Source organism: Gossypium hirsutum, chromosome D03 (genome assembly GCF_007990345.1).
Source record: "Gossypium hirsutum isolate 1008001.06 chromosome D03, Gossypium_hirsutum_v2.1, whole genome shotgun sequence".
NCBI classification, from domain to species: Eukaryota; Viridiplantae; Streptophyta; class Magnoliopsida; order Malvales; family Malvaceae; genus Gossypium; species Gossypium hirsutum.
In genome coordinates this window covers 45,155,410-45,227,498 of record NC_053439.1, presented here as the reverse complement: position 1 = coordinate 45,227,498, position 72,089 = coordinate 45,155,410, and the positions used below count along the sequence as shown (strand labels likewise).

At 34.0% G+C, this 72,089-nt stretch overlaps 2 protein-coding genes and 1 long non-coding RNA gene across 4 annotated transcripts in view; 1 reads left to right on the top strand and 2 right to left on the bottom strand.

Annotated features, from left to right (window-relative positions):
• Positions 1 to 134, bottom strand: part of LOC107928746 (uncharacterized) — a 2,359-nt gene extending 2,225 nt beyond the window's left edge. The window contains exon 1 of the long non-coding RNA XR_001692704.2: positions 1 to 134. This exon is cut by the window's left edge and continues 110 nt beyond it. This is a non-coding gene — a long non-coding RNA (uncharacterized lncRNA).
• A 43,781-nt stretch (positions 135 to 43,915) lies between these two features.
• On the top strand, positions 43,916 to 49,374 carry LOC107928739 (GDP-mannose transporter GONST2). The gene is made up of 10 exons (XM_016859995.2): positions 43,916 to 45,283; positions 45,717 to 45,919; positions 46,418 to 46,628; positions 46,874 to 47,013; positions 47,118 to 47,247; positions 47,620 to 47,718; positions 47,866 to 48,020; positions 48,122 to 48,238; positions 48,671 to 48,768; positions 48,861 to 49,374. Exons 2-10 carry the CDS (start codon positions 45,726 to 45,728, stop codon positions 48,902 to 48,904), a joined length of 1,188 nt encoding a protein of 395 aa, XP_016715484.1. The 5' UTR covers positions 43,916 to 45,283; positions 45,717 to 45,725; the 3' UTR covers positions 48,905 to 49,374.
• A 17,023-nt stretch (positions 49,375 to 66,397) lies between these two features.
• Positions 66,398 to 69,447, bottom strand: LOC107928747 (uncharacterized). 2 transcript variants are annotated; one of them, XM_016860002.2, is made up of 3 exons: positions 69,253 to 69,447; positions 67,483 to 68,998; positions 66,398 to 66,924 (listed from the first exon to the last, which is right to left on the bottom strand). In XM_016860002.2, the coding sequence occupies exons 2-3, from the start codon at positions 68,880 to 68,882 to the stop codon at positions 66,843 to 66,845; spliced, it is 1,482 nt and encodes a 493-aa protein (XP_016715491.1). In that variant the 5' UTR covers positions 68,883 to 68,998; positions 69,253 to 69,447; the 3' UTR covers positions 66,398 to 66,842. The 2 variants fall into 2 exon arrangements, with proteins under 2 accessions (XP_016715491.1, XP_016715490.1); XM_016860001.2 differs by having other exon boundaries at positions 66,398 to 66,905; positions 69,253 to 69,446.
• Between the last annotated feature and the right edge of the window lie 2,642 nt (positions 69,448 to 72,089).

Here is a 72,089-nt window from a genome sequence, read left to right as displayed (position 1 = left end):
GCTATTCAATGGTGAGGGAAGGGAAAAGATATTCAGCCTTTTCTTGTAATATACCCTGAATAGATTCAGGATATAATAGCATTACAGCCAACAAAACTAATGTTTGGTGGTGGTCTCGTCGAATTGGGCTGGAATCTATTCATAAGCCCCCCAACCAAACATGTTCTTAGTTTTTGCACCAATTTTGGTTTGCTATTTAAACTTCAAAATATTTTAATTAAATTCTCTACATATTAATATTGTATCAATTAGGTCATTCTATTAATTTAACTGCCGAGTTAAGTGTCCATTTAAATTTGACATGGATTATACTTTGTCATTCAGTAATAGTTACTGACCCAAGACCCAGATATGCGTCGAGTCGCCAACCTGCGACCCGAGCAAAACCTATCATATAGATGCATATGAGACATACAGCAAGAGGACAGCTAGGGGAGCTCGCGATATTAGCTCACGAGAGTTATAGGGAGCTCGAGGCATCGACTCAATTGAGTTAAAGGGAGCTCGCAGGAGTCAAAAAGAGTTCACGATCCCAACTCTCATACACTCAAGGAGTTTGCATGGAAAGGACCATGAACTCTAGCATACAACTTGAAATGATACACATGTCCAACATGCTCAAAGCTTACTCAGAGTGTTAGTCTTATGAATAGTGGGGTTAAGTCATGAATAGTGGAGTCAAATCATGAACAGTGATAATATGTATAAATACACAAATGTTTCTTTTAATGAGACACATAGAAAATTACTCAACAATTGGTGCGATAAGCGTGGATGAACTTCTAATCATCAGATTTTTCAGTTTTCCAATTTTCTATAATTTCAAAGTAGAAAACGGCTCACCCAAACAAGAACTTTCCCCTCCATCTCTCTTCTGAACAACCTGGAGTATCAGGTTTAGGCAGTCAACCTAACAAGGCAGACTTTTTCGCCGGATGGTTTGCCAATAGACCGAAAAACTTTACAATGTGCTCATCAAGGAGTTTCCGGTCCTTTAAACCTGAATGATGAGTATGAGGTCAAGGATTCAGGATTGAAGAAATACCACTCAATTGCAACCCAGTTGCTAACAGGGTTTAATAAGATACAAGTAAAACAAGTCCCAAGGAGCAATAACACACGAGTAGATGTTTTATCCAAGCTAGCATTTTCCATTATCATCGAGTAAAGGGGAAAGATTTTGTTGGAGCACAAGAAAGCCCCAAGTTGCGATACACTCCAAGTATTTGTTGTAGATCAAGAAGACATATGGAAAACTCCTATAGTTCGCGTGCTATAGGGGATAAATGACTACTCAGATAAAAAAAGCTTGCAAAATTACAACGCAAAGCCGCGAGGTATGTATATCCATGTTATGTGTTACACATATCATAATAATTTAAGTCCACGAACTAGATAGCTGGATAATGAATGATTAGCCATTAAACTATTTGATTGTATAGCAACTTAAAGCGATTTATTTTGTTCTACAATTGCTAGGCATACCTTTTTAGAGGGTGTACTGTATAAAAAAAGATTCTCACAGCCACTGCTGCAATGTCTAACACCGTCGGAAGTTGAGTATATGATGCAAAAGATTCACAAAGGCATTTGTGGCTAACACTTGGGTGGAAGATTGCTCACCCAGAAATTCTTTAGGTAGGGATATTACTGGCCTATAGTTCAAAAAAATGCACATGAGTTAATTCACACATGCGATTCTTGCCAAAAGTACGCCTAGGTACAGCGACAGCTAGCAGAACCTCTTCAAATCATGTCAAGCCTTGGCAGTTTGCAACTTGGGGAGTCGACATCCTCAGCCCATTCCCCGTAGCCACAGCATAGAAGAAATTCATAGTGGTCGCGGTGGACCACTTCACCAAATGGATTAAAGCTAAGGCTCAACCTCAATCTCATTGATGAGGTTAGAGAAACAACAAAAATTAGGAACGCGGTACGTGCTCAGCAAGTAGCTCGCTATTACAATTCTAAGGTAAAAAAATAAACAATTTCAAGTTGATGACCTTATGCTCATAAACACTGAAGCCAGCCTCCCAGCTTCGTAACAATGAAAGATGGCTTCAAGATGGAAGGGACCATACAAAGTTATGGAAAAAAATAGGCTATGAAGCGTACAAATTGGTGAGATTGAAGGGTGCAACTCTACTACGCACATGAAATGCGCGTCATCTTAAAAAGTATTATGTGTAAATTCTGATACTTTAATGAAAATATGTTCTTTTAATAGTATATTTACTTTATATAATCCTCTAAAAGAAAATAGTTAGCGAAAGCTAAAGCTCCAAGTTGTAATCTTAGGGCTCACATGTTCAATACTACAGCTCTCAAAAATATTTAGCAAAAGCTAATGCTCTCATTTGTGATCTTATGGCTCGCAGGTTTAATACCATAGCATCTAAAATAGATAGGGAGAACTAAGGCTCCCAGCTATGATCTTAAGGCTCACAGGTTGAATACCACAACCTCTAAATAGTTAGTAAGAGCTCAAGCTCTAAGGTATGATCTTAGGGCTTGCAGTTTCAATACCGTAGCCCGAAAAATAGTTAACGAAAGCTAAAGCTCCCATCTATGATATTAATGTTTGTAAGTTCAATACCACAACCTTTAAAATAGTTAGCGAGAGCTAAGCTCCCAACTATAATCTTAGGGCTCGCAGATTCAATATCGCAACCCCCAAAAATAGTTGCGAGGGCTAAAGCTCTCAACTGCGATCTTAATGCTAGCAGGTTCAATACCGCAGTCCCCAAAAATAGTTAGCGAGAGCTAAGGCTCCTAGTTTTGATCTTAAGGCTCACAGGTTCAATACTGTATCCTCTAAAATATTTAGCGAGAGTTAAGGCTCCCAGCTCTGATCTTAAGGCTCGCAGGTTCAATATCGCTGCCTCTAAAATAGTTAGCGAAAGCTCAAGCTCCAAGTTGTGATCTTAAGGCTCACAAGATCGATGTCACAGCCTCTAAAACTGTTAGTGAGAGCTCAAGCTCTTAGTTGTGATCTTAAGGCTCATAGGTTCAACACCGCAGCCTCCAAAACAGTTAGTACGAGCTAAAGCTCCCAATTGTAGCTTTGAGGCTTGTAGATTCAACATCGTAGCCTCCAAAACAGTTGAAGCTCATAGTTTAAGTTTGTTTAAGTTAAAATTTTACTCAAGTTCGTGGAAAGGTAAAACATTATGACATTAACAAATAAACTCAAAAATTTCAATCTTTTCATTTATGAAGAAGAGAAATACAAATTTATAAAATTGAAGATAATTAAACTTCAGTTACTCTATAAAGATCACTACGAACTTCATTCTCCCTCAACAACTCCAGTATTATCGATAATAGAGCTAGCAACGATGTCATCACCAGCAAGCACAATAGTTGGTTCAGAAGGACTCTCTTCGAGGTAAAAATCCTCTAAATTTTTCCACTTGGATGCAAACTCATCCCAAGTGGCTCCTAAAGGACAGCAAACATTAAAGTCAAGCTGGTTCATCTCTACCTCAGCGAGAGCATCGAAATCTACCTTGCGAACAATAAAAAACCCAATAGCAACTTGAGCATGCAAAAGAATATTGAATTTGAGCTCTGTGGTGACATCATTAAACATCCTCAAAGTGTTCTTCTTAAACACCTTAAAAGCCTATTCTTGTTTTCATTTTAACTCCACTGTTGCAACCTCATACTTTGCAATGATTCAGCTCACAACTGCTTTATGCTCTGCTACAACCCTTCTCAGCTTAGCACCCAATGCTAGGACCTCGCTAGATAGTGTATCATTTTTCACTTGTTCAACTACTAACTTCCCAACGAGCTCCTCATTTTGTTTGTAGAGCACTTCATTCTTAGTCATCATCTTTGACCATCGCTCTTGAGTGCTCCTAAGATTTCTTTCAAGCTCCTTTTGAGTAGCCTCTGTCTTAATATTTTTCTCTTCAACGCCTAGTCTGATCACGGATGCCTCAGTGAGGAAGCCTTAGAGAGAGGAGCTGAATGTTAACAACGTAAATTTCTACGAACTTTCAGATAAGTCATAAGTGCATATATTCCTCTTTGTAGCCTCTGGCACTGAAGTTCTTCACTTCTCTACTATACGTTACAGCTCATTACTATTTAAGTTTCGGTGACACAGAGCTAGCTTACCACTATTTTCAGCAACTAGCTCACACTATTTTCAGTAGCTAGTTCCCTAACGAGAGGTACAGCAGGGGGAGAGATATAGGGAGAAGGCGAGTTACTGCGAGCAATAACAGGAGAACTCTCACGAACTACAGTTTATGAGCTCATTGAGGGGGAAAAAGGGGTGGTGGCCATCATAGTAGAAGTCTCAGTGCTATCTGCCCTCCTTTTGAGGCGAGACTCTATCTTACCACTATCTGTCTCTTCGTTATTAACCACTATGGTAAGAGTTCTTGTATCAACTCTACGCCCCTTGCGCTGAGCTCTCAAAGTAGCTTACAGGTCCATGGCCCCGGTAATTTCCATGGCTTTGTTAAATTGCCACGAAGTGTTGGTAGTTTCCTCAGTATCACTTTTTAAACTACAAGTTGTGCCTACATCACCAACAATCCTAGCATTAGCAGTAGCAGTTATCAAATTAACGTAGGGACCACTTTCTCCCCGTGGTGAGCCCAACACCACCTAAGGATGTAATAGAAATTTAGCGATTCTTCTTTCAATCCCATTAAAATTTGGCCCAAATGGTCGTCGTCACCATAGAGCATATATAGCCATGATCGCCCCTCAGAGACCGCACCTAACACCTCAGCAACTTCTCTACTATCACCCTGCTTATATCCATTAGGGCTATGACCCTCCAAATAGTATAACAAAATGTTTCCCACGGTTATGACATCTTCAATAACTAGGGAATTTCCAACGCGAAGCCTTCTCAACTGGGCCTCACCTCTATCTATCCTAATAGTTTGCTGGAATGAGCACACATGCCTACTCAACGTGGACCATTCTGTAGGAAAGCCAAACCCATCTGTGAACTTTCATTTCACCCTAATATACTTCCTCTAGTTCAACCGAAGGTTGGGACATCAGTTTACAATTATGGTTGGACCTTTTTCGCGAGGAGAGAAGTAATGAAAACCCACTAAATTCGTTCAGTTTTAGACCTTTAATAGATACAAACTCTGGAAAACTACAAGCTGTGGTACTTCATTGATACGGTAACAGTCAATAAAGTAGGCTTCTGTGATCCACCACAAAAATTCACAGAGTTGACCAACGGCAATCTGGTAATCATCAAGGAGATGGTAGAAGAACGAGTTCAAAGGTAGGTGAAACCCAACTTTCAAGGCGTGGAGGGGGAGCAAAAAATTACCATCGTTGGTGTCACTGAACTTGTGCGAACCCTTAAGAATAGAGAATTCGTAAGCGAAATCAGGAATCTCAATTCCTTACGCATGTAAGGCCTGATGCATCTCTTCGTATTTTGTAGTGTAAGGGAAAAATTTGGCTTCGATAAGGGTTTTGGAAGCAGGCAATCGTAGTGGGCAATGTAGAACTAATTAACCATAAACTCCTTTCATTTTCGACATGTTTTTGTCACAAAAAGAAGAAGAAAAGAATATAGGAAATTTAGAACCTAAAACAAGAAGTTACTGATATTTACCTTGAAGGAAAGCTTCGTCTGATTCAAGTTATAAAAAAATTGAAAGCGTGAGTTTTAGGGTTTTAAAAAACCCCATTTTAAGGAAATCTCTTCCCTATATGTTCTAACGGTTCAAATAAATGAGGGTCACCAATAGTTAGATACATATGGGCACGATTCGTCTCTACATACGGCGAAGCTAACATAAGGTCATAATAGACGCTGCGTATTCTATAGGCTGTAATAAACGTGAAGTGATGGCTCTAATAAGCGCCACTTTAGAACCCTCCTTAGGCCCACTAGGGGGACTAGATTGCCATACAGTAATAGTCACGACTCGATACCCAAATAAGCTTCAGATCACCGACTCACGACCCGGTTAGACCCTACCAGATGGATGCACATGAAACGAACAGCGAGAGGACAGTTAGGGGAGCTTGGGATATCGACTCATGGAAGTTGAAGGGAGCTTCCGGTGTCGGTTTGCAGGAGTTGAAGGGAGCTCATAGGATCATCTTGCAGGAGCTAAAAGGAGTTCGCGGTCCTAGCTCGCATGCACCCAAGGAGTTCGCATGGAGGGGACCGCAAACTCCAACATGTGAATTAAAATGATACACATATCTAACATGCCCGAGCCCAGGTCAGAGTTTTAGTCTTATAAATAGTGGAGTTAAGTTATGAACAATAGAGTCAAATCATGAACAATGATAATATGTATAAATACTCGAATGTTTCTTTTAATGAGACACACAAAAAATTACTCAACATACTTAAAACAAGTGGACCAAATTACAAGCACTATATACCCACAGTTACAATGTGCCAAATGAAATTTGACAAGTTATACATGAAAGTACCTAATTAGGAGACGTTACTGATCAATTTCGACTAGGTGTGATATGTCACCTATTAAATCTATTCAAATTATGATCAGCCTATTTATAAACTAGAAAAAAGTGAACAAGCTCAATCTTCTACTAGATTTGAGTTTGGGAGAATAGTTACATAATGGGAAGGATTACCACCCTGAAAATGTCTACATAAGGACAATACCTTTTTTGTTAAAACATGTTGTTAGTCATTATATTTTGAAATTTTTGAAATTTAGCTCATGTACTTAAAATGTTAAAATTTAAGTCTTCCTACTTTTTTATTTAAAAATACTAGTTCAATTATTAAAATATTAAGTATTTTCTGTGAACATTTGTCAACTTGAAATTTTGATTAGACTATCCTCTATGACGTGAGATATAGTTGACAAAAAATTAAAAATCCTAAATTGGCAAATTTTGATTGAAACTACTAATGATAATGATTGGATTACAATTTTTAAATTGAAAAAGTAAGAAGATTGAATTTTTAACTTTTAAAGTACATAGATCATATCTCAAATTCTATACAAATACATATTTTATCCTACCATTTTAGTTCTATAGCACTTTCTTAAAGTTCATCATTTACTAACCTATAATTCCATTTTTATAAAGGCGGAGTTAAGGCTAAAAGTTTACATCACATTATTTAATACAACATTAATTAAAATTAATCCAAATTTACAATATTTATAAATTTGTAATCAAAATTTACAAGTAAATTGACAAAAATTACAAGTAAATCCAATTAATCCGAAAACAATTGTGTTTGACAAAAAAATCTCATTATTTTTTGTTTAAGGTTACTTTTTTATTGGTTAAAATTTTCTATTAGACAATATACTTTACGTAAGTCGTGGATTTAATCTTTGTATTTAAATATGGTCAATTTTAGTCCATTAGTCTTTGTATTTAATCTTTGCAAGGAAATAAGGGAAGGAAAGAAGAAATGACACAACCAATCTTTATTTACATAGTTCAGACTCAACGATCTTACGTCTGTGAAGCCTCGCTTAAGATATACTCTTATTCAACCAATCAAATCAATCATCCGTAACAGTCTATCTCTAATTGCTAAAGCCCATAACCCATTACAAGCTAAGTTCATGCAACCCTAATAGAAAACAATACCACAATCAACATACACCAAAGATAACTCTCAACTTCACTCAAAAGGGTTCATTAACAAACAAACAAGAGTATGAAATGTTCATCACAAGAAAAACAAACAGAGTTTGGTTACAAAGATATTTAAAAGTATTGTTGGTTTCCAGCTCTTAAGTTGTGTAGTACCCTATTTGTAGTGTCAAATAATAGCTTGAGATTAAAAGATAATCTCCTTTAAAACTACAGATAATTCACTTGGAAAATCCCTTGGGAAAATCTGATAAAAATCCCTTAATTCGCTCTTCATTCAACCAAAGTGATAAGGATAAGAACTCAATAAGTATCCATTAGACTCATGGCCCTTATCAATAGTATTAGTTGAAGCATTTAAGAGTCCTAACGAAACACCAATTGTTGTTTTATCAAACATGTCACAAATTTTTAGGCCATAAACATCAAACATCAAAGAGGTCGAAAACCTTCCCATGGCCCAAGCAGAAATATGTTCTCATTATAGCAGAATATGGAACGAGCAGTATGGAAAACTCCAACAGTTAGATACTTCTATTAGCCTTGTATTATGCATAAAATTGTAGATTTAGTCCATGTTCTTCAACTAAATCATTTTTATCTTTATGTTTTTCGAATTTTGAAATTTTAGTCCAAATGTAAATTACATTTGTCAAATCTATCAACTTTTTTTATGAGTAATATGTGGAAAATAGCAAATTGGCATGGCATTACACATGCGATAATATATTTTTCGTATCAAATTTTAAAAATAACAAAACTTAACTTAATGAATTTAATAGCTCCCATTTAATCATGACTAAAATTTGAAATTCTAAAAGTACAGGAATTGAAAATGATTAAATTAAAATAGGACTAAATCTACAACTTTCACATAATACAAGGACTAATAGTAAAATTTAACCTTTTTGTTTTGTTTTTTAAGTTTATGTAATTTAATTTACTTTATATGTATATATTATATAAAACATTAAAATTACAACAATTTAAAAAGCTTTTAAAAATTTTAATAATTAGAAGGACAACAATAATTGCAATAAGAATAATGAATAACATATTACAAATTATATGAATCCCAAAATCTAAGATAAGCACACAAGAATTAAAAAAAAGTTGAATATCTAAACAAGGAAAGAAAATAAAAGGAAATAAGCTTATGGATGTAGTAATTGACGAAGGAACGGAAAAGCTGCGTCAAATTGAATGCGAGTCGAAATCAAATGATTCAAATATGGAAAAAATAGGGTAAATTAATAGCAAACTCATATTTCAATATAGAAAATAAAAAAAATTAAATTACATTAAAAGGAACTAAATAGAAATTTAAAGGATAGAATTTCCCTGTGGAATCCTTAGAAGATTTGCTCCTCAAAATCAATGATCGAATGAATTATTCCTTACAAAACATCTAAGAGGACCTTAAAAATATAGATAATCGAGATTTAAGTGTTGAAAATTTTACAACTATGGTATGCTTGGAAGGTAATAAACATCAGTAATCAGGATTTGACAATTGTAACCACCCAATTTTCACCCGTGTTTGAAAATCGGTTCAAGGTTGAATTCTTTAGATCAAATTGTTTAAAATTTTCAAACCGAGAAATTAGTAAGTCAAATAGATTAGTAAATAGAACTGAATGGTAATTAAATAGCTCAAATTGTTTATAAACAATACATGGACCAAGTTTTGAAACAATTAGAAAGGAAGATTGTAATTAGTAATAACTCTATGTCCTTATTAAGCTATTAAGCCAAGGAAGAAAGAGTTAACAAACCATTGGTAAAATGAGCTTAGTGCTCATGAATGATCATAACCATTAAATGTCATTAACCATTATCATATTAGATAATAACCCTTGATTTAGTTTAATGAATAAAATTAATAGTATATATACATGAATTAGTGGAAAGAGAAAACTTATTATCTTTTTCCCCCGTGTTCGTCTTTACCAAAGAAAAGGAAATTGTTTTGGTCCTTCTTCCATTGCCGTAAGTTTCCAAGCCATCTTAAGTAAGTTGACAGCTACGTATATGTATATATTGGCTTATAGATATACGGGTATGTATATTTTCATAATATGCTAGTGATACAAAATTACAAATTGTGTTTGAATATATCGGATTATATGTTGGCTTAAAGGTAAGTTGACAGGTACGTATATGTATATGAAAATATTCCTTACGGTGCTAAAATGATTAACTACTTTGTTGTCATAATGAGAAATATGTGATAATGCATGAGTTGATATTCCAAAAGTATGAGATTGTCTCATTAAACAATGCTAGACATAGTTAGGATATAGTTGTTATGCCATAGGATTTGTATATATTATTGGTGGGAGCATTTTGGTACTACAGTGAAATTCATTTTGGCACTATAGTACAAGTTATTCCGTCACTTTGATGCGTTACATTCTGTAGAGTGTTCAAGGGATCAATGCCTTAATGCTTTATCAACATTTTGGTGCTTATTGTGGAATGTTATGGGTTAAATCTGCGTACTCATACTAGTGTTTGCATCTAGTTAATAAAGGCTAAAGGAAAATGTTCAATATGTCATTCTAATTCTTGAAATGATGTTATATCCTGATTCGTTGATAAAAATATCATTTTGAACTTGATAGTCAAATACTATGTTGATTTTGTTTACGAAAGGTCATTCTAAGATAATATTTTATGATGATCCTATTGAGATGATGTTTTGAGATTCTTAACATTAGATGTAACGTATTTATTGTGTGTTACCGACGTAATATTTTTATATTTGAATTCAATTTAGTTAGTACTATTGGATCTGGTGCCCTAAGTGTAGTATATTCGTTTGTAGGCTTGTATTTTTTTGAACAAATTGGTTTAATAAAATTTTTTATGAATTAAATTAATACCCTTTGTACATTGTCCTCAATAGTTTTTGCACGCAAAGTAGAATGAAAGCAAATATTAGCTCACTAGTTATCTAACGTTTAACTAATACTAAGTAGTATTACATGGTCGGATCAAAATACAGAAAGACAACTTGTATTAGTAGATGAACCTAAACATATCCTTAGTCTAATCGGAAATAAGCAAATCGATTGAAAGACTAATATGTCATCTATAAAATCCAATTGGAGAGATGCTTTGTCTTGAGCACCGGAGCAGATGACTCCCAAAAGATAAAGACATGGATGTGACTGATAGGACTGACATTACATCTGGCAAGACCCAAGTAGAATAGATCCTGAATTAGTTTATAAATTTATTCACTTGTGATGTTCTAAGTGTTGCATACCTTAATCCTGAGTGGATGGTAGACTATATATCCGCGACTCGTACTTTGATGTAAGTAAAAGCTTGGTTCAAATAGATAAAAAAAAAACTAAAAGTTGGTGTGTTGGATATACGGCTTCTACAGTATGTAGCATTATTCACAATAGTAGAATTCATAGCCCAAGAAATGGGTAAATGATAATTATATACACTTATTGGCCTTACATGATAGATGGAAAGTAAATGTGGCCACTAGTCGTTTGTTTGTGATAAATGACTTAATTACTATTTTATAGTAATTGACTTTTCATTCATGAAGAAATGTGTAATGGTTAGCATGAGATCAAACTATATCATATTGGGAGAACATATTTATCTCAAAGAGATTAATGATGTCCTATGAGAGTAACACACTTATGACAATGTCATTGGACGAACATTGATTTAGTAGCTTTCGTAATGGTATGTATTTAGGGAGAGCTCAGTCACGATACTATAGTGGAATGACTTCGTGATTAAATGAGTTTATAATTAATAGACAAAAAGATTAAACTTAATTATAAATCATTTGAGCCCTAATTACATATGTTCAATAGGTCCCTCCGCTAGCTCATTGAAACAAAAAAAAAAAGAATTGCATTTAGAACCAAATGAACAGAAATGGATAAAATTGATAGAGTTAGAGAAACGGGTTACATTCGGGAATGAATGTGGTTCCTCACTAAGTATGAAAATGACCTGAGAATTAATTTAAGTTTTTCAAATTATTATTTAATTAAACAATTGAAGTTTAAAAATAGAATTAAATTAATTGGTCATTGTGAATCCGTTGAATATGGAAATTAATTATATTTTCTCATTGAATCTTTTATGGTAAAGTTGTTACGACTTTAACAGAACTAGAATTGGGTTGAGAAAATTATTTAATTGAAAACTTAATTTATTTAAATTAATTTAATAAATAATATGTATTTTGATAAATAGAAAAAAATGTATTAGGTTGGAATAAATTATAAAGTGTTAGGTTAAAAGTTTAGGGTTAAAAGTTCAAGAAGCACATACAATTGGACCCGATATAAAAGAGGCTCAAAACCCCTCATAATATGCTTGAAGGGTGACAACCCTAGTATAATTAACTAGGGTTACCCGTCCTTCTCCCCTAGTAAAACTAGGAGACTTGTTTTTCTATCAAATGAGTATTATTTGTATTCTACCAGTTCAATTAGGATTCTTTTATCTATTCCTATAAATAGATGACATTGATAAAGATATCTACACATAAGTTTTCAATATTATTATTCTTCCTGAAAATATTCATAATTTATTTTCTAAGTAGAAGTTCAATTTTCTGGGAATAACAATTATATCGGTTTCTATAGAGAGGGATTTACTTTCCTACTTGAAAAAGAAATTTATATTTAGTTTTGTGTTTGATTCATGATAGTTTGAGCCTACGCTTGAAACTATTCATGGTACAAGAATAGAAAAGAAGGTTGTTCCATTGAAAGCTAGAAGCGATTAAGATCCGTCTTACGTAAAGCACAGGTACTTTTCGGAAAAATTTTATTTCTATAAATATCACAAACCATTTTGGTGTTCAAATTTTTAATTTTCTTCCGTGACAAAAAACTGTTTTTAAATCGAACTTTTTCCAACAAGTACCACCAAATATTCAATACTTAGTGTACAGTTTTATTTGTTTCAGTGCGCAAACCTATCTTGTGTTTGTGATCTTGTTAGCATCCAAGCCATCAATACTCAGCTCAACCATCAGTTGTAATGTTTTCCTATGTTTAATTATAAGTGGCATGTACCTAAGTCGTAATATCCTCAAAACCCCCTTGGCTAAAAATAATATGAGATAGATACTTAGTGAAATAATATATAAAGAAAGTAAAGGATAATGGATGTTAGAGAAAAATGAAATAATAAGTATGTTGTGAAATATTAATTTGAGAAGGAATAAATTGTAAAGGATATGAAAAGTTTTGTGGTCCAAGTGTAAATATTTAAAATGTGAGCTGTTAAAGTATAAATACAAAAAAATTGAAGGGCCAATAATGAAAATATATTAAGGGTGGAAGAGTCTTAAAAATAAGGAAAATGGATGAATAAGGACTAAATTGAATAAATGGAGAATTATGAGAGATTAAATCGAAATTTTACCAAATTAAATGATGATTCAGTAATGGAATTTTTAAGGATTATAAAGAGAAAAGATAAATTAAATTTCTAGAAAATATGTTCATCAATTTAGAAGCAAGAAAATAGTAGATGAAAGTGAAGAAATGAGAAAAAAAAAGGGGGAAGGAACGTGGTGAAGATGAGAAAGGAATGGAAATGAAGAAGAAAAGAAAGGAATTCTTGACAAATGAGGTAAGGTTCATACTAACCCTACTTGTATTTCAATAGGTTGAGTTAAATATGTTTGGAATTAGATTTATGAAACATGTCTTTTAATCTAAATACTAGAAATAGAAAGTATTTGACAAAGTATAGAGACTTAAAACACAAAATTGATAAGTAGGAGAGAATGTGATTTGTATTATGAAAAGTACTAAGATTAAGAAATGAATATGTAATTTACGTATAAACATAAGTCATTAGATTGAATAGTAGTCAAAAGTATGGTGATTATGTATGATTGAATGAATGATAGTTCAACGAACCATGGAAAGAAAATATTTTCATTTAAAAAGTTTGGATAGTAGCAGTAGTTTAACTTTGAAAATTCACCTAAAATCATATAAATTTATTTAGAGGTTGAATTAAATATGAAATTAAATCCCATTGAATCTAGTTTCGTATTGAATAAACGGTGTAAGCAACGAAATTGTAGATTTTCAGATATATTAGTTTTTGTACAACAAAGTCAAAATGGATTTGGGTTCCCTTGTTCTAAATTTGAAAAATCATAAAAAAAATTGTACAAAAATTTTTAGGGTATAAAATTTATATTCCAAAAATCTTAATGAGTCTATTTTCAATTGAAACAAACTTTAATACGATATGAATCCTGAACTAAAAGATAATAAATTTTTAGTGATTGTTAAGCAATAGAATAGGGAGAAATTTTGAAAAATAAACTGTATTAATTAGCTTATGTGGAAATTCCGAAATTTTTATGGTAAAAATTTAATTGGTTTTAATTTCAAATACAACAAGCGGATCCTACTTTCGAATTCTTTAGCTTAAGTTATAAATAATTTAATGAATATTACACAAGTGAATAGCTTTGATATGAACACATAAGTAAATAATGGAATTATAGTTAATGTTACATATAAGCATGCCATACTAAAAGCTAAATATTGTAATATATATACATAAAGGATGTGAAATGGAGAGGATAAGGAGGAGGAAAAAATAGTAGATGAATTTGAAATGTTACAAAATTATTATAAATGATGGAATGATTAATACATGTGAGAATGTTTAAACGAATTGATAAAATAATAAGTGAATACTTGTTAGTTTATGTGATTTTGGAATCTTGGCTAAAAGTTGATGAATAATTAAATTAACTAGCACAATTTAGAAATAAATATGAAATGTACTTTAGAAAGTGCAAGTCCTCCAATGGACTTATTTGTAAAACTTTAATAATTGTATTAATTTTATAAACTTTTTTTATCTTTGATTGAATATCATGTTTTAATGAGCTCCTTTAACTCATCAAATAATATGATAAATCGATCTGAAATTTCTGTAGTTGCTTCAACAACGAATATGACCTCCTGGTACCTTGACTCAACAAACGGGTTGGGTATAGGGGTGTTACATAAGTCATTAGGAAGTCTTTTGATTTCATTGTCATTTTGGTCTGTAAATATGTTAATGAAGCATGCTTTGTTGATTGGTTGAGTGGTTTTGGATTTTACATATCTTTTGGTGTATATATATTTGATGGAGTAATTTTGGTTGAATGGCTAATTGTGAATAAGTTAGTAGTTAGTTTAATTAGGCTAGCTATGTTGGAACAAATGTTATGATCTTTAGGTGTTGAATACAATTATCAAGTTAATACGTGTGCACAAGATTGATATAGGCTGATATGGTTGTTGTGTTGATAGCTGTTGGAATTCTACTTGGTTAAAATAGTTAAAGTATGTATTGAGTTAGTTTCAACTATCCTTTTACCAATATTGAAATAAGGTATATGAAATGCCATAACTTTAAGATATTGATTATGTTCTTATATGTCAATTGAATATGTTTTAGTTTGGTACAACTTTGGTATGACTTAAGAAGTGTTTTGACATCAATTACTAGTTGGAAAGTTTGCATTTTTGACATTTTGACAAGATGGTCTCGAGACACATTTGTTATATCTCGAGACAATATGAATAAAACGACAAAATGGTACATTTTTGGGTGATTGTCTCTGGACATGTTGATCAGGCATCAAGACAACAAATTGTAGACCTTGAGACATTTACTCTATGATCCTGAGATGAGTAAACATCAAACCTAAATAATATTTGCTCTGTTTTAGGTCTAGAGACAAGAACTCCTTATCTCGAGACATCTAAACATCAAAACTAAAATAGTGAAATAGGGGAGGCCTATCTCAAGACTCGGTCTCGAGACTTGAAAAGTTATGCCTTCAGACATGTATTTCAATGTCTCGAGACGTGTTAACATTGAAGCAAAATTTTTTAAAATAATTTTTAGTCTGTCTCGAGACATGGGGAACCCTGTCTTGAGACTTAATGCTGAAATTTTATGAATAGAGTTTTTATTCGAATATTAACCCTATTTTTGATCAAATGTAAACTTGTAACCTTATTTATAGGATTTAAGTAGTTGTAATGATTAGGTTATGTTAAGTGGTTAATTATATTGAAATTTAAAGTGTTAATGGTAAAAATATCTCTATTAAAAGATATTGGATAGTTCTTGAGTATACTTGGCATGCCATAGTATAAGTAGAGCTCATTAGAGATATTGTGTATACGAGTTTTCCTAGTGCATCCAGGAGATTAATTTTGTAATTTTTTGTGCATTCTCATTAAAGATAGTTCTTACTTTACATGTACTAGAGATTTGTTATTGTGTATTGTATGCTTTAGGTATTATACTCCGGGAATTGGTTGAATATACGCATGTCTTTTTATGACTCCATGTTTGGTTAATTGGGGTAAATGCCTTGATACAAAATGTGATAATTCCATGTTGCTCTAATACAGATGTTATTATAGTACTACTCTAATTTGTTTCCTCAAGTGCGTTATTTTGTTGTTGTAATGAAGCATGTTATGAAGAGTTAGTATGCTTTTAATTGTGCATTTGTATATAGTATCATTGGAATTTGTATGAGTACCATTGAGCTTTGAGGAAAGTTGAGCCTACGGATTTTTGTTCGATGCACAAGTTCAATTGTTTTGGGAGTGAGTTTTGTGGTTGAGCAGCATCTATCTCCAAATTCTTGGTGGATCAAATACTTGTTGTAATAACACTTTTGCTTTCTAATGAATCTTGGCATGTACCTAGGTCTTGGTGCGTCTATTATAGGATAATTTCTTAAGGTTTATATTGTTTGGATACTTGACATATTGGTATATATTTTAGTAATATTGAATTATACTTTACAAGGTTTCCAAAATTGGATCAGTGGTCAAACCGGTCAGACTACTAGTTCTTGATCCTATCAATTTGACTAATTTGTCTAGTTCAATTGAAAATAGTAAAAGTAGTAAAACTGATTCAGCCAATTCGATCGCTAGTTCAACCAATCCAACCGGTTCATAGGTTAATTGGTTCAACCTCTTATTCGAGACTAACATCTCAACCCAGTCAGTCTAACCAACTAGTCTAGTCTAGTTTTAAAATCAGTGATATTGTATGCTCTTATTTCATGTTTGAAATAATGATTTTATTAAATGCATTATTGCTTAAGATGTTTTACTATTACCTATCTAATCAAATTTTGATGTGCAATACTTATGTTCATGAAATTATATGTCTTGAACTTGTTTATTATTATTTTTGTTTAAATGAAAATATTCATTAAAAAGAACCAAAGATAAATAAGGGGCCCTAAACCCAAAGAACACAATAGCTAAACTCATAGTTAAGCCTAAACCAACCCTAAAGGAACCTTAGGATTGTTCACAGCCACCACCCAAGCATAGAGGAGGGAAAAGCATCAAGCTCTGGTGAAGGCACTGCACTTGGCAAACGACATCCACGGCACCCAAAGAAGGTCATACCATTGTGAAAACCCTGAAAAAAACCCAAGGTCATCGCTAACTCTACCATGTACTCCAGACGAGGAGGAGCCAAAGTCGAACAAAAAAGGAAACACAATAGCCAACCACCAAATATTAGATCTAGTGTGATGACACCAAACGCCATCAAAAAAAATCCAACAAAAACTTGGATGGGTGTTGATGAAGAAAGCATAGAAAACAAGGGGTTTCATTAGAACGAAAGAGAGGAAATTGTCGTCCTTCACCAAAAGGAAACTGCGAACAAGAGAAAGAAAGGTCTAGAATGGTAGAGGGGAGGACCTCCTATGATAGAACCCACTACTCTTTTGCTGACAACCTAAAACGATGAACAAAGAGAGTAAAGCTTGGATTATCATGCCAAAAAGAAAATAAATGAAAGAACACCTAAGATCTATGGTGGAAGGGTGAGCAACATCGACCCAGAGGCTCGTCAACGCCTCACAAAGAGACCAAAGCTAAAGCTTGGAGAAGTGAGAGAACTTTTTCTAGATATTTCTAGAAAGAAGGAAGATGATTTCACTTAGAAAGAGAAAATGATATAGTTTATAATTATTTTTAGTTGAGTTTAAACTTGTTTTATTATGTATAACTTGTTTAAAAATTTTTGAAGTATCTTTGATTTAGTATCTAACATGTTAAGAAGCATTTCCGAGCATGATTGCATAACTTGAGTTGTCTTTTTTTTTTTTGCATTTCTAGGCTTTTGTCTGGAGATAGAACAAACTTGTCTCGAGATAGATAAAGCATTTTTGCTTGAACATGAATTTTCTAGGTCCATGCCTCGAGACATGAAGGGGCAAGTCTCGAGGCAGTGCAAGTTAGTATCTAAAACTTGGTTTCAAGTAAGCTTTTCAAAATTAGACTAATGGTCGAATGGATCAGGCCATCGGTTCACCAGTCCAATCGATTTGATTAGTTTCATTGATCTAAATTATTTGATTAAGTAAATCATTAAAAGTATTAACAAATAAAATAATATTACAAATTGGTTCAATTTCTTCAACTTCCTGTTTAATTTATTTTTGGCCTAGTTGAACCAATCCATATCGATTTTTAACTCAATTGGTCCAAAACCTTTCTCTAGATCGATTGCCCAACCAATTCTCAATCCAATCGGTTTGATTGGTTAGTCTGGTTCAGATAACATTGGTTCCAAGGATCACAAATCTTGAGACATGGACCCTATGCCTTGAGACATCATGCCCTTCTTCGATACTTTGGCCCAATGATTGAGATTGGCTCATTGCTTGACCAAATTTAACCCCATAACATTGTATGATGGCCCATTTAAGCTCATATATTGTTTGTAATGATCATTGATGCATGAATACGATATTTGTATACTTTATAACTCATTTTTAAAATATATTTTTTTTGTATGATGGATCAACTAGGTTGCATTAGCAATGAATGTGATATTCTTTAGCTGACCAGGCTTCTAGACCAAGTAAGTAATGTTATATAATATATATTAAAATTTGATAGTAATTAGAATATAAAATATCACACAATTAATAGAAACTCAATAAAAATAATTGATTATTAAAACTAAAAACATGTTCATCATCGATACTCAAGAACATAGATTATAGTTGATATGTGTTAATGGTTATAGAGACAAATTTCTATTTATTGATAACTATGTGTAGGTGTCACAGGGCTAGGACTTTAATCTCGCAATCTATAAATGAAAAAATATATAGGATTTTTCCTACGTAATTTATCACATTTTTAATTAAATCTGTTGTTAAAACTAAGTAATTGTTTAATAAATTAATGAAATATGTGAAAATATGAAATTAGGACATAAAAATTACTAAAATGTGATTTTATGCTTTATTATATAGTAAATTATTAAAATGTTATTTTATACTTTATTATATAGTTTTCATGCAATAAATGACTTATTTTATATTAATTTGAATATATTATATTTTTTAAGACATAAAGTGGACCATGCATGATTAAATTAAATAATAAAATATAAAATTATATTTAATAATTCATTTTAAAATATTTCATTAATAATTTAGGTTTTCATTAATTAATTAAATTAGATAAATTTAATTCTTTGGTCATCTAACTTGTTGATTTATTTTGGACAGGTTTGATAGCTTTGCTGGATTACAAAACCATCTAAATTGGAGACCAAGTCAACCTAAAATTCAACTACACATGGCTATCCATAAACCACTTTTTGGTTTAATTGCACAAGGTCCTTGAAGAGTTGAAGAAATTAGAGATTTACCTGAAGCTTTGCAGTTGACCGAGTCTCAGTCCTGAGTTATTGTGGCACTCAAATTGATCACAAATCAAGGAAACATCAGCTCAACTTACTAAAATTATGGCCGACCACCCATGGAAGATGCTTCAAAAGATGGAAACTCCTATTTTTAGCAAACTATCTCTTTCTCCTCACCTATAAATAAGACACTCTCATTCCTTCATTCATCATCCCTCAAGCATCCCTCAAGCATCCATCAAGCATCATTCTCTCTTTTTCTCTTATTCTTTTCCATTCCCACACCTAGCATCATCTCTTCATAGAGATTTTAGCAATTAAGCCTCTTAAAGAACCCTTGGTCGGCCACCTTGGAGAACCATCAGCAAAGGAGCAAAGCAAAGGAACGAAAGAGTCTCTTCAGTCAGAGTCTTGGGTGATAGCCACTCTGAATTGGGTTTAATCTTTCTTTTCTTTAACTTAATACAAAGATGTTTGCTATGTGTTATTTGTTCATGTTTACAACAATGTTAGCTTAATTTTATTTAAGCTAGGATGATTGCTTTGATTAAATAATATTTATTTGATTCATCCTTATAATGTTTGTGCCTCAATTGATCATGTTTTCAATTAAAATCAAGTCTGTATTTCATTCATACGTGATTGAAATGCACCTGAATTAGTTGAGCGATCCTAACCAGATGACGGCTAATAGACGCATAATTGAAATGTGCATGCTCAATTTAGATCCTAATACGATTAAATTGTAGGTTGCATAACAACTCTAACCAAGCTCTGTTATCTGCATAGTTTTTAGATTTGTGTGATTAAATTATTTCAAACTTAACACGTCCCTATTACCTCACACGAATGCTAAGAAACCCTTAATAAATAAGGATCAATAAAATGCTTATTTACTAAGTAAAGGATTCCGAAAGGAACTAATGTAGTTTCCAAACTCATGAAAGATCGAGTTGTCATAGAATATTTTTTCGAATGTTATTAAGCATGTTGATAATAAATTGAGTTTAATTAAAGTAATTGTCCTATTTTATTTATGTTATAATTGTTACAAATTGTGTTTAATTTTACTAAAATCTATTTCAACGTATAGTTAGCATACTTAGGATAGTTGGCATTAGGGATCATTGCATTTAGTTTAATATATTTTAATCACCACTTCTCCACTATATTGTGTTTTTATTTACCAAATTATTAATATAATTTTACAAATTAAGTGACTTAGCACAAATACAATCCTTGTGGAGACGATAACTCGATACTTACTTATTACTTGATAACGACTGTGTACACTTGCACAAACCTAAGCGTTACACAATCCGTGCAACCTTAGGTGGTTCCATCGTTTCAAAAATGCCTAAGTCATCCTAACCACCAACAATTGGAGATTCACACAGAATTCCTCTAAGGCACCAATTTGTATAGCAGAAGCAACACAAAGCCAAAAGAGTGCTCAATGAATAAAATAGCCATAGAAAAACTATGCATGAGAGGTGTTTGAGTAGATGCTCTCAATTGTATTCACTCTCAAAGAATACAGAAACAATGGATCAATAGATGATTTACAACTGAGGAGAGGCTCTCTATTTATAATTAAGCTCCCCCATAACTGATGATATAGATCGAATTACATCAACGAACAAGATGAAATCTATCCCTACAATCAAGGGATTTACAAGACTATATAATCAAATCTAATCTAATCTTACAAGATGTTATTCTATTCAATCTTCTATGATCAGTTTCCCTATTTACCAAGGTAGCCTAACTTTCCATATCCGCATCATTGGGCCACCCAGGCTTTAAATGGATAGGCTTCTTCAACAGTTCTTTGAATCGGATTAGTTCTCGTGGGTTAAATGATCCCCATCTAAACGATAAACCTTCATGGGATTCATTTTCTACGATGGTCACGAGCTTTGAATTGCAACCGGTAACATAGGTTCAAACCTTATTATTTTATCATTTCGACAGCATGTTATAGAATAATCAAAATAAATAAAATACTAACAAGTAAAAACTAAACAGCAAGCAAAAGACACTAAAGAACTTGCTCGTATATTTCTTTTCACTTACAAGAGGCTCATTTTTAAGCCTTCTAACATTTAGTTAAGTACATATAAATGAAGGCTTAATTTCTTCATTGAAACATCCACTTTACTCTTGCATTTTCCAATCTCGTGAATGAAAGGGAAGAGTTTTCTCTCATAATTTAATGAAGGGTTTTAAGAGGTTATGGACATCAAATTTTAATATATTTATAACAAAAAATTTTATTTAAACTTCATAAAATTAAAAATATATATAAACTCTAGAAATCTTGCAATAATTTAAAAAATATTTTTTCAATAAACTCAAAAATATACTCAAAAATTATAAAAATTCAAAAAAATAGTTAAGTATTTGAAAATTACTAATTACGAAAGCTTAAAATTCATATATATTATATTAGAGAAATTTTAATAACTTTTAAAAAAAATTTCAAAAACTTAAAAGTAAAATATATAATTTCTAAAAAAAATCTATTTTTTTTAAATTCAGCCAATACCAATCAACAACCTGTCAAGTTCAATCAAGAATTAGTCATCCTCGATCAATAACCAATCAACTAGAGTTACTTAAAGTCAATTGGGTCAAAATCAACAAAGTTTTCTAAAATATTTAATTATTTAAATATTTTATTTCTTTCAATTTATATATATTAGAATTATTCAGAAATTATATATATTTAATTTCAATATACATGGGTGCCACATGTCGTGTTTTAATTGACCTTAGGTATCACATAACACATTCTAATAGGAGCCACATGCCAACAAATTGGGTAATAAAATATAACTTTAGTTATCAACCCAAACTAAAAAATTTTTAGCTAGCAAAGTGATAAAATGGTATAATTTTATAGTCAAATCATGCATTAAGCCTTATAATAATATTGAGTTGATCGACGTTATTAATTCGAGTCAAACTTATGAATTGGAAACAAAAATATATTAAGACTATATATGAACTTTGGTTCAATGTGTAATTTGATACAAAAACTTTGATTTGGTGCAATTATACACAATAAACTTTGAATGTGGTTCAAATTAATAAATGAAATTTTGATTTTGATACAATTGTACTTTTTTTAAAAAAAATACACCAATTTATTTTTATATTAGATAAGTATAATTATTTGTGTGTGCAATATATAAATAAAAGTGATGTTATATAGAGAATGATGTTAGTAGTTTCTAAAAACTGAATCAAATCCTAGAAGGAGAAAACAATACATAAAAATAATGTTTATCTAATTAGGTGTTGGTTCTTATCTGCCGTTTGGAGCGTTTTTTCAACTGCTGATTGGCACGTTTTTAGTCTTCCTCAATAAGAGAATAATGGAGGAAGAGTTGGCTAATCTGTACATAATTGATGGTGAGGAGGAACCTTTCCAGATCCAGGATAAACTATGTTTGGTGGTAAGCTATTTGACAGTAAGCATAGTGCATTTTCCTTCAATGAGGAACAAAATGGCTAATTTATGGCACCCTTTAAGGGGCTTCTCCATTACAGATATTGGTGACAAGCGATGTCTGTTTCGATTTTTCTATGAGGTGGATATGAATCAGCTGCTGAAAGGGACACCATGGTTTTTTGATAACCCTTTGCTTATTCTACACAAGTTTCAACTAGGGGAGGACTCGTTTATGGCCCCGTTGATTTATGCGAAGTTTTGCGTTTAGGTACATGACTTGCCTCTAGGACTTATGTTGGAGTCAATGGCGCAGAAGTTTGGGATATTCTTAGAGACATTTCTTGACTATGATGCGAAAATGGTGGTGTCAGAAATGAAAAGGTTTATGAGGATTAAATCCAGACTGGATGTTCGGGCACAATCGGGCACAATGAAAACCTTAAACTGGAATGTTCGTGGTCTAAAGAAATCACGGGCTATGAATCGTCTCAAGAATAAACTGAGAGATATTCGTTCCCAAATTTTGTTTCTTATGGAAACAAAAATCAGCGCGATAAAGATGGAAAGAGTTTAACGCAAATGTCATTTTGTTAATGGAATTGACGTTGATGCTATTGGTTCTAGAGGTGGACTGTCTCTAGGATGGACCCAAGATTGTGTGGTGAGCTTAAAAAGTTATTCAAAATACCACATTGATGCGGTAATTCATAAGGATGATGGTGAGTTAATGTGACAATTCATTGGATTCTACGGACTTCTTAAGGATCAGTTGCGTAGTGATTCTTGGAATTTACTTAGACATTTGGGTCAAGATCATTCATTACCATGGTTGGTAACAGGCGACTTCAATGAGATAACGTATTCTTTTCAAAACAGAGGTGATCATCTTCGATCGAAACGAAATATAAAGGCTTTTAGATCAACATTATAGAATTTTGGTCTGAGTGACTTGCGGTTCTCGGGTTGTTGGTTCACTTGGAAAAGAGGTCGGTTGTTAGAAAACAACATTCAAGAAAGACTAGATAGAGGACTGGCTAATACGGCTTGGTGGAATACCTTTCCTGATTATTGAGTTCTGCATTGGACTCACTCTTTTTCTGATCATTGCCTGATGTTAATGGACAGGTTAGGTCAAAAGTGTAACATGAATAAGATGGGTCAGATTCAATTTAGATTCGATGCCAATTGGTGTTTGGAAGGGTCTTGTGAAGAGGTAATTAGACAATTTTGGTTGTAATCTTCGGAAGCATTACCATTAAAATTAGACGAGCTAGGTGAAAATCTGCGAAAATTGTGCAAGACAATTAAAAGAGACTGGGATGTTCGAAAGGATAAATTGCACGCTCAAATAAAGGAACTATATAAGTGTGAACCTGATAAAGACATTCTTGTTGAACTATTAGAAGTCCAAATTGGCTTAAATTTAAAAGCTAATAAGGAGGAATTATTTTGTGAGCAGAGGATGCAAATCAACTGGCTTACAAAAGGAGATAAAAACACTATTTTCTTTCAATTTTGCATCAACTCAAAAAAGGAAAAATAAAATTTTGGGTATTGAGAATGAACATGGTCATTGGGTGTCGAATGAAGAAGAACTTATGAAGGTTGCCTCGAGTTATTTTACAAGTTTGTTTACAGCTTCAACTTTGGAGGATGTATCGTGTATTTATGCTAATATCCAACGGTGTGTTCCCCTGAAAATGAATAAGGATTTGTTGACACCTTTTCAAACGAAGGAAGTATGGGCTACTATCAAAATTATGGCACCTCTCAAGGCTTCAGGTATTGATGGTTTTCCTGCTATATTTTATAAAAAAAAATTGGCATATTTTAAGGAATAAAATTACTACCTATTTCTTGGTTATGTTAAATGGTAAGATCGATTTAAAAGATATTAATAAGACTCATATTGTTTGAATTCTGAAAGTCAGTAAACTGAAAAACATGACTTAATTTCGACCAATCAATTTGTGTAATGTGTTGTACAAAATCATTGCTAAAATTCTTGTTTACAAAATGTGGGGTGCTTTGGAGAGTTACATTGATGAAGCCTAAGGGGCTTTCATCATTGGTAGGTAGAAATCTGATAATATACTTTGGAACAATGGCAAGATATGCTCATGTTTGAGTTTCTCAAAAACACACGTGTCCAATGGATCGTAATCATTTTTTACAAACCTCAATACTTCATGCAACATGGACTAGCTACACGGCTTGCTGCCTTATCTAGCACATGGATCTATAAAACATATTTTGATGAGGTGTATGAAAATCATTTTGATCTTAAGAATTTACAAAAATATTTATGTCAAATTAATAGGATTATCCCTTCAGAAATATGGCCTTCAAAAAATTCACAAGCACCACGGGATGTTCAAAGAAATCCACCAACACCATACCAAAACCAGTTGAGACAAGCCCTTCAAGAATATTGGACAAATATACCAAATCCTAAAGATTGGTCCCAAGATTATCCTATGCATTGCAGCCAAGTTATTCAAGATTTCCAAGATCTTCAAGAAATAGCTGCCTGGAAAGATATTCATGAAAAAAAATAATCAAGCCAAAATTCAAAAGCAAAAACCCCTTTTACTGACAATGATGTGATACCAAAGATGATCTCGAAACACGAATTGAACAACTAGAGCTCAAATGTTATGAAGCACGTGAAGAAAAGAAAAGGAAAATAATAGAGCTCAACATCACATCTGACATTGACACAGATTATGGCACTACTGGGTCAGAATCCGAGACATCAGGATAAGATTCCTATCTATCTGCTGAGTCATGTCCTTTACTTTCCTTTAAGTCCTGTCTGTAATTAGTATGTTTGTAAAGCAGATTCCTATCTATCTGCTGAGTCATGTCCTTTACTTTCCTTTAAGTCCTGTCTGTAATTAGTATATTTGTAAAGCAGATTCCTATCTATCTGCTCGTATAACTTTTCATACCTATATAAGGATGAAAGAACCCCAGTTGTAAAAAAGGAGAACTACTACGACCAGAAATAAAATATTAGTGTGCTTATTAAAATATGTCTTTCTAAACCTCTCTGATCTTTTCCTGCCTGGATATGGAATATTTTTGAAAGAAAATCTCTCATGAGTTTAAGAGTATGCTCTGTGCTTGTCATACTATGGATCCTGCACATTAGAAATTAAACTTAAGATAAAAGATATCATTAAGTCCAGTTGAGTTTGAAAAAGTAGTCTGAATTAATGGTGATTAATAGCTAAAAGGCAGAGCCTTGTTGATGGCCGTAAAAGAGGAAAAGGCATGTGTTTTGGCTTAGCATACCTGCTGTTATGAACTATTAATCTCAGATATCTCGACTTCTTACTCACCTGCCCGTAATGGTATCAGAGCCAGTAACTCTTAGATTTTCTTTCATTAAGAATCCAGATTCAGAAAGGAAAAGAAAAATTCTCATATATGGAAACCTCTTCTCAATTGTCTACTAGCAAAGCACCTCTCTCTCTCCCAAAATCACCTTTTAAATTCTATTCTGCAAAAAAGATTTCTTTTTTGTATGAAGTTGATTACTTCACAGAAGAAAAAGTTCAAGCTACCAATCTTCCTCTTATAAATCCATACTCTACCTATCAAAAGCCTTCCTTTTCACCTATAAAAAGTATCAAGTCTCTTATTACCACTAGAAGAAAAGCTGTTAAAGAATATGTCCAGTCCTCTAAATTTGATAAACATCTTATTTATGGAGGACAAGAAGAACAGTTTGTCGCATTGGAAATCCCATCTCATTTCCCTTAGGAATGGTGCCAACATGGTTACTCACATATTCATTTTGGAGCAGTACGACTGGCGCTTAATTATCATGGAACTTCAGGGAAACCTGTTGTATCCAGAATAACCCTCTTTGATTCAAGGTATAAGCGTTACCAAGATGCTTGTATTGGAACTGTTGAAGCAACGTTGAGTTCAGGAATGGCTATGGTAACACTTTTCCCCAACTGTACCATGTCACTACAAGATCCTAATCTGCTAGATACACTGAAAGTACAAATCCAGATAGTTGGTGCAGAGATGGTTGAATCAGCAGTCTCAGCAACCCTACATTATCAGATAGTGTATAGGGTTCAAGATCATGCATTTAAGTTGACCAATCAAGGATCTGATAATTCTCTTCTCATTTCTGTCAATACAAGAGAAGAGCCTCATTGTATTTATGTACCTAAGCAGATACCCAAGCAAGAGCTTTTAAAACTTCTTCCAGAAAAATGGGTAACCAATTACAAGCAGATCCATCAACACAATCAGCCGATTAGATCTACCAAAAGCCAGATTATCACAAAAGCTGATGGAACCAGTAAAATCAGATTTGACCACAGTCATTTAAAGTAACTCTCGACTCCACTTGTTTTTACCACACAAATGATGTTACAACCAGTAACACCGGAAGAAACAATACCAGGACCAGAAGCAGCACTTATTCAAAGCTTTTAGTCTGATGGGAAACCTTTATATTGCTTTAAAGATCCCTCAGGACATTGTCCTTGGGATATCAACTGTTCCTGTGAAGGATGCAAAAATGATGTCTTTGAGGAACTTGATGAAGACATTAAACGCACCCGACGAAAAAGAAATGGCAAAAAACCAACGCAGTCAAATTTCTATAAAAGATGGATGAATGGAGACCCAGACATTGGCCCTTTAGGAGAAGATAATGGAAAATTTGTCTATCTTGTAGATTATTCTGCAAAAAGGCCACAGCCTCCTAAAGTCCAACATCAACCACGAATGCCTCCACCATCTCCTCCAAAAGCAGATCCAGACAAAAAATGGTTAGCTAAACCCTGAAGCAACCATGCTACAAAAGAATCAATAAATGGATCCAGAAAAATGATCAATTCATGACAAGCAATCAAGAAGAACAAAAAATTGCAGCAACTCCAGCAACAATACCTGTTCAGACAATCCCAGAAGTTCGGATGTACACAAGAACTTCTTCTTATGATCAAGAATTTCCACCACTTGAAGAGTTCACAAAAAATAAATATCTTCATGTTCCAAAAATTTCTTCAAAACTCCAAACAGATGCAGAAGGAAAACAAGTCAAGATAGCAGCAGCAGAAGCCACTTTGAATTGGCAGACAGAAAATGCCTTATCCCAGAACGCTGCAATCAAGAAGATTGATCATAAGGTTATGCAGATTGACAACAAAGTTTCAAAGATTGAAAGAACAACTAATGAAAATGCTGAGATGATCAAAAATCTCATAAAGCTGTTTCAAAAAGGCTTAAAGAAGTCGTTCATGAACCAGCTACCCCAGGACAGGATTTATTCTCTCATCTTGTACAGAGAAAAAAGAAATTCAGAATCTTAAAGAACAGATCAAGTATCTGAAAGAAAATAGAAAGCTGCCACCACCACAACCATCAAGAAATGAAATTGAACTTTTTCCATCCATAAGACAGTTTGACAGACCTTGACCGACTGGACACAACCGCTTATTTTTCCTCCACCTGAGCCAAAAAAGAAGGCCTCAATCAATGATTTGTATCAACAGATCAAGGCACAAAAGGAAGAATAAAAAAGAAAGGCTACAGAAGAAAAAAGAAAAAAGGAAAAGGCGAGAGGAAAAAGACCAGTGGAGAAACAATATGAAGAAAGTCAATTCTCTTCACCACCAACATTTCCACCACCAAAACAGATATCTAAGTCATTAATGATGCAAAATGACAAAAAATACTCTAATCCTTTAACTAGGTTTTTGAGGGATTATAGTCATAATATCTTGCCAAAGATATCTGTTCTCCACCAACAATCAGAAAAAACTCCAGTACTAGATTTTCCAGAAGAATCAGTATTCTCCTCAGAAGAATCAGAAAGTCTTGATAATTCAGAATCACCTGATGGTGAATCCAACGATCTCTCAGAAGAAAGAACCACTGAAAACAGAGAAGAGTTACCAGATGTAATGGCCACCCCTGGTGTAAAAGTTGAAGAAGTATCTGAATAAGAGCTAATGACAGAAGCAGGAGAACCATCAAATGCGAGATTAGCACCACATGTTTCTACAACAAAGATGGTTTTCACTTTGGACGATATTCCAATCAATAGATGGCCAGAAAGATTACAAGAATTCCACTCAATGCTTTACACCAGAAAGCTGACAAAAGAAAGCTATTATAACATCCTGACTGAATTTGTATCAAGATTCACAGGAATGTTAAAGGATTGGTGGAATTCAGTAGCTCAACCAGATCAACTACAATTCTTAGTATTAACAGATTTTTCTCAAGCTATAAGGATTATCCATAGTTATTTTATTGGTAATCCTGATGATCTGCTGACACTCAAGAGACGAGAATTCTTCAAACGGAAATGTTGCTCTTACCAGAAAAAAGACTTATCTAAGCATTTTTATGCTATGATGAAGCTCTTTTATGCCCTTGGATCAGAACCAAGTCTGAAACAAGCCGTTGTTGTATCCCTTCCAGACCCTATCCAAGCTGCGATCAATCAAAATCTTTACAGGCAAAACAAAAACATCCTCAATTTGACCATGGGTGAAATCCAGCAAGAAACATTTATTGCCCTTGAAGACATTTGCAATAGAAGAAAAGTTTTCAAGGATTATCTTCATGGTGACAAAAGGATAGACAAAGCCTGTACTGACTCACACCTCAAAATTAAATGTGGCAAGGAAGACAAATCATGTTATTGTCCCACAAAGAAGAAGAAGCATTTCTGAAAGGAAAGAAAGTTTTCAAGATCAATTCCCAAAAGAAAATACCGATGGAGATACCTCAAAAAGAAGAAATTTTCCAAAAAAGAAAAATCCACGAGGTGTTACATCTACAACAAAAAAGGTCACTTGGCAAAAGATTGTCCAAAGAACAAAAAAGGAGCAAAGGTGATCAGACAAATCCAGCAGAAGTCGAGAATTAAAATAACTGAAGGAGATGATATTGAGTCATTGTTCTCCATTGATGATGAACCAAACAATCAGTCAATATGTGCAATTCAAAGTTTCGCAGATAGTGACTACCAGAAGACTCAGAATCCTCTTCATCTGAATCATTGATGATCCAACCACCAATGGACTGTCATTTTCTCTCAGGGACCCCTCAAATTGCTACCACGGCCACTGAGATTTTGGCTCCTCATATTCCAGTTTCTATCTACTTGGGTAAATACGGTAGACCTATTATTGTAATTGCCTTCATAGACACTGGAGCCGCAGAATCTATCATGAACCCAGAAATCCTCCCAGATGAGTATTGGGAACCCCATATTAGGTATTTCAATTCAGCATCAGGAAAGGTCTTTACGACAAATCTAAAAAGCAAACCCATCAAGATCCAGTTCTTTCCCAATTGCTCCATCACTACAGCAATATTGGGATCAAAGCTTCCTGGAAAAGATCTTATTGTTGGTTTTGATTTATATCTTAAAGCCAAAAAATTAAGAATTTTACCAGAAGGATTGAGGTACAAACAGATGTTCAAACCCTTAATACCAATCCCCAGACTGTTCACTATAGATGCTAACAAAATACAACAAGTTGTTGAAGAACTGAAACAAAAGGTATGTGCAGAATCTCACTCAGATTTTCTGAAAAAATGCGATCATCCTTTATGAAAAAATTTAGAGTTCTTCATCAAATTACCTTTCAAGAAGAACGAAGATATCAATCCCACCAAGGCTAGTCATGTTGGAATGAATCCAGATCATCTCAAGCTAGCTGAAAAAGAATGTCAACAATTACAACTAGAATGATTGATAGAAGCCTCAGATTCACAATGGGCATGTGAAGCATTCTATGTCAACAAAAGATCTGAGCAAGCCCGTGGAAAGTTGAGACTAGTAATAAACTATCAGCCTCTCAATTATTTTCTTCAAGATGACAAATTCTCTTTGCCCAATAGAAATTGCCTATTCTCAAGTCTTGCGAAAGCCCAGATCTTTTCAAAATTTGACTTGAAAGCACGATTTTGGCAATTGGGTATAGATCCTGAAGACAGGCCCAAAACAGGTTTCTGTATCCCAAATAAACATTATCAATGGACCGTGATGCCCTTTGGACTCAAGACAGCTCCCTCGAAATTCCAAAAGACAATGATCAAAATTTTTCAGCCCATTATGGATCAAGCATTGATCTATATTGATGACATCCAACTCTACAGCCCAGATGAAAAAGATCATGCAATTCTCCTCAACCAATTCAAACAAATTATTCTTGATCAAGGAATAATGCTTTCTGAAAGGAAAATGCAGATCAACAAAGAAGAAATTGAGTTTTTGGGAATGATCATCAAAAATAGGAAATATCAACCGAGTCCAAACATTGCCGAAGAACTGAAAAAATTTCCAGATAGCAATCTTTCTCAAAAACAAGTTCAGCAATTTCTTGGAATTGTTAATTATCTCAGGGATTTTATTCCCAAGATAGCAAAATTAACAAATTCTTTAAGGAAGATGCTAAAGAAAGATCCACCGCCCTGAAAGTCCAAAAAGACAAAAGCCATTAGACAATTGAAAGAAAAGACAGCCCACCTGCCACCATTACAAATTCCTTCCAAAGAGAAACAAATTTTGCAAACAGAAGCAAGTGATAAATACTGGGGAGCAATTCTCTTTGAAGAAGACAATGGAAAAAGAATACTTTGTGGATATAAAATTGGAAGGTTCTCAGATGCAGAAATCCATTATCACTCTACTTTCAAGGAAATCCTTACAGTGAAATATGGAATTACCAAATTCCAGTTTCATCTAACAGGATATCATTTCCTTGTTGAAATGGATATGTCATTTTTTCCAAAAATGATAAAGTTCAAACAGAAAGAAGTTCCTCATCCACAACTTCTCCGCTGGGCAGAATGGTTCTCTAGATTCTCCTTTGATGTCATTCATATTAAAGGTAAGGATAATGTTCTCGCTGACATCCTAACCAGAGTACCTGAAACCACCCATGTTTCTAATCCAAAACCTGTTGAAGTGTTCATGTTTCAACCATCCTCTTCAAAGAAAAAAGGAAAACAGAAACAACAGCCACCACCACCACCATTCTCCATTCCTTGTAAACCAAACACTCATCCTGTTCATCCTCCTGAAGTTTTAAGTTTAATCCTCGAGAAAAGATTTCATAAAGAAGCTATGAATATGATGCTTTCCTACCAATTAGACCTCTTTAGGAATTTTGGGGGATTATTTCTTAAACCTTTAGGACTTCATCCTGAATACCCTTTCATAAACCCAATCAAATTCCAGTTTGGTGAATTCCCAGAAGAATTAAAATGGATGTTGTGGTATTTAACTCATCTCTTTCATATAGGAATTGAGTTTTTTATCCATGATCTTCAACATTTCTTGACATTGGCAATCAATAATGAAGAAGCCCCTGAAATGACAAACCTGGCTACATTTCTAAAATGGTTCTATCCTTTGAAACAATGGCAAGATATGCTCATATTTGAGTTTCTCAAAAACACACGTGTCCAATGGATTGTAATCATTTTTTACAAACCTCAATACTTCATGCAACATGGACCAGCTACACAGCTTGCTGCCTTACCCAACACATGGATCCATAAAACATATTTTGATGAGGTGTATGAAAATCCATTTGATCTTAAGAATTTACAAAAATATTTATGCCAGATTAACAAAATTATCCCTTCAGAAATATGGCCTTCAGGAAATTCACAAGCACCATGGGATGTTAAAAGAAATCCACCAACACCATACCAAAACCAGTTGAGACAAGCCCTTCAAGAATATTGGACAAATATACCAGATCTTAAAGAATGGTCCCAAGATTATCCTATGCATTGCAGCCAAGTTATTCAAGATTTCCAAGATCTTCAAGAAATAGCTGCTTGGAAAGATATTCATGAAACAAAAGAATCAAGCCAAAATTCAAAAGCAAAAGCCCCTTTTATTGACAATGATGTGATACCACCAGATGATCTCAAAACACGAATTGAACAGCTGGAGCTCAAATGTTATGAAGCACGTGAAGAAAAGAAAAGAAAAATAATAGAGCTCAACATCACATCTGACATTGACACAGATTATGGCACTACTGGGTCAGAATTCGAGACATCAAGATAAGATTCCTATCTATCTGCTGAGTCATGTCCTTTACTTTCCTTTAAGCCCTGTCTGTAATTAGTATGTTTGTAAAGCAGATTCCTATCTATCTGCTGAGTCATGTCCTTTACTTTCCTTTAAGTCCTGTTTGTAATTAGTATGTTTGTAAAGCAGATTCCTATCTATCTGCTGAGTCATGTCATTTACTTTCCTTTAAGTCCTGTCTGTAATTAGTATGTTTGTAAAGCAGATTCCTATCTATCTGCTCGTATAACTTTTCATACCTATATAAGAATGAAAGAACCCCAGTTGTAAAAAAGGAGAACTACTACGACCAGAAATAAAATATTAGTGTGCTTATAAAAATATGTCTTTCTAAACCTCTCTGATCTTTTCCTGCCTGGATATGGAATATTTTTGAAAGAAAATCTCTCATGAGTTTAAGAGTATGCTCTGTGCTTGTCATACTATGGATCCTGCACATCAGAAATTAAACTTAAGATAAAAGATATCATTAAGTCCAGTTGAGTTTGAAGTAGTCTGAATTAATGGTGATTAACAGCTAAAAGGCAGAGCCTTGTTGATGGCCGTAAAAGAGGAAAAGGCCTGTGTTTTGGCTTTGCATACCTGCTGTTATGAACTATTAATCTCAGATATCCCGAATTTCTTTGTTGATCTGCATTGCCCTTTCAGAAAGTATTATTCCTTGATCAAGAATAATTTGTTTGAATTGGTTGAGGAGAATTGCATGATCTTTTTCATCTGGGTTGTAGAGTAGGATGGCATCAATATAGATCAATGATTGATCCATAATGGGCTAAAAAAATTTGATCATTGCCTTTTGGAATTTCGAGGGAGCTGTCTTGAGTCCAAAGGGCATCACGGTCCATTAATAATGTTTATTTGGGATACAGAACCTGTTTTGGGCTTGTCTTTAGGATCTATACCCAATTGCCAAAATCGTGCTTTCAAGTCAAATTTTGAAAAGATCTGGGCTTTCGCAAGACTTGAAAATATGCATTTTTTATTGGGCAAAGGAAATTTGTCATCTTGAAGAAAATGATTGAGAGGCTAATAGTTGATTACCAGTCTCAACTTTCCACGGGCTTGTTCAGATCTTTTGTTGACATAGAATGCTTCACATGCCCATTGTGATTCTGAGGCTTCTATCAATCCTTCTACTTGTAATTGTTGACATTCTTTTTCAGCCAGCTTGAGATGATCTGGATTCATTCCAACATGACTAGCCTTGGTGGGATTGATATCTTCATTCTTCTTGAAATGCAATTTGATGAAGAACTCTAAATTTTTTCTATAAAGGATGATCGCATTTTTTCAGAAAATTTGAATGAAATTCTACACATGCCTTCTGTTTCAGTTCTTCAACAACTTGTTGTATTTTGTCAGCATCTATAGTGAATAGTCTGGGGATTGGTACATAGGGTTTGAACATATGTTTGTACCTCAATCCTTCTGGTAAAATTCTTAATTATTTGGCTTTAAGATATAAATCAAAACCAACAATAAGATCTTTTTCAAGAAGCTTTGATCCCAATATTGCTATAGTGATGGAGCAATTGGGAAAGAACTGGATCTTGATGGGTTTGCTTTTAAGATTTGTCGTAAAGACCTTTCTTGATGCTAAACTAAAATACCTAATATGGGGTTCCCAATACTCATCTGGGAGGATTTCTGGGTTCATGATAGATTCTGCGGCTCCAGTGTCTATGAAGGCAATTACAATAATAGGTCTACTGTATTTACTCAAGTAGATAGAAACTGGAATATGAGGAGCCAAAATCTCAGCGGCTGTGGTAGCAATTTGAGGGGTCCCTGAGAGAAAATGACAGTCCATTGGTGGTTGGATCATCAATGATTCAGATGAAGAGGATTCTGAGTCTTCTGAGTAGTCACTATCTACAAAACTTTGAATTGCACATATTGACTAATCGTTTGGTTCATCATCAATGGAGAACAATGACTCAATATCATCTTCTTCAGTTATCTTCATTCCCGACTTCTGCTGGATTTGTCTGATCATCTTTGCTCCTTTTTTGTTCTTTGGACAATCTTTTGCAAAGTGACCTTTTTTGTTGCAGATGTAACACCTCGTGAATTTTCCTTTTTTGGAAAATTTCTTCTTTTTGAGGTATCTCCATCGGTATTTTCTTTTGGGAATTGATCTTGAAAACTTTCTTTCCTTTCAGAAATGCTTCTTCTTTGTGGGACAATAACATGATTTGTCTTCCTTGCCACATTTAATTTTGAGGTGTGAGACAGTACAGGCTTTGTCTATCCTTGTGTCACCATGAAGATAATCCTTGAAAACTTTACTTCTGTTGCAAATGTTTTCAAGGGCAATAAATGTTTCTTGCTGGATTTCACCCATGGTCAAATTGAGGATGTTTTTGTTTTGCCTGTAAAGATTTTGATTCATCGCAGCTTGGATAGGGTCTGGAAGGGATGCAACAACGGCTTGTTTCAGACTTGGTTCTGATCCAAGGGCATAAAAGAGCTTCATCATAGCATAAAAATGCTTAGATAAGTCTTTTTTCTAGTAGGAGCAACATTTCCGTTTGAAGAATTCTCGTCTCTTGAGTGTCAGCAGATCATCAGGATTACCAATAAAATAACTATGGATAATCCTTATAGCTTGAGAAAAATCTGTTAATACTAAGAATTGTAGTTGATCTGGTTGAGCTACTGAATTCCACCAATCCTTTAACATTCCTGTGAATCTTGATACAAATTCAGTCAGGATGTTATAATGGCTTTCTTCTATCAGCTTTCTGGTGTAAAGCATTGAGTGGAATTCTTGTAATCTTTCTGGCCATCTATTGATTGGAATATCGTCCAAAGTGAAAACCATCTTTGTTGAAAAAACATGTGGTGCTAATCTCGCATTTGATAGTTCTCCTGTTTCAGTCATTAGCTCTTATTCAGATACTTCTTCAACTTTTACACCAAGGGTGGCCATTACATCTGGTAACTCTTCTCTGTTTTCAGTGGTTCTTTCTTCTGAGAGATCGTTGGATTCATCATCAGGTGATTCTGAATTATCAAGACTTTCTGATTCTTCTGAGGAGAATACTGATTCTTCTGGAAAATCTGGTACTGGAGTTTTTTCTGATTGTTGGCGGAGAACAGATATCTTTGGCAAGATATTATGACTATAATCCCTTAAAAACCTAGTTAAAGGATTAGAGTATTTTTTTGTCATTTTGCATCATTAATGACTTAGATGTCTGTTTTGGTGGTGGAGATGTTGGTGGTGAAGAGAATTGACTTTCTTCATCATCTTGTTTCTCCACTGGTCTTTTTCCTCTCGCCTTCTCCTTTTTTCTTTTTTCTTCTGTAGCCTTTCTTTTTTATTCTTCCTTTTGTGCCTTGATCTGTTGATACAAATCATTGATTGAGGCCTTCTTTTTTGGCTCAGGTGGAGGAAAAATAAGCGGTTGTGTCCCAGTCGATCGAGGGCTGTCAAACTGTCTTATGGATGGAAAAAGTTCAATTTCATTTCTTGATGGTTGTGGTGGTGGCAGCTTTCCATTTTCTTTCAGATACTTGATCTGTTCTTTAAGATTCTGAATTTCTTTTTCTCTCTGTACAAGATGAGAGAATAAATCCTGTCCTGGGGCAGCTGGTTCATGAGCGACTTCTTTAAGCCTTTTTTGAAACAGCTTTATGATATTTTTGATCATCTCAGCATTTTCATCAGTTGTTCTTTCAATCTTTGAAACTTTGTTGTCAATCTGCATAACCTTATGATCAATCTTCTTGATTGCAGCGTTCTGGGATAGGGCATTTTCTGTCTGCCAATTCAAAGTGGCTTCTGCTGCTGCTATCTTGACTTGTTTTCCTTCTGCATCTGTTTGGAGTTTTGAAAAAAATTTTGGAACATGAAGATATTCATTTTTTGTGAACTCTTCAAGTGGTGGAAATTCTTGATCATAGGAAGAAGTTCTTGTGTACATCCGAACTTCTGGGATTGTCTGAATAGGTATTGTTGCTGGAGTTGTAATAATTTTTTGTTCTTCTTGATTCCCTGTCATGAATTGATCATTTTTCTGGATCCATTTATTGATTCTTTTGTAGCATGGTTGCTTCAAGGGTTTAGCTAACCATTTTTGGTCTGGATCTGCTTTTGGAGGAGATGGTGGAGGCATCCGTGGTTGATGTTGGACTTTAGGAGGCTGTGGCCTTTTTGCAGAATAATCTACAAGATAGACAAATTTGCCATTATATTCTCCTAAAGGGCCAATGTTTGGGTCTCCATTCATCCATCTTTCATAGAAATTTGACTGCGTTGGTTTTTTGCCATTTCTTTTTCTTCGGGTGAGTTTAATGTCTTCATCAAGTTCTTCAAAGACATCATTTTTGCATCCTTCACAGGAACAGTTGATATCCCAAGGACAATGTCCTGAGGGATCTTTAAAGCAATATAAAGGTTTCCCATCAGACTGAAAGCTTTGAATAAGTGCTACTTCTGGTCCTGGTATTGTTTCCTCCGGTGTTACTGGTTGTAACATCATTTGTGTGGTAAAAACAGGTGGAGTCGGGAGTTGCTTTAAATGACTGTGGTCAAATCTGATTTCACTGGTTCCATCAGCTTTTGTGATAATCTGGCTTTTGGTAGATCTACTCGGCTGATTGTGTTGATGGATCTGCTCGTAATTGGTTACCCATTTTTTTGGAAGAAGTTTTAAAAGCTCTTGCTTGGGTATCTGCTTAGGTACATGAATACAATGAGGCTCTTCTCTTGTATTGACAGAAATGAGAAGCGAATCATCAGATCCTTGATTGGTCAACTTAAATGCATGATCTTGAACCCTATACACTATCTGATAATGTAGGGTTGCTGAGACTGCTGATTCAACCATCTCTACACCAACTATCTGGATTTGTACTTTCAGTGTATCTAGCAGATTAGGATCTTGTAGTGACATGGTAAAGTTGGGGAAAAATTTTACCATAGCCATTCCTGAACTCAACGTTGCTTCAACAGTTCCAATACAAGCATCTTGGTAACGCTTATACCTTGAATCAAGGAGGGCTATTCTGGATATAACAGGTTTCCCTGAAGTTCCATGATAATTAAGCGCCAGTTGTACTGCTCCAAAATGAATATGAGAGTAACCATGTTGGCACCATTCCTGAGGGAAATGAGATGGGATTTCCAGTGTGATAAATTGTTCTTCTTGTCCTCCATAAATAAGATGTTTATCAAATTTAGAGGACTGGACATATTCTTTAACAGCTTTTCTTCTAGTGGTAATAAGAGACTTGATACTTTTTATAGGTGAAAAGGAAGGCTTTTGATAGGTAGAGTATGGATTTACAAGAGGAAGATTAGTAGCTTGAACTTTTTCTTCTTCTGTGAAGTATTCAACTTCATACAAAGAAGAAATCTTTTTTGTAGAATGGAATTTAAAAGGTGATTTTGGGAGAGAGAGAGGTGTTTTGCTAGTAGATAATTGAGAAGAGGTTTCCATATATGAGAATTTTTCTTTTCCTTTCTGAGTCTGGATTTTTAATGAAAGAAAATCTAAGTTACTGGCTCTGATACCATTACGGGCAGGTGAGTAAGAAGTTGGGATATCTGAGATTAATAGTTCATAACAGCAGGTATGCAAAGCCAAAACACAGGCCTTTTCCTCTTTTACGGCCATCAACAAGGCTCTGCCTTTTAGCTGTTAATCACCATTAATTCAGACTACTTCAAACTCAACTGGACTTAATGATATCTTTTATCTTAAGTTTAATTTCTGATGTGCAGGATCCATAGTATGGCAAGCACAGAGCATACTCTTAAACTCATGAGAGATTTTCTTTCAAAAATATTTCATATCCATGGAGGAAAAGATTAGAGAGGTTTAGAAAGACAAATTTTTATAAGTACACTAATATTTTATTTCTGGTCGTAATAGTTCTCTTTTTTTACAATTGGAGTTCTTTCATCCTTATATAGGTATGAAAAGTTATACGAGCAGATAGATAGGAATCTGCTTTACAAACATACTAATTACAGACAGGACTTAAAGGAAAGTAAAGGACATGACTCAGCAGATAGATAGGAATCTTATCCTGATGTCTCGGATTCTGACCCAATAGTGCCATAATCTGTGTCAATGTCAGATGTGATGTTGAGCTCTATTATTTTCCTTTTCTTTTCTTCACGTGCTTCATAACATTTGAGCTCCAGCTGTTCAATTCGTGTTTCGAGATCATCTGGTGGTATCACATCATTGTCAGTAAAAGGGGCTTTTGCTTTTAAATTTTGGCTTGATTCTGTTGTTTCATGAATATCTTTCCAGGCAACTATTTCTTGAAGATCTTGAAAATATTGAATAACTTGGCTGCAATGCATAGGATAATCTTGAGACCATTCTTTAGGATCTGGTATATTTGTCCAATATTCTTGAAGGGCTTGTCTCAACTGGCATATTTCTGAAGGGATAATCCTGTTAATCTGACATAAATATTTTTGTAAATTCTTAATATCAAAAGGATTTTCATATACCTCATCAAAATATGTTTTGTGGATCCATGTGCTGGGTAAGGCAGCAAGCTGTGTAGCTGGTCCATGTTGCATGAAGTATTGAGGTTTGTAAAAAATGATTACGATCCATTGGACACGTGTGTTTTTGAGAAACTCAAACATGAGCATATCTTGCCATTGTTCCAAAGGATGGAACCATTTTAGAAATGTAGCCAGATTTATCATTTCAGTGGCTTCTTCATTATTGATTGCCAATGTCAAGAAATGTTGGAGATCATGGATAAAAAACTCAATTCCTATATGAAAGAGATGAGTTAAATACCACAACATCCATTTTAATTCTTCTGGGAATTCACCAAACTGGAATTTGATTGGGTTTTTGAAAGGGTATTCAGGATGAAGTCCTAAAGGTTTAAGAAATAATCCCCCAAAATTCCTAAAGAGGTTTAATTGGTAGGAAAACATCATATTCATAGCTTCTTTATGAAAACTTTTCTCGAGGATTAAACTCAAAACTTCAGGAGGATGATCAGGATGAGTGTTTGGTTTACAAGGAATGGAGAATGGTGATGGTGGTGGCTGTTGTTTCTATTTTCCTTTTTTCTTTGAAGATGATGGTTGAAACATGAACACTTCAACAGGTTTTGGATTCGAAACATGGGTGGTTTCAGGTAATCTGGTTAGGATGTCAGCGATAACATTATCCTTACCTTTAATAAGAATGACATCAAAGGAGAATCTAGAGAACCATTCTGCCCAGCGGAGAAGTTGTGGATGAGGAACTTCTTTCTATTTGAACTTTATCATTTTTGGAAAAGATAACATATCCATTTCAACAAGGAAATGATATCCTGTTAGATGAAACTGGAATTTGGTAATTCCATATTTCACTGCAAGGATTTCCTTGAAAGTAGAGTGATAATGGATTTCTGCATCTGAGAACCTTCCACTTTTATATCCACAAAGTCTTCTTTTTCCATTGTCTTCTTCAAAGAGAATTGCTCCCTAGTATTTATCACTTGCGTCTGTTTGCAAAATTCGTTTCTCATTGGAAGGAATTTGTAATGGTGGCAGGTGGGCTGCCTTTTCTTTCAATTGTCTAATGGCTTTTATCTGTTTGGACTTCCAGGGCGGTGAATCTTTCTTTAGCATCTTCCTTAAAAAATTTGTTAATTTTGCTATCTTGGGAATAAAATCCCTGAGATAATTAACAATTCCAAGAAATTACTGAACTTGTTTCTGAGAAAGATTGCTATCTGGAAATTTTTTCAGTTCTTCGGCAATGTTTGGACTCGGTTGATATTTCCCATTTTTGATGATCATTAATGAAGAAGTCAGTGACAAGTTCCTACCTTTCAAGAGGCTACGACAAAAGGACCCACATAATCCCTATTTATTTATATTGCATGTTGAGGGCTTTTCTACCATTCTTAATGAGGCTAGGGGTGTAAATGAACAGAACGTTTGATGAACTGTTCGTGAACCGTTCGTATAATGTTCGTTTATTAAGCTAAATAAACGAGCATGAACAAAATTTTTATGTTCGTTTAATAAACAAACAAACACAAATAGATGTATGTTCGATTCGTTTATGTTCACGAACAAGCTCGTTTATTGACTCATTTATTTATTAATGATTTTCTTATAAAAATTCCATTAGCATATATTAATAAAATTATCTTAAAACTCGTTTATTGTTCTATTAGTATATATTAATAAAATTATCTTGGTTTGTATTTTTTTCATTTATAATATAATTATTAATATTTATATTTGACTATTTTATATCTAAATAATATATGTGTGTGTATGTATTTATTGTTTGTTTGTTTATTATTTATTAACATTGCTCGTGAACATGTTCAATTAAGTTAAATGAACATGTTTGTGAACATTAAACAAACGAACATGAACATACATAATTTTAAATAAATGAACATGAACAAAAATTTGAAATTCTTAAAGAACACAAACTGAACACGAACAAGCTTAAAAATAAACAAACGAACATGGACAAAGGTTTTTCATTCAAGCTCGGTTCATTTACAGCCCTAAATGAGGCTAGTAGATCTGGTTTGATAAAAAAGGCTTGGATTGGAATAGGAAGGTTGGCAATCAACCATCTGTTTTTTGCGAATGATTGCATACTGTTCAGAGATGCTTCAATTATTGGTGCAAAGATAATACGACAAATTATTACAGAGTACGAAAATGCTTTTGGCCAAAAGGTTAACTATGATAAATCCCTAATTTATGTCAGTTTGAATATGGAAAGTTCAATTAGGGACCTCATAGGTGGTGTTTCGGGAGTATAAGTGTCGACTAATCCGGAGAAATACCTAGGTTTACCTACGATGGTTGGCAGACGTAAGAAAGAGGCCTTTCACCATTATCTGAATCGATTTAGCAAGAAAGTTGAATGTTGTAGTATAAGATATCTATCTATGGGTAGCAAAGAGGTGTTTATTAAGGCGATACTACAAGCTATACCTCTATATACAATGCAATGTTTTCTTCTACCTAAAATTATGTGTAGTAAACTGGAAAACATTCTCAACAAATTTTGGTGGGGAAACAACAAATCATCTAATGGTATTCATTGGAGTACATGGCATTCACTCTATTTACCGAAAGTTTGTGGAGGATTAAGTTTTCGTGATTTGACTAAGTTTAACGATGCTTTGCTAGCCAAACAATGTTAGCGTATTTTATCTAATCCATTGAGTTTGTTGGCACAAGTAATGAAAGTCAGGTATTACCTGGATTTAGAATTTATGAATGTTCAGTTAAGTGCTTACCCATCATTTACCTAGAGAAGTATTTTGAGTGCTCGGGGTTTAATCAAAAAGGGAGTCGGTTGGAGAATTGGCATAAGTGAGAATATAAATATCTGGAATGATTCTTGAATCCCTGGACCTGGAAATGAAAGAATACAGGTTCAGAACATAGATATCAGGTACACAAAAGTATCAAAATTAATTAATCATAATTCCAATACCTGGGTAGAAGAAAGAGTGAGACTCTTTTTTTATGAAGACCATGTAGAGAGAATCCTATGTACTCCACTTGCCCAATCAAAGCCAATAGACAAATTGGTGTGGAGACATGAAGGTTTTGGTGAATATTCTTCTAAGAGTGGTTACAGGCTTCTGCTAGACGAAGAGTTACAAAACAAGGGTCTACGTTCTACAGCCATGCCTAATTTAGTTACAACATTCTACATTAATTTGTGGGCACTACAGCTCTGAACAAAAATCAAGATTGAAGTATAGAGATTCGCAAAAAATTATCAACCAACTTTTGATAATTTACAACGCAGAAAACTACAAGTTAAAAATGTCTGTCCCTTGTGCAATTCAGCTGAAGAATCTATTGACCATTTGTTACGACATTGCTCTGTTTCCAAGAAAGTTCTAGACTCATTGAATGTTACGACTATCCTTACCTCACATAATTCAGATTATAAAACATGGTTAGCAGAGGTTTTCATGCAACCTAACACAAGATTAGAGAAGTTATTGGTGATATCTTACTGGGCAATTTGGTTTGGCATGCATGAAATAAGCTTGCTCATGAAGGTGTTAGATAATTAGTGCAGGGTTTGACAGTGTTTATTAAGGCACACCTAGTAGAGCTAGAGGCTCTGGGTGAACTAAATCCATCAGTTTTTTTACCTAAACAGGAGAAATGTGTACCACCAGGTTCTGACAGTATTAAACTTAATTTTGATGCATCTTTTAGCCCTAATACAAAAACTTCTATCTCAAGAGTACTGGCTATAAATTCTTCAGGTCTTATTATGGTTGCATGTACTTACCCCCACCATGGTGTTACTGATGCCTTCATTGCCGAAGCACGGGCGTATGAGTAGGCCATCATCTTTGCGGCTGAGTTAGGATTTTGATCAGTACAGATGGAGGGCAATTCACTTACTGTCACTGGGAAATTGAATTCTCCTACATTAGACAAGTCTATCATTAGCCCGATTGTTCAAGATATTAAGGCAAAATTGGGGATATTTGCAAAAGTCACCTTTTGTTTTGCTGGAAGACAAGCCAACATCATTGCTCACGCACTGGCTGGAGAAGGTTGTCGATTCTCGATCTAGCCGTACTGGATAGAGAAAGCGTCATTTATGGTGGAACGGGCAGCCAAAAGAGACTTGCAACAATGGTTTCATCAGAATTAATCTGCACCTGACTGCTTTGGAATTTGGAGATTTTCTAATCTTTTACCTCCAACTGGTTCCTAAAGCACTTCTCTCTCTTTTGATATCAACGGTTTGTTCACACACTAGAATTTTAAAACTTGGATTGGAGAGAGGTTTTTGACTGGTTTTCATCGGTTTAGGAGGAAAGCAAGGAAAGAGTTTTGTGTTTTTTTTTTTTCAGATGGTAACCTTTCCTTATCTGTTGGTTGCCTTTTCAAATCTTGGACAATGTATTGAGGGGCCTGAGGGTTCTTTATTTGTCTTATGGTTTAGTGGGTTGGTGCATTAAACCGACACCATCTTTCCTTGCCTTTAATTAATGGAAACAGATTTCTTTTTTGTTAAAAAACTAAATCAAATCAATATTTCTTGTAAAAAAAAACTACACAAAAATAAAAATCTTTTATAACATTACACTTATCTCTAAATTTTTCTTCTCCCCTCTCTTTATGAGGTCCTTCACTCCTAAGTTTTCTTTGGTTTTTTAGCTTCCTATGAGCAACCACTCAACCTCCGGGTTTGGCACCACTCACATTTTTATTTCAATTTTTTTCTTTTTTTTTATTTATGTCATTCAGCATAATGATTTCAAGATCTAGCCTCCTTTCTAACGGTTTGTGATCGTTGGTGAGAGGTTGTTGTCTATTTGCTCCATAGGTTCTCCCATGTTTGGTTGTTTATCCCTCTTGTCTTTGGTAAGGCCTTGCCTTTGACAAACTTTGCTTCTTCTTTGGCACTTTTTTGAAGTCTCATCGATTATGACCAGCTGTCACGGTGTCATTGCACAAGATCTGCTTGTGGTGGTTGTGTTGCCAGTGCTTGGCTTTGGCTTCTCCTCCATTTGGTGTCCTTGTCGATCCTGTGGTGGTTGTCAACGTCTTTTTTAAGGTTTCACAGTGGCATTGCTTCCACTAGAGGCATGCCCAATTACAGTAACCTTTGTTTCTCGGAGCATTTTTCCTCTCTTCCCCATGCATGACAGAAGCGTTCTACTAAGGTTCTTTGAGAACCTATTTGTTTAGTTGGGCTCAACTCATGGGCTTTGTATTGGTTGGTAACTTGTTTTTTTATGAATGAATCTCATCACTTTGGGCGTCCAATGCTATAACATCGCTACTCCAAGTTTAGGGCTTTTTTTCTTCGGGGCAAAAAGATGAAGCATTAAAGCTCAAATTAGTTTGTTGATGGGCTTTAGAGTCCTCCATTTTCGTACCAAAAAGAAAGGCATATATTCCGCTGGAAACTCATCAAAAGAGGGGAATCCATGTGCCTGTCACCCTTCAACCCTTGAATTAAAATACAAATAAATCCATAATCGGAAAAAGGAGGACTGAGTTGCTTGTTCAGTTTACAATGGCGAAATTCAGACAACATGTGACTTTGTGGCAACCTCGGGAGTTGCTCCAAGATCCATTATTCAAATTCCCTTACTTGCCTGGAATCTCGCTCTCCATTTCGCTTTTTTCACGCTCATTCCACTACGCATTTAAAGTTTTATACTTCAAACTTGTCTTTCTCCATACTTTTGGATCTCTCATTTTTCTTCCCCTTTGCGTGCCATTTCAAAAGAGTTTTTCACATTCAGTTTTCACGTCTTTTGCATGTTCCTTTGCCTCTGTCGGTTCAGTTTCCTCTTTCATTTCCAACGCCTTTGATTGGACTCTCATCCTTTCATTTTTCCCCCTCTATAACCTTTCAGGGTGGGAGGTTACTGAATTTGAAGCTTGAAGGGAACCAATCAAATTGGTAACTTCTTCAAATTCTTGGGTTATGTTTAAATTTTTTGAATTTTGTTTTTATGTTTGCCAAATGTTTGATAAAATCTTGGCATTGCTGACAAGGGTTTTCAATTGAATTGACTATATTGCTTTAAATTTCCCTTAGTGGTAAATTTTTTTCTTTTTTTGGGATGGTCAAAATTAGAGTGACAAAAGCAGGGCAACTTCTTGTTTCTCAAATTCACTACTTATGAATCTGAATATGGATAGAGATAACAATATAATTTGCTTCGAAAGCTTCTACGTGGCATTATTGCTTCATTGAAGTTGTCTACTAGCTTGTTTTCATGCTTTAGAAATTAGAATTCTCACTTCCTTGGCAAGTTCTCATTTGAAGTTTTGGCAATGGCAATTTGGAGCTGATAGTTCCAAATCTCATGTTTCTTTTTTCTCATATGCAGGTCAGTGACATGTCGAGTATCAAATTAGATGAGGTTGTTTGCCGTGATTCTGAGGAATCAGAATTAAGCTCTTGGAATGAGAAAGCGACTTCAGATGAAAAGGTTAATAGAGTATATGAGATCCTAAATGGCATCCATAAGCAAGGGCAGAGGTCACTTGGCAGTATCACCCCAAATGTTGAGAATGGAACACTGACTGATAGGTAGATTTACCAACAAGTTTCGACTTCTAACGGTTTATTTTTCATTCATCTCTATGAGTTCTATCTTTTTATGTGTGCTTCGTTGTAATGTATGTTTGTTTTATGAATTTGATTTCAATACGAATCTAATTTATATACACTACATGTCCAAGCTTGAAAGACAAGAAATTGGCTGGTTATGAATTGCACAACAATGAGATGAGCCAATGATCACAGTTGATATACTCCTTGTCCTATTGTCTTTGAATATTTTAAACTTCGATTACCTCTGCTTGACAAAGAATTTTGATCGGAGATCAAGTTGTTGCTTTTTCCATATTTAAAATTTTGAGTTTCTGGATTTCTCCTAATGTATATACAGTACTAAACTACTAACTAATTTGTTTGCATTCATGTTGTATAAAGTAATATGATCATACAGAACTATATGATCAAATTTTCCACTTTAAAAGTGAGTTTTGTCGGGTCAATTTGATGTATATATCGCTCTTTCATCAGGTTATTTAAAGGGAATAAAGCAGCAATTGGTGACAGTTTCAATCTTCCATTTGATCGGAGTGAAAAACATGCACATGTAATTGGAAGAAGATCTGGACCTCTTATATCCGGAACAGCATACTGCATTTCTTCGTGCAGCATGATATTACTGAATAAAGTTGTTCTCTCAAGTTATAATTTTAATGCAGGAATATCATTGATGTTTTATCAGGTATGTAACTACACCTCAATAGCTTTATAGCATTTGAAGTAAGCAAAATGTCTTGTCATGAGTATCATAAGCAAGTTTCTCTCAGCTGTATTATGTCTTTAAAATGAAACTGAAAAGCATGCAGAATTCTTAGCATCTTTGAACATTAGTCCTATCTGTGACCACCTTTCAATGCCTCATTTTATGCGAACTGTTAAAAATTTGTGAGGGTGGAAGTTCATTCTTTTTCCTGTATTGCACTGCAGAATCTGATAAGTTGTGTAGTTGTTGCCATATTGGGACTGTGTGGAGCAGTTTCAGTCGAAAAGCTGAATTGGAAGCTGATCAGGGTTTGGCTCCCTGTAAATATAATCTTTGTTGGCATGCTTGTGTCGGGAATGTATAGGTATGTTACAGACTGCACCTCCAGCGCATTCCTCGTATATTATTTACTCAAAAAGTGAAGCTAAGTGGACTCCAACTCTCAATTTTCTGTGTTTTTCATTTCAGTTTGAAATACATAAATATAGCAATGGTGACCATCCTAAAGAACATGACGAATATTTTAACAGCAATTGGAGAATATTATGTTTTCCGAAAGCATCAAAATCAGAAAGTGTGGACGGCAATGTTTATGATGGTAAATTTACTACTTGTGGTTATCTGATTCAGGAAAACTAATTCTCTACTTCTGTATGTAACTGTATGCTACTGTCTCCCGAAATTGTTTGCTTCTCTTGTTCATGGAGCAGGAACCACCTTGAGTACTGATTTGTTCTCAGAATCTTAAAAGTTAATAATGGGAAAATATCCAGTTAGAAGTAAAAAAAAATTTCTTTTTCAGCAGTTCTTACTGTTGATTTTGTTTGGGGAACACAAATCAAAGTCAAAACACTTCAACAAATATGAACTCCCCCTGAAAAAAGTCACTCTCTCACAGTGATGAATGCAAATTTTCCCTTTTTTCAAAACTTTTAAAATTTTGATTACAAAGACTGTCATTTTGCTGCAGATTATCTCTGCTGTCAGTGGTGGTATTACAGATCTCTCATTTGATGCCAAAGGGTATACATGGCAGATTTTGAATTGCATCTTAACAGCTGCCTATTCGGTATGCCTTGAATATTTTCTTTATTTAGTCAACTCATGATTTTGAGATCTGTCATCTCTAGCTTAGACTATGGGAAGTATGGTTTTTGTGCAGATCTATTTGTACTTTTATGATTACCTAATGAGCTACATTTGCAATTTGTGACAGCTTACTTTGCGGCTTGTCATGGATAAAGCTAAGCAGGCAACCAAATCAGGATCACTTAATAACATGTCCATGGTTTTACTGAATAATTTGTTGTCTCTGCCCTTTGCAATCTTCTTGATTTTCGTTTTGAATGAATGGGAATATGTAATAACTACGTGCGTAAACACCTTAAATTACAGTTTGTCACAGTTATATAAGTTCTCCGTCATGGAAATATCATCTTTCGCATTCTGACATTGCCGTTTTGATTTTCCAGCAATGTGATTAAATTGCCACTGTTTTGGGTTGTTGCAACAGCTAGTGGGTTGCTTGGACTTGCCATTAGCTTCACATCCATGTGGTTTTTGCATCAAACTGGACCAACCACTTACAGGTATTTAGTTTTGTGAATGATTAAACTCGATAGTGTTACACAGCTACTCCTCGAAAGGCCTATGCCTCTTACTTATTGTTAGAAAGAGTGGCTCTTGGAAATTTATGAACCACTGATAATCTTTATGCTCGTATATATAATTAGATATCAATCTACTTTCAGGGAACATTTGTGTACTTTGTTAACAAAGCAAATAAGTGCTATCTGTGTTAATCCATTCTTCTAGCAGAGATTTCTTTTCGAGTAATGCTTGATATGGAGTACATTATAGTTTTCATATTACTTGTGTCTATAGATGTCGTAGTACATTAGTCTCCAATTCCCATGCTGCTCTAATCTTTTTAATCATGTATTGTGCAGTATATCCTTCGTTCGTGCCTGAATGTGATGACTACATGACAATAACACTGACATCATATCCTTGTTTCACAGTCTTGTAGGTTCCTTGAACAAGGTTCCCATCTCTATAGCCGGACTCATGCTGTTCAAAGTTCCACTCAGTGTACCAAACATGTTCAGCATACTTTTTGGTAATGAAATGACTTGACCCCGCATTTACTATGAACAAAATGCCTACACTCAGATTTTCATCTTGTGTTCGATCAATGCATGCTTCTTCCAGGTTTATTTGCTGGAATATTGTTTGCCAGAGCCAAAATGTCATGATCCAAGAACAGGACAATGCGCAGACAAGATATAGTAAACATTGCTTCTCCTTGTGTAAGGATCATCAATGTCTGGGGAAAAGAAACACAAAAGATTACATAAAACTTTTCAAAGTTCTAGGAAACAAAATTTGATTGCAATATGAAGGATTAAGTACATAATACCACTGCCTTAAAAATACAACTTCCTATACACAACTCGGAAAGGTCATTAGTCAACAGAATAATTGCATGTTTTGCATTCTTTTTTTCTTTTTGAGGAAACAACCTAGCGAAAAGGATTGTATGTAATTCCCTTGATATGTAGCTGTAACTGTATTATTTTTCTCGTAAAACTTCTTTCCCTTGTTTTGGGTATTGATAGACATACAAATGCAAGCAAAAGAGGAGCTGTCAAGTTGTTAGCTTGATTCTCTACGTTTGTAAAATTGTTTAATTTTAAAGCTTTTAATTCCAAATATTTTAGTTTCATTTTGCTTTTGTACATATGTGTATACAGATGGCTGGATTACTTCTTCCCCCTCTTTGGTACTTTTGAAGGGAATGAAAGAGAGAAGGGCGTGGGTCAGTACTCAGTACTAAGAGGATAGATATGGGATTGTTTTACACCTGTAAATTTGGACTAAAACTCGAAAACCTATATCGATCAATTTGAACTAAAAAATATGGTCTGAGTAAATTATTATAATGACCCAGACTTTTAAACTCAAACCGCGTAAATCCAAAACAACTTAAATCCGAATTGAATAAACCTAGATTTATTCGATACAAAATCAAACTGACAAGCCGAAGAAGAATTTACCTGTTTAGATTATATTTTTTAGTAAGTAGGAGAAGAGAAGCTAAGTATCACCATCACTGCAGTATTGTCTGATTGTGTTTGGCAGGAGGGGGAATGGAGGAAAAACAAAAGGAAAGAGTTTCCTTCCAATATTAATTGATTTGGTAGGTGTTGGGTGGATGATGTTTTTGAGCAGAGAATAACAAAGAAACGACAATAACAACGTTACAGCCTCACCCTCCTCCTACGGGTTAATTCAGTGATTTGAATGTACACAATTGCATGTGCATGTGCATGTGCCTGGCCTTAATCTCAATTTGTCACCTTTTTTACTTCAAATCAAAATCAACACCAAAAGGGTTGTGGAGGTTCTATTTGTTTTTGTCTACTTGACTACTTTAATGGTACCAGTGTTTGGGTTAACATCAATCAGCATTTATATAACTATTTTAAGCTATGTTACCATAATTTCAAGTAAATAACAATAAAATAAGAAACTTTTCAAAATAAATTATCTTATTAAATTAGAATTTTAATCCAAGTTAAAATGCCAAATTTTATAGCTTTTAGATTTTGCAAATGTAATGTTGGCTCCTAGCTATTATTCCTTAACACCCATTAGAATGCATAGCATTATATACTTCAATTTGTAATGTTTACATTTGTACGTGATTTTATTATCTAAAATATGATTTTTATATTTAAAGTATTATTGATATTGGATATCAGCAAGGGTAACATACAAAGAGATGGTGGTGGTGACAAGAAGGTTAATTCATCTGTGATAGGCAAAAAGCCAAAATTCTTATAGGAGGAAAAGTAGAAACAGGAGATGAGGAGAATGAGTAGGAGGACATGTGCTGTTGTAATCTAGGGTTACTAAGAAAGAGGAAGGACACCTCTCTATGTCGTGCCCTAGGATATTTATATGCGAGGCGTGTCCTTCCTAGCTACATTATGTCACCAAAAATCTCAGGATAAGGTTCCTTGTCGTGTATAGCTCCAGTGGTGGAGCCAGAAAATTTTTTGGGGGTCCGAAATTAAATTGTATATTTTTACGATGGTAAAAATATAATTTCACTATTTTAATAATCTATATCTTTATAATTTTTAAAGGACTAAATCAATTTTTTTATCATTTTGAGGGGTCAAAGTGTAATTTTACCATTACTAATTTAAAATTTTATAAATTATAAATAGCCTAAATGAAAATTTTTATTTTAGGGGGGTCGAGGCCCTTGCCAGTCCCCTAACTCCGTCACTGTACGGCTCTGATATTCCATTTAATGAGGTAGTACGAGGTTGTTAGACCTCAGTTGTCCCATAGAGGGTTCAACTGAGTAGCTAAGGATGGATGATCTCCCCACAAGTGGTAAGGGGCATGCGAATGGCTGGTCATTGAGTAGCCATTTGGACAATATAAGGCGGAGGGCCATTTGTATTTGTCTCTCTAGTTGCTTCCCAAATTCTCACTTGCCCTAGTCAAGATAGGAGTATAACAAGTATAATTTGGGCACCTAAGACCTAAAAATTATGGTGGTAGGAGTATTACGAAGGAAATTTTCTTTTTAGTATTTTTATTATAATTTGTTTATATATTTTATTTATTATAATATTAATAAATTTGGATATAATTTAAATATATGTTTTTTACATTATAACATCATATCAAAAATATACATTTTATTCCCCAAATATAAGGCTATGTTACCTTTTGAATTGTTGTTAAATCAATATGAAATGGAGAAAACGAAGTAAAATAAAAAATGGTTGAAATGAAATAAATCAAACTCTAATCAAGGGCTTAGTGCTTAAGTGTGCCATCTTTTGAAAAAGAAAGGTTACCCAATTGTTTAGTTTGAAAGCAAACCTTTGAACTAAAATTTAAAATGTTGGAATCATTAAGCCAACCACACTTTCTCTTTGGAAACGTAGCTCAAGCGAGTAGACAAGGATTTAGACCCCTTGGTTAAATAGACCGATAATGATTGTAATTCTTCCCAATTATTTAAATGTTCAATTTAACACTTATTTAAATATTTTTTTTTACTTTCAACCTTTATACTTTAAATTTTTTATTTTAATCCATAAAATTGAATTTCTGATTGTAGGGATAAACTTGATTAAACAACAAACAAAGTGAATAAAATAAAAATAAAAAAGATCAAACACGCAATTTTTAGGGCAAAATACAAAAAAAAAGTCCCTTTTTTTAAATTACTGAAATGGGCCAGGTAAAAAATTAATTACCAGAATGGCCCTATTTCCCCAAAAACGCTTCCACGTCAGCGCGTTGTCAGGTGACGAAGCAGGAAAACGCTTCCTCAAGAAAGCGCTTTGTCCACGCGTGATAAGTAGCAACGGCTACTTTTTTTACCGTTGGTGACCCCCCAACGGTCAAAAAAAACTATAAAACCCCCTTTCATTTTTTCACACCTAAATCCTTTCTCTCAATTTCTCTCCAATATTCTCTCAAATTCCTCTCAATTTCCTTTCAAATTTCTCTCAAATTCCTCTCAATTTTCTCTCAATTTCCTCTTTAAAAAACCTTTAATTTTTTTAATTATTTTAAAAAAAGCTTTAATTTTATTTTTTTGAATTTTTTTAAATCATAAAAATTTGATCGTGTTAGTAATGGCCGGAGAATTAATTCGTCTCGATAACAAGCACATATCCGTCGACAAATGAAAATGGTAAGTGTTAAATTTAACTTTTAAATATTATTTAAGATTTTTTTGATTTATGCAATTTTAAATAATTTTTATTTTATTAGAAATTTCTTATAATTTTTAAATAATTTTTATTTTATTATTTCTTATAAAAGTCTGTAGATCGGATACTGCAATGCTATATCTGTAATATGCATGGTCCTCAATCACCGTTGGTAGAGAATTACCTGCGGGAAGCGGGTTTTTGGCACGTGGCGACCGTAGGCCGGGGATGCAAGTTGGACCCGAAACTCATCAGTGCGTTGATTGAGAGGTGGAGACCCGAGACGCACACATTCCATCTTTCATGTGGAGAATGCACTATCAATTTAGAAGATGTAAATTTACAATTGGGATTGCTGGTGGACAGGTACGCAGTCACTGGGTCTGTTCAATCTGGTGATTGGGGAGCGGTATGCTACGAGCTTTTGGGCGATATTTCGGACAATATTAACGGAGGTCGGATCGAGATGGGCTGGTTACGAGACACATTCCCGGAGCCGGATGATGATTCTACCGAACTGGAAAGAATCTAATCTGCTCGAGCATACATTCTTAGATAATTGGAGGTTATCTGATGCCGGACTTGTCACGGAACCTTGTACATCTAAGATGGCTGCTGAAACTCGTTGATTTTAAAGCAGATGGTGAATTTAGTTGGGGGTCTGCCGTGTTGGCAACATTGTACCTGGAGATGTGCGAAGTGAGGCGACCGAATAAAGTGAAAATCGGAGGTTGCCTATCACTACTGCAGTCATGGGTACGGTTTTGCTTTCTATTTTTACATCCTCGAGTGGACCACCCGTATACATTCCCACTCATAACGAGGTAAATTTTATATTAGATTTTACAATTATTACGTAGATTTAAAATATAACCGAATGCTAAAAATTTATTTGATTAGGTGGAATCATTCGGTAAGTTATGCTCGATTACCTACATCTCTTAAAGATATACGACTTCTATTAGATCAACAGTCGGAAGCACAAGTAAATATTAAATAAAATAGATATTTCCATCATGAGATAGTCGATTGGTATTTAGTATTTAGTATTTAGTATTATGTATTATGTATATAACTAATATTTTCATCATTTTCATATAGTTTCAATGGACACCATACGAGGATTCAGCAATTCAGGCAGTAATTCTGGATGAGAACTTCCAAAATCCAAACGTTTGGCATGCGAAAGTCTCATTGGTCAACTTTGCGACCGTGGAGATGCACCAGTCAGACAGAGTATTCAGCAATTTAGATTCCAACAACCGATTCCCGTGGCACCTGAGGTATTGGATGATCATCACAAAATCGACCTACGGTAATTGTATACGGATTGGCCGAGATTCTGGTCACACTACATCCAAATGTAGGAAGATCGGTATGATTATATACCTACTCGGGAACTGATTATCATTCCAGAGTTAGCATCCGTGTCGGAATACATGCCATGGTTTAGGATCCATGGCAAGCCGTATTTACTGTCGGCAGAGAAGAGGCAGCGGGAATTGCGTGTCCAAAGGGAACGACATGGCCCTTTAAATCCAAAAAGAAGGGACGACGATGCAGGCCCATCACTAGGCCTAACAACAGCACCCACACAGTCACCGAGCCCAACGCTTCAACCGACGACGCCCACAGCACAGCCTTTTCAGATGATGCCAGGTGCGTATCCTAGCCCTTTTATGTATCCTAACCTTTATATGTTTCCTTTTTCTAGTCCTATGGTAGGTTAGAGTCAATGGCCCGGTTCATCTCCATTTTCGATTATGCCGAGTGGACCACCGATGTATATGCCACCATCGCACGAGGAATCGCAGGAGGGGCCGTCGGGAAGCTCTTCTTTTTACCCATCCCCATCACCGTATGGGTTTCAAACAGCTTCACCGTTGGTGATGCAAACACCTCCACAGTCACTATTCTATCAAAGTGGCTTATCGTCTCAACACCGACAACCAGATCCCCTACCAGAGAAACCAGAATCCCTGCTGGAATGACCACAACCCTTATCGGAAGCTAGACAAAGGAGGAATCCAGCGCGTAACCGTCGATGGCCGCAATGTGGCACTAAATCTGGCGGGCACGGTGATTGATTTTTACTTTAATATATTTGTACAAACATTTTGAATATTTTGATATTATTTGATGTAATAAAATAGAAATTCTTTTGTATTATTTCATGTAATAAAATAGAAATTTACTTTTACATTTTTAATATAATAGAAATTCTTTTAAATAACACAATATTTTGAATATTTCTATATTATTTCATTTAATAAAATAAAACGTTGTTTTGAATAAAGTAATTGTAATTTACTTTAATATTTTTAATAAAATAGATTTTCTTTTAAATAAGTCAATATTCTGAATATTTTAATATTATTTGATTTAAAAAATATAAATAATACAAAGTTTTTTACAACAACGTTCAACTATTGCGATTTGGGCATGATCGGCTTGTTGGGCCTGGGTTCCTACACCATCCGCACAACTTCTGTTGACTGGCTGTTTCTCGGATATCCATATTGTTACGTATTCTAGTCGAGCAAGGTCGACCCTTTGGTTTGCAACGCAATTCTCTATCCGGTAATAGCTTAAAAGGAGTAAGCGATACAGACGGCTACTTACGTTCATCTAGGACCGGTGGGAATACGTGTCTCCAGACGTTGTACACGTTTTCTAATTTGTACACTTCGTCGACATAGCTCATCGGATCCAAACGGGGATTCTAATAAGCTGCAATTACATAAGCGCATGGATAACGAAGTGCGTCAAACATTCCACAGCCGCAAGTCCTATTTCGTAAGTGTACACGATATTTCCCGCCAATAACACTTTGGTGGAGTCTATCAAACTCTATCACGCGAAACCATAAGTTGTCTCGACCGTGACTCACTGTGTGCATGGTGTTCGCCCACGCCTTGGCCTTGTTAATTTCTTGCACTACCTTACTGCACCATACATGGCCTCCCTACATCTGGCCTGCATAACTCGCTGCTCGCTTTGGAAATAGCACCGCTAAACGAAAATATGTCTCTTGCACAACTGATATTATCGGTAGATGGCGCGTTCCTTTTAGAACAGAATTTGTGCATTCAGCCAGGTTTAAGGTCATATGATCATATCGTAGGCCGCCGTCGTATGCTTGTGCCCATTGTTTAAAAGGTATGTTACAAAGGTAGTACGTGTCTTCACCGTTAATTGAACGCAAAACTGTCAACATCTCATAGGGAGTACATCATCCCTTCTTCTGGGCGTTTCATAACGTCTCCAATTAGATGTAGATTGTCAACCACTAGAAGTTGATGTCGTTCTCCAGTACATATTTCCAACATCAAACATCGACCCACCAAGGTGCATGTCTCATCCACTGACAGAGTGTCGTGCAAGGGATATATATTCCATGCCGCTATCAAACATGGGCTGTTCCGTATTTTGTAACCCACTAACCGAGTGTCGGGCAGGGGTCGTGTATATCTCTCGAGCAGCAGTCGCAAGTGCATCATTTGGCGATTTAAATTGTACATATAACTCAATATAGGGTGCTCTACTAGCGAGATGAGTTTGCATCATTGCCTCCAAGCTACGAGCACATTTTACGTCGAACGAGTCATATGTCACCAGATCAACAGAAGAAGAAAAATCGATACGTAATAGACAGAACTTTCATTGGCGTTGTTCCGAATATTTTACGCCTAATTCTTTTACGAAGTTCTGTCAAATTTATGTTCTAGTTAAAAACCAGTCACACTGTATTCTCCGATACAAAAACAACACCGTTCTCGGTGTGACGAACTTCACAATCATAGTAAATAACAGCACTAATATGTTCACTCATCTTCAATTTTTATCCTTCTTAGCCTCTGTAAAATTTTTTTGCTGTAACTTATACAATCTGAGAAAAAATTTTGCCTCATTTATAACCTCAGGCCAAACAGAAACTACTGTAGCAAAAGCGCGTCCACGTAGGAGCTTCTTTTAGTACTTTTGCTGACAAAGCATCTTGCTTAAAGTGTTTTTGAAACTATTTGCTCAAAAATGTCTACTCGAAATTATTTTTTCAGGAGCTACTATAGCAAAAGCGCGTCCACGTAGAAGCTTCTTTTAGTACTTTTGCTGACAAAGCATCCTGCTTAAAGCTTTTTTGACACTATTTGCTTAGAAACGTCTACTCGAAATTATTTTTTCAGGAGCTACTGTAGCAAAAGCGCGTCCACGTGGGAGCTTCTTTCAGTACTTTTGCTGACAAAGCATCCTGCTTAAAGCGTTCTTGACTCTATTTGCTTAGAAACGTCTTCTCGAAATTATTTTTTCAGCAGCTACTGTAGCAAAAAAGCGTCCACGTGAGAGCTTTTTTAAATTAACACTAAACCCTAATTTGATTTTTTAAATATTTTAATTAATTTACTCAAGTAACCTTAAACCCTAATCTAATTGATTTTTTCTTTAAAAACTATAAACACGAAACCTAATCCCATTTTGAAAATTTTATAATTAATTTAATTAATAAACCCTAAACCTTAATCCCTTATTTATTTAATTTTTCTTTAAAACACTAGACCTAAAAACCTTAAAACCATAACCCTAAACCCTAAACCAAAAACCCAAAACCCTAACCAGCAAGAGACACGGGCAAAACACCTCCTTGAAGGCGCGCTTTCTGTCCACGTGGACAAAGCGCTCCCTTGAGCCAGCGCTTTCCTGTCTCGTCACCTGACAACGCGCTGACGTGGACGCGTTTTCGGGGATTTGGGTCATTCCGGTAATTAATTTTTTACTGGGTCCATTTCAGTAATTTTTTTTAAAAATGGCTTTTATTGGTATTTTTCCCCAATTTTTACGTGAAAAAATTCCTCAAGAGAGGATAAAAAAACTACAGAAAAAAAGGAGATTTCACTCTAATAAATGAGAGTACAAAAGAGGGAGAGAATTAAAAGAAAAACTCGAAGCCCCACAAGAAAAACCATTCGAAACAAAAAAAAATAAAATTCTCTCAATCTAAATATTTTTTGTATTGTGTAAAACCTAAAGTAACTAAAGCCTATTTAAAGGCTGAAATTCGTAGCATAAATAACTACAACAACCCTGGGTTAATCAGAGTTTAAGTAAAAAACTAAAAATAAAGTTTAACTGGGAGAAGAAAAGTCAAAATAAACTTTCATCAAAATAAGAGGCATTTTCCTACAAATCTCTACCTTGACTCATATGTAGACCAACTCCCTTGCCGAGCCCTACAACGGGCTCAACTAATTCTTCGCCAAATACTTACCAAATCCAAGCAATGCTCGAACTTTGAAACTGAAAGGATCTTTGTAAACATGTTGGTTAGATTGTGTTTTGTGCCAATTTTAAGAATCTGAACATCCCCTTAAATGATCATCTCTCAAACAAAATGATAACGAATGTTTACGTGCTTCTTTCTCTTGATACATTTGATATTTGGTGAGATGTACGGCACTTCGACCATTATAATATACGATAGTTACCCCTTTTTCACTTACCAGTTCACTGAACAGGCTCCTTAACCAAATTGTTTCTTTTACTGCTTTTGTAATTGTCATGTATTCTGCTTCAGTAGTCGACAAAGCCACTGTAGCTTGAAGTGTCGCTTTCCAACTAATGACACAATTCCCAAAATCAAATAGGTAACCTGTTAGAGACCTTCTTCGATCTAAATCTCCTACATAATCAGAATCAACATATCTGGCTAAACCCTTTTGAGTTCTTCCAAACTCTAAGCACATGTTAGAAGTACCTTGTAAATATCTGAAAATCCACTTAACTACATACCAGTGTAACTTACCAAGATTGGCCATGAATCAGCTAACGACACTAACAATATGTGAAATATCATAAAAATCAACTCCCTTCACTTGATTGCAGTTTTTTGCAACCAATCTTGCCTTGTACCTAGTGTCGTTAGGACCTGAACCTTCTTTCTTTTTAAACACCCATTTGCAACTAACGATTCTTTTACTGATGGGTGGTTTTATTTAAAAGTAATTTCATCTCTTCTTCCATTACAACGAGCCATTTGCTAGAATTAGAGGCTTGAATTGCATCATAATAACACGAATGATCGATTAAATCAATGCTCTTAACAATACTTGAAGCATAAGCCACGAGGTTTCCTTCATAATATTTCTGTGGTAGTCTAATTTCTCACATTTTCCTATCATGAACTTATAATTAGTTTAATGAGATGATGAGGGTACCTAAGGGTTCGATGAAGCCCTTAACAGATTTGAAATAGCTTCAATCTTACATGAATCAAAATTTTGTCGTGATGCGATGAAGTCGTGTGACTCTTCATCGGGATGAGACCTCTGTTCATCACGTCGTTAAAACGTTAGGCATTTTCTCGTCGGGATGTCGCTCCTTATTTCGACTTTTGACTCTATCTTACTCAAAACACTTTGATTTATTATGTCTTTAAAAGTAGAAGTCTCATTTTCTAATTGAAACATGGCAGATTCATCAAACATAACATCTTTGCCAACAATTCTTTTTTTAGATTCCGAACACCACAACTTAAAATCTTTTGTACCGACAAAGTATCCCAGAAAAATGCATTTAACGACCCTTGGTTTGAGCTTTTCTTGGCTAACTTAGTATAAACAAGACAACTAGAAATTCTAAAATTAGAATAATTAGGAGGATTACCTGACCATATCTCCTCTAGAACTTTACAATTCAATGTTCGACGAGGAGAACGATTTACCAAATAACTTGTCAGGTCTACAGTTTCAACCCAAAATTCCTTTCTTAAGCCTGCATTAAAAAGCATGCATCGAGCCTTTTTCCAGCAAGGTTCTGTTCATTCTTTCTGCAACTCCATTCTACTGTAGAGTTCCAAAAACGGTTCGATGTCTTTCAATTCCTTCCTGTTTACAGAAATCATTAAATTCTGACAATCAGAACTCAAGACGATTATCAGTTCTCAATCGCATCATAGATTTTCTGATTTATTTTTCTAACAGTGTTTTTCACGGTTTGAAGATTTTGAAGACTTCACTTTTTGTTTTAAGAAATAAACTAATCATTAATAAAAGTTGGGAAATATTTATTACCTCCTTTTGAGATGTCAGAAAATGTACTCCATAAATCAGAATTAATAGAATATAAAATCCCTTTTTGTTCTGTGCATTGCTGAATTGAAACTAACTCAGGTTTGTTTCCCAAAAATACAATGCTCATAGAAACCTAACTTACCAACTCCAATGTCTTTGAGGAGACCTCTATTGCATAAGACTGTCATACCTTTCTTACTCATATGACTCAGTCGCATGTGCCAAAGTTTGGTTGAATTAGAATCGATGGAGAAAGAGTCATGTCATGTTGTCGCGACATCAGTTGATTCTCATTGCGATGTGGTGGCGATTTCAGCTTTTCTTCGGTAATCGCAGTCGCATCAGTAATTGTTGACCCTTGTAGAACGTATAAACTGCCCTTTTTCTGTCCTCTCATCACAACAAGAACCCTATAAGAAAATTTTAAGTTATTTGACTCAATGACTATCCTGCAACCATTAGAATCCAAAATTCCTAATGAGAGAATATTTTTCTTTAAATCAAGAACATACCTAACATCTGATAGTGTCTGAATAATTTCTTCGTGCATCCTAATTTGTATTATTCCGATTCTGAATATTTTACATGAAGAGTTATTCCCTATCAATACAACTCCACCTTTAATTGAACTGTACATGGAGAACCAGTCCTTGTTGGGGCACATGTGATAGGAGCACCTTGAATCTAAGATCCTTTTGGAAGACAAGAGCTTTCGCTCATTGACATTAACAAGAAATCATCACATCTATCTTCGGGTACACTAGCATCAACAATTTTGACTTTCTGTTTATCTTTCTTGTCGTTTTTGGCATCCCTTTTGATTTTATTTTGAAGTTTCCAACATTCTACATTAACGTGACTTACCTTTTTACAATAGCTACAATATTTGTCACAATTTCTAGATTTGGATATTGCTTTAGATCTGTTTCGATCTGTCTTTCTGGTTTACTATATGCCTTTTGTAACTAGAACCGAGGCTTGCCCGTCTGATTTTTTGTTTGGGCCTAACTCGTTGTTGAGTTTATCCTTACTCAAAGGATTCCCCTTCACATCCTCAAACGAGAGACGATCTCTCCCTTAAATCGGAGTTTCCCTAAAAGTTTAATAAGAATATGGAAAAGAGCATAACAACAACATAGTTTGATCCTCATCACTAATATCTGCTTCGAGATTCTTTAAGTCATTAAGAACGGTAAAAAACTTGCTAATAGGAGTTCTAATGGACTCACATTTGGCCATTCTGAATGTGTAGAGACGTTGTTTTAATAGTAACTTGTTGGCTAGAGATTTCGTCATATATAAGGCTTCTAGTTTCTTCCATAACGCGGATGTTGTTTTCTCCATCAGAACCTCCTGTAACACATTATTCGTGAGGCATAATTGAATAGCAGATAGAGCCTTCTCATCGAGCTCTTCTCATTCTGACTGATTCATATTTGCAGGTTTTTTCCTTGTAAAGACCTTTTTCAAACCGTTCTAAACCAGTATTGTCGTCATCTGAACTTACCACAAACTGAAATTTACAATTTCGTCGAACTTCTCAATATCGAACCTTAATGTTGTCATCTCTAAACATGTTGATTGCGAAAATTAAACTAGCTCTGATACTAATTTATAGGGAATAAACTCGATTAAACAACAAACAAAGTGAATAAAATAAGAATCGAAAAGATCAAACACACAAATTTTATGTGGAAAAACTTCTCAAAAGAGGATAAAAAACTACAGACAAAAGGAGATTTTACTATAATAAGTGAGAGAACAAAATATGGAGAGAATTAAAAGAAAAACTTGAAACCCCACAAGAAAAACCCTTCGAAACAAAGAACTCCTCAAGAGAGGATTAAAAAACTATGGACAAAAGAATATTTTGCTATAATAAATTAGAGTACAGAAGATGAAGAGAATTAAAAGAAAAACCCGAAGCCCCGCAAGAAAAAATCCTTCAAAACAAAGAACAAAATTCTCTCAATCTAAATATTTTTTGTTGTTGTGTAAAACCTAGAGTAACTAAGGCCTATTTATAGGCTGAAATTCGTAGCATAAATGACTACAACAACTCTAGGTTAATCAGAGTTTTAGTAGGAAACTAAAAATAGAATTTAATTGGGAGAAGAAAAGCCAAAATAAAATTTAGTCAAAATAAGAGGCATTCTCCTACACTGACTTGGCCTGTAATATTCTTTCTCTCATAAAGAAGTTAAGAAAATAATGGAGAATTGACATAGATAAAAAAATGAACATAAAATTGATTAACACTATCTATGAAGAAATTATTTTATAGACCATTTCTATCATATCATTCATGATCCCTTTTCAATTATTTAATGATATTTCAACAATATTTTTTCATGTCATTAACACATAATTTTGGTAATTTTTTACCCTAAACCCTAAAAGAGTTCAGGATTCGAGGTTCAAGGTTTAAGGCTTAAGGCTCGGGTTCGAGGTAAAAAAAATTATCAAAATTATGTATCAATGACATGAAAAAAATTGTTGAAATATCGTTAAATAATTTGAAAGGGACCATGGATGATGTGGTGGGACGGGTCCATAACATAATTTTTCCTATGTTAGTGTATTGGTAGTATATATTTTTTATTTGACAAGCAACCTTAAAAAATTGACACGCTCCTTTTTTTTTAATATTTAATTTTTAAATATCTTACTATACATCTATAGAACATTTGTCAACACCTAACTTTATACCTTGTGATATATAGAGCATAAAAACTCAATAATACACCAAATAATTTCGAAAGCTGATTTATTTGCATTTAAAATATCTAAATTTAAAATTTACCATTTACGGTTCGCTTATTCATGTAGTTTGTTATGTTATTATCTTATAAAAAAATTTAAAAATAAAAATCCAAAATCCATCAAACAACAGTACCGTTATAGTAAAGGGGTGTGATCAAAACTAATCAACAGGGGAGCCATTGGTGGGAAAAGATATTTTAATTTATTCTGCAATTGCTCCCTTTTTTTGGGACCATTTTACTAAAAAAAAAAAAAGTTAATTTTCTACTTTATTTATAGAAATGGACCACTTTAAATTTTATTTATCAAAATGGGTCAAAAAATTCAAAACGCGCCTACGTGGAAGTATTTTAAGGGAAATTTAATAAAAGCGCGCTGACGGGAACGCTCTTTTGCCTATTCTCAAATTAAATTTTTAGAAAAGGTCATTTTTAAATATTATAAAAATAGACCAATTTTTTTAAAAAATTTACGAGAATAAATCTTTATAAATGCTCAAAGTGGAAATAAAACTTACAATGCAAATTTTTAAATATTATTTTAAAGTGTCACCAATTAATATGGAAATAAAACTTACAAAGTAAATTTTTATATAGACCCAAAGTCTCATTCCCCTTATTTTCTTAAGCAATGTAGGATATGAGATATATGTATATATAGACTCATGAATAGGTCTGCAGCTTATTCCTAAACAATGTGAGACTCCTTCCTCTTTTAACTAACAACATGAGATTAAAAAGCTACACTATATTTTATATTTTTTTACTTATAGAGTTTAAATTTTTTACAAAAAGTAAACATTTGTTACATTATAAATAAAACTTTTAAACTCTATAAGTAAAAAAAATTATAAAATATAAAATGAGTATGGTAAAATATTAAAAATAAATATTTAAAAAATTACTAATAGTTGAGTAATGATTTTGTAAGTTTTTATAATTTGATAACCAAAAAATCATAGTTAAGTGACTACTAATGTAATTTAATCTAGATATAAAAATATGAAAAATAATTACTATATTTTATGTATATTATATATTTCTATAAAAAAACTTATTTAACATAATTATATACTATGTTAGATAGATTATCTATCTAGTCAAAATACATCTGAAATAAATTTATCAACATTCATTAGCTGATGAAAATTAAATTAAAATTAGGATTAAAAAATTAATGAGTACAGTAAAATATTAAAAATAAATACATATTTAAAAAATATATATCAATTTTTTTAAAATTACAAAAAATATTATTTAAGTACCAAATACTCACCATTTATTTATTAATCAAACATTCATAACATAACATAAAATAAATAATAATAATAAAAATTAAAAGTATAACTTCTAAATTTAAATAATGGGAAATTATTTTAAAAATTAGAATTGCATGGTTATTAACTTCAAATAAATAGAAGATTATTGCATGTACAAGTTTCATATGTGTCATTTATTCTTTTTTTTAATAGTCCTTTTGTATATGCTAACAATTCTAAAATGCAACAAGATTAAATATCTCGAAAGATAATTTTATAATATGAGAAAATGTTAACAAAATATAAAAAAAATAGAAATTGTTTTTTAAAAAATATATAAAATATAGTGTAGCATTTAATCTCATGTTGTTAGTTAAAAGAGGAAGGAGGCTCACATTGTCTAAAAACAAGCTGCAAACCTATTCATGGCTCTATATAGACACATATCTCATATCCCACAAGGGAAACGAGACTTTAGGTCTATATAAAGATTTGCTTTCTAAGTTTTATTTTCAAATTAATTGGTGAAACTTTAAAATAAAAAAAAATGGTGTTGCCACTTTGAACATTTATAAAGGTTTATTCTCATAAATTTTTTAAAAAAAATTAGTCTATTTTTATAATATTTAAAAGGGTAAACTATCAAAATAGTCACTTTTGTTTGGCTCAGGTTACATTTTAGTCATTTATGTTTGAAATGTTACGTTTTAGTCACGTATGTTATCACGTTGTAACATTTTAGTCACTGAGCCGTTAGTTTCTGTTAACGGTGTAACAGTAAACTGATGTGGCACGTTCAATCATCATTTCAAACAAAAATTCTAGGTTAATTTATACAATCGGTCCTCATATTTTTTCGTTTGGAGCAATTTAATTTTTTTCTTTTATGTTTTTTTAACTTTCTTTCTTTTCCATTCTCTTATGATTCTCCCTTTGTTTTCCTCCCTTCTCCATTTCTTTCAACGTAGTTTTTCTATGTTTTATTTTTTTGAACTATTTAATTTTTTCGAGTGGTGAGCTTGTGGACTAGTTACAAATGGAAAGCTTAGAAAAACTATATTAAAAGAAATGAAGAAGGGAGGAAAATAGAGGGAGGAGCATAAGAGAATGGAAAAAAAAGTTAGAAGAACATAAAAGAAAATTTTTAAATTGTTGAAAATGAAAAAATATAGGAACCAATTGTAGAATTTAACCTAAAATTTTTGTTTGAAATAATGATTTAACGTGCCACATCAACTTACCATTACACCATTGTCGACAATTAACGACCCAGTGACTAAAATGTTACAACACGATAACGTAAGTGACTAAAACGTAACATTTCAAACATAAGTGACTAAAATGTAACCTGAGTCAAACAAAAGTGACTATTTTAGTAGTTTACCCTATTTAAAAAATAACTTTTTTTTTTTAAATTTAATTTGAGAACGGGCAAAAGCTCGTCTACGTCGGTGCGTTTTTGTTGACACAAGGAAAGAGCGTCTCCGTCAACACGCTTTTATGAAAATTTCCTTTAAAACATTTTCATTTAGGCGCGTTTTAGATTTTTTGGCTCATCATGATAAATAAAGTTTAAAATAACCCATTTTCGTAAATAAAGTAGAAAATGGGCATTTTTTAATAAAATAATTTTTTTGTCAAATAATTTATAATTACGAAAACAAAAACCATTAATTAGTCGACACAGACGCACTGTATTCCATAACCAAAAAATCAAAAGCATGATCACCAAAGATGAAAAGATGCGGTGACATCCCATTTTGATATTTTGTACGTCAAATCCAACTTTTTTTCTAAATGCAATTTAAAAGGAAACATACAATTAAAATTATTTTTATTTTGACCAAATATGAAACACTAATTATAATTGGTCGTGTGGCCTGGTGTGAACCTAACAAAGTGAACTTCTAAATTTAAAAAGAAAAAACCAGTTACTTTGGTATCAGATTAATTTAGATTTTTAAATATTAGTCTATTTTGAGGGTTAAATTAATTTTTCTTTATTTGGATTATTTTTTTCGTGTTTAAATGCAAATTCACGGTGTCTTTATTTTTAATAATGTAAGTTTAGATAGGCGGTGCGGTGTATTTAGTTTATTTTTTGTTTCATGTTATATTATCTAATTTCACTGTTAGAGTTATTTTTATATTAACCATAAGTAAATATACCGTCCAACTAAATCCACACTAAAATTAACGGTGACAGTAAAATTAATTACTGTAACAATAAGATTAAATATTATAACAGGAAGACTAGAAACAACGATAGAATATGTTTTTGAATTCAAATACAATTATAATAATGAGTTGAGAATAAAAAAAACTATTAATGATATTAGATTAGAAATAATATATATGAAGGAAAAATACTTCAAACGTGCCGCAGTAACACTAATCGGGCATCCAAAGGGGTAAGTATCCATCATCAATTGCAGATATGAAGTTGCGATGCAGAAGGCACCGCACGGTGGTAAACAAGTATCCCATTGTCGCCAGCTTCCTTCCATTCCATGTCTCTTCCTCTCCAACCTAATGCTTACGCGTATTCAAAACAATAACACTCGTTTCTATAACAACTAGCTACGACTTATTTCTTTGTACTTTCATAATTTAAGGACACAGTAGTATTAAATAAATATAAAAATATTTTTATTCTTTAAAAAACCACTGAGATATTTTGGATTAAGTTAAATTCATATTTTTTATGATGGAATTAAATTAGATTAAATTATCCTTTTAATTCTATAGGTTGGCAAATGAAATTTTAAATTCTATCATGTGTTATTGTCATGTGGAGAGGTTTTAGTTTAGATTATACCGGTTCTTAATTCATTCATATTGTAATAATTTAATTTATATTTATACTTAAATTCTATTATACTTAAAACAATTATAAATTCAAAAGATATAAAAATGTTACATGAAAAGATACAAATGTGATTAAGATATTATAATATGAAAAGGTTAAGAAAAGAAAGCAATTAGACCGTGAAATGCATGAGCATTTTAATATCTTTTCATGACTAGCTTTATTTTTTTTTCCTTGATTTGTAAACAAAAATGGGGAAGAAGAAAAGGTAGAATAAAAAACAAACAAATGAAGAAGAGAGAAGGAGGCCATAGGATTTACTCCACAGGGTTATATTTCTAAAATATTTTTTATTTCCCTTTTTTTTTTTTGGTTTAAGCGTCTTGGGTAGTGTCAAGAGGGAAACAGGTATCTTCCCCGCCAGTGTTCCATAGAAAATGAGCATAATTCGCGGCGTAATAAGAGTTGCTCGGATCTGCTTCAATGGCTTCCAAGAAGGTTTCCTCAGCTGCCCACAAATCGTTCCTCGCTTTCCACAAAAAGCTTGCGTATTTACTGTACGCTTCCGCATCCACCGCCTCCACTGTTACCGCTTTCTTGAAGTACTCTTCCGCTCTGTTTTTTTTTTTCAACGCTAAACATCGTTAGTCATAACAGCTGTAGTAAAGTTTAACTTAACTCACGCGTCTAATTGGGGAAAAAAATCCTTTTTTTTTTCAAGTCAAAAGTCAAATGTTCATTAACGACTACACATTAGCGCGTGAGAGATCACGTGCGGAAAAAAGGTGTCATATTGGGATATTTTCGATTTTGCCATGGGGAAATATTACGATGCTGCTACAACCACCACGCATTCCTCTTTTATCAGATATTCAAGAAAGACCCATCCCGGTACGGGTAAAACGACAGTGGACCATAATAATTTCTGAAAAGGTCATTGTAAATTATTGATCAAATTTTAGATTTAGTCCTTCCATTATACTAAAATTTATGTCAAATTAAAAATAAGAACTAAATTCTAAATTTTAACATAATAAAGGGCCAAAACCAGAATTTGGCCTAAATGATTTCATACGTCGAAGAAAAAAATGATGTTATTGCAATTCCTATCTATCAACTCAATAATTGAGTTTAATTGAAAAGAAAGGGAATTTGAATGGCATTGAATGAAAAGATGGGGAAGATTCTGTACCTCTCATAATCATGTGCAACAAGGTAGAGAAACTGAGCGTAATTGGCGAGGAGGAGGGAGTTAGTGGGGTCTTGAGATAACCCCGTTTGATAAAGAAGCTCAGTTCTTATATAATCTTCATAATCACCGTCGGGTTCGATGTTTGCCGTCACCGGAGAAACGAATCTCTGAATTGTTTCATAGTCGAGCGTTTCGTCTCTGTATGAAGCGAGCATTTTCGAAGCTTCATCGACGATTGAGTTCCAAAGAGTGAGCTCTTCTTCTCTGGTTGATTCGCTTTGTGTTTCTGCGGTTGTTCCGGGGGATGATAACTGGGAAGCACCATCGGGAAAGATGGTTCTGAACTGGTCTGCTTTGTTAAACCAACCGTCCCCGTCTGTTCCGTTGGCTACAGACCGGACTTTTCCACCGCCGCCGTTGTTCCCCCCGATGGAAGCGGTTTTCCCGCTCGATGACGACACTGAAAATGACTTTATCGACGAAGAATCGAAGTTGGAATCCTTCTGATCTTGAACGTCAACCACAGCAACATAAGACCCCGGCGTCGGATTCGCAGCGGCGGTTGCTGCCAGAGCGGCGTTGCTTCCCATTGAATGAACCGAATAATTCGCTAATAGGATCATCACGTAGACCATCAAAGTGGGTGTATGAGAAAAGACCTGTTGGAACAACCAAACGAATGAAGCGTGCATCTCTTTTTGAACTCTAACGAGAATCCCTTGTAAATCTTCATAAAACAAAAGCTCTCGCATTTGCAGAGTATAGCTATGGAGCTCCCGGATTATAAACACCATCGAGGAAAACGCCTTCTTCATCGAACAATACGCCGACTCCCCTGCCTCTCGAAACCCTTCTTGCCATTGTAATTTCCTCTTAATCATTCGCAGCGAAACCGGAAGATCAACGCTGTTGGCTTTACGTTCTATAGTTGATAACTGTTCACTAAATTCAAAAGATTCCGTTTCGAAATCGGGAACGGTTCCCGTTTCCGTTTCCCGTTCGGAAACTAAATCGGCTCCGTTAGTTTTGCTGTTGGTGGTTGCGCCGTCATTGTCTGATAACTGGAATCTGAGAGCCAATTCTTGGATTTTCTTGGAAAATTCTTCATCAGAAAAGGCGTCTAAGCTTGCGCTGCAAGCTCGTCGTGAAGTTCCGGATCTCGGTTTGAGCAAATCGCAAGATCGGGACCCTTGGATATTGGTGGAGCTTGAACCGAACAGAGCCGACCGGTTCAATCTTTGTACGGACTTGAGAACGAGAGCGCCGTCGCTGCGGCAACGCCGCGGAAGGGAAGGTGAAGAGATTGCTGAAGCTAAAGCTTGGGAAGAAGAAGGAGGCTGAGGAAGATTCGGCTGCGACCATTGTAAACGCGCCGACGTTGCCGCAACTTTCACTACCATTTGTAAAAGCTTTTGGCGGTATAAAGTTATAGCTTTCTAACCTTAAGCAAATTCAAAAAAGCTTGCTCTGCAAAATTGGAACCTCCACACCGTAAGCTTTACCCTTCACTGATAACCTGAAAAAAAGTGAAAATAAAAATTAGAGGGAAAAAAGTATTTCTTAGAAATCACTCACTCTTAACTTGAAATTGCAAACACCATTCATCAAATAAAGAAAGAAATCCTCTTATGGGATCTATAAAACCACATTTGGTACCATGAAAATCGGATCTCGAAGCTCGAAAACTGTGAAATTTCCGGACTTCCTAAGAAAAATTATTACACCATTTTTTTACAAGAAATTATTAGTTTGATGAAGAAAGTAACTTACTTCAGATCTCTTTTTGGTTCGGACTTCAAAGAAAGTGAAAAAATAAAATATAAATAATTGCTCGTTTTTCCTTTCTTTTCTGCCGCCGATTGAAATCTTGAAATCGAAGGTTATCAAAGAAGAAAAAGCACTTGAAGGGTTTTGCTTATTTATACAATGACCTCTTTGGCTCCTTCCCAATAAGTGTTTCTGAATAATTAAACGACGAAAATAATTTATTGAAAAAGGAGAAAATATCTAACGGACTAAGCCGGTTAAAACAGTGGAAAGAAATTCAGGCCTATGAACAGAAACCGCGATGTATGTGACTGGGAGTTCCGGTCACGGGTTGTTTTGAGTTTTTACTTTATGTCATTTTAATTTCATGATAAAAAAAATCTAAATCCATTCGTAAAACCACTTGCATTCGTTAGGGAACCTACTTATATTCACATTTGTTTGAGGTTTTTTTTTTTTTACGAGGGAAATTTTTTCTTTGAACAATGAGAAATTATTTTTACTCTCTTAATTAATTAATGTAAAATATTTTAATCTCTTACTAAATTACTAAAAAATGTCTTTTTTTTAAATTATCAAATTAAATTTTTTAAAAATTTACATAATTAAGTCGATTTTAGCTGATTTGCAAGAAAACAATTTCAACTGGAAGCACTTTCTACCACATTAGCACTAAAAGTAATAACACTAATTTTTTTTTTATTTTCTGATGCCATCTATTAATGTAGAAATAAAATTTATAAAACATGTCTTTATATAGACCTCAAATCTCATTTTCTTTATTTTCTTAAGCGATGTGAGATGTAAAATATAAGTATATATAGACTCGTAATTCATTTGCAACTTGTTCCTAAACTATATGGGATATGGTGCTGCCACTTTTAGTGCTGATGTGGTAGAAAGCTCTTCCAACTGAAAGTGTTTTTTGTAAAATTGGCCTAGTTTCGTAATTTTTTTAAAAAATGGCCTAATCTAGTAATTTTAAAAAATAGCATTTTTTAGTAATTTAGTCTTAATCTCTAAACAAAAACCATGTATTCCGTACCAGAGTCGAAGCAGGGTGGCAGAAGCCTAGGACCCCTTAGATAAATATGAGAAAATTACATATTAATCCATTATAAAATGAGTAAACTACAGTATGAGAAAATTACATATTAATCCATTATAAAATGAGTAAACTACAGTTTTAATCATTCAACTATGAAAAGTTAGAAAATGATCACTCAGTTATTCAATTCTTTCTTTCTGGTCGCCCAACTATATTGGATCTTTGAGTGTTTTCATTTTTACATTAGTGAGGTGATAACCAAAAAAATTTTGAATAGTTAGGTGATTAAAAAAATATCTACTAATAGTTATATGATCTTTTTATAACTTTTCATGATTAAATGATAAATAATTATAATTGAATAACCTCTATTATAATTTATCCTATAAAAATTTAATAATTCAATTTATGCTCTCTTTTTTTTGTCTAATATTTTACCTTTTACCTCGAAAATTTTATAATTTAACTAAATAAAATTATTGAACTACGCTTCTGCTGCTCCCTACGAATATTCGGCTACCAAATGATTAGGTTTAGGTTTTTTTTCATATTTTTACATTTAGTTTTCTTTTTCTTTTTTTTTTCTAATTTTAGAGAGAAACTATTACAGAGATTTTTACAATAAAAAATAATAATAAAAATAACCAAAATATTATATTTTTTACACATACACGTCATCTTCCGATTGCATATGTCTTTTCTGCTACATTCTACAGGCTGACTACCTTGATGCCAAGAATGGGTCAGCAACAAGTCGAGCAGATAGAGGCGGGACACGTGTTTGTCGAACATGTCAGGGATGATGGTTGCAAATTGTCGGTTGGCGAGGTCAATGAATGTAGAAATATATTCACGACGACTAAAAACGTTTCGAGTTACTAAGACGATCAGTCGTCGACCTGGTATACCAACTAGGTCCTATGGAGTTGATCTCCGAAACAGACGATGCGAGTGCAGGAGGTTCGAAACGCTTCATTATCCATGTGCGCATGTTGTGGCAGTGTGTGCTAAAGTGTACGTTAATGTCGATGATGTGTACACGCTCGAGCCCACATTGTATTTTAAATATTTGATTTTTACAAGTGTATGATAAAATTTCTAATTATGTGATATTTAACTATTTTTTCGTGTTATTATATTTCAAAATAATTAATTAGTTCTGAAATGTTTCATTCTGGTTTCTCACGTGGAATAAGGAGGTGAAGAAACATTCACCGTCATCTGAGAAATTTTGGTATGGTGAGACAGATCAAATAAACCGTGATGATTCTACCGACCTTTAACCGTTGCTTTGTAGACACGTGTCCTTATTTATATATATTTAAACTTCTTTTTATTTCGGGATAAGAGATGTTAAGGTAGATAATGGTTAGATTTTTTATGGTTTTCTGAAAATTTATGGTGTATGTTTATTTTTTAAAAAAATTAAAATTAGTGTGACAAAAAAATTGTTAAAATGTAATTAAATAATTAAAAAGGAACTTGTGAATGATATAGTGGGAAAAGTCCATAAAATAATTTCTCCTCCTATAAGACACTTGTAAATTTTTTGACTCTGCTTATAAAATTTAAAAACTCAAGTAACAGTGTACTGAATATTTTGTTATTATATATATATATATTATTTTTAAGGTAAATTAATTAATTCATTGAATGAATGGAACCATACAATTCAGAGAAAAATAACAAATACTCGTCGTAGATGGTGAAGGACAAGCTCCATCAACATAACATAGGCTTTAGCCTCGGCATCAATAAAACATTATGACATGTTGACAATTGATTTTATCAC

Excerpts from the sequence above, each read along its gene's own strand:
- LOC107928739 (XM_016859995.2), top strand. The coding sequence starts at position 45,726 with ATGTCGAGTATCAAATTAGATGAGGTTGTTTGCCGTGATTCTGAGGAA. Across the intron at positions 45,920-46,417 it reads AATGGAACACTGACTGATAG|GTTATTTAAAGGGAATAAAG; the intron begins GTAGATTTACCA and ends CTCTTTCATCAG. Across the intron at positions 48,239-48,670 it reads ACTGGACCAACCACTTACAG|TCTTGTAGGTTCCTTGAACA; the intron begins GTATTTAGTTTT and ends CTTGTTTCACAG.
- LOC107928747 (XM_016860001.2), bottom strand. The coding sequence starts at position 68,882 with ATGGTAGTGAAAGTTGCGGCAACGTCGGCGCGTTTACAATGGTCGCAG. Across the intron at positions 66,906-67,482 it reads GTTGCACATGATTATGAGAG|AGCGGAAGAGTACTTCAAGA; the intron begins GTACAGAATCTT and ends AAAAAAAAACAG.